We start from the raw sequence: 72,089 nt of genomic DNA, 5'->3' as shown, positions 1-72,089 counted from the left end.
TTGTGCATTCAATTTTTTTTCTCCATTTTAGGCTTTCATCAGTATGCAGATATAGTGCTTTGCCTTATTGTTTCTAAACTAGATTAAATCATATCTTAGTGTAGAAATTGTAATAAGAAATGAGCTCAGTCTAAACATATTATCATATTAAAAAAATGATAAATTACAATTTGTTGTTGCAGTCAGGAGTTTCTGAAGTGGTTTATTTTGTGGAGAAGTTAGAAAGTTCTGATATTGCATATACTGCTTCTCACAAGCTACTATCATTGGCTGGTGTTAAGGTATAAACACCCCCTTTTACAAATATGGAATTTAGGATTCATTTGGCTTGTGAGGGTTAATCAACGATAATGTGAATTCTTATTTGCAGGTCAGGAAACATCAACCACTTATGAACGAAATTCATCTTAAGTTTGAGGAACGCTAGGTTTCGAAGATTGACACAAATTTAAGGTGGTCTTAGTATCTTCTGAGTTACTGGGTAATGGCTATCAAATTTGGAATACTAAGTTGCATTATATAGTATATTTAGGGAAAGTTCATGGGATGATGAACAAGCTAGGAAACCAACATACACAACGGTGTTGTTAAAAAAAATGTATTTTACTGTAAAACGTGCCAAATTTGGCCAAAAAATTTTAATATGGAATGTTTTTGTAGTTATATCCCAAAATGGGATTGTATGGTGTTGTGCCTAGGTATGGAATTTGAATCTTCTCGTACTCTGTAGTGAGTGACAAGTATTTTTTTCAATGCCTTAAGAATCTTGTGCTGCTTCTTACTCGAGAAGCTTCCCAAATCCGAAAGCAATTTATCATCCTTGTCCCAACCAAGAACACTCCAATCAACCTCCTTGCTCTTCTTCCTGGAATCCTTATTCGGAGAGCACCAGAAACACCCCGCTCTTCGAGGTGGCAAAGGAGAAGGTGAAGACGCTAAACAAGAATTCTTCACTTTCACTTTGTTCTTGTTATTATTATTGTTACCCTTTTTCGTTGGTTTGAACATTGAAGACAATAAACTCTCTTCAGACTCATTGGAAGAACCAGAACTAGATGAAACGAAGCCAAATTTGAATTTTGACTTCAACCCATTTCTCTCATACGAAGAATCGAAAGGTGAAGAGACACGCCCCTGTTGATTTTCCAGCAGTAGCGCGGTGGGTGGTGATCGGAAAAGACTTGAGCTTGCAGAAGCGAGATTCGAGGTAGGAGGGGAGAATGGGAGAGGTCTGCGTGTGATTGTTGGAGGTGAGTAAGTTAATGTGAGGGAAGAGAAAGGTTTTTATAGATTTTAATTAGGTTTACTTAATCAATTTTAAATTTTTTAAATTTTGAATTTAAAAAATTTAAAATTAATTATTAATATAAATTAATATAATTTTATTTAGTTTTTGGTTAGTAACCTCTTGGTTTTATATACTTTTTCTATTTTTTTGGTTCTACGTATGAAATAAATGGTAATATATTACATTTTATTTTTTAAAATAAAATTTAAAATTTAAAAAATTTAAAATTTTTTATATATTAAAAAAGCATCTCGCATTAGGCGAGAATAATTTTTTATATATATATATATATATATTTTTTTTTAAATTCTGAAATTGGATCTCGCAAAGAGGGAGAGAATCTAAATTGTTTTTTCTTTAATTAAAAACACAATTTGAAAGTTGCGAGACAGTAGAAGAAATAATTTTTTATTAGTAAAACAAATTGTGAATGAGTTCTTAATGGAATGGCAAGGTCAACTAGAAGTCTAGAATACCATTTATAAGAATGGGGAATGACTGATGACTGTGTTCCAAAATATGGGTATCAATAGTATTTCTGTCAATTTCTGTCAATTTTTATTTATAATTATATTTAATGAAAATATCTAATAAAAATGTCTTTTTTATGATTATATTTAATAAAAATATCTTTATAAATATATTTTTTAAATGTGTCTTTTTATATATGTGTTTAAAATATAATAATTAATTATTGATAATAATAAGTTAAATAATATGTTAGTACCCTATATTTTTCCTGATATGAATAATATGAACGGGACAATTTAATTAATGTGATTTGGTAGTATATAGTAGTATTATTATTTATCTCTATTAATCTGTTAAATTTGTTTCTATTATATTAGATTAATATAAAAATTATTTTATTTAATTGACTCTATACAAAATTATTGTGTTTAATTAAGTTGATCTTAAAATTATTCTATTAAATTCAATTATTTCATTATAATTATTTTTAAGTTAAGATATTATCAAGTAATTAATATATAGATAATTTCTAGATCTCAAGTCTCAATAATTATTTTATAGAAATAAATGTTGAGCTACTTTTTATATATTTTACTTGAATTTAAGATATTTATTTTAGTGTTTGATAACAAAAAGCTAATCTAGTTACTTTAATTTTATCTATTTTTTAATTCAATTTTTTATACCTAATAATTAATTAAATAAATTTTTATAAAATATCGATGATTAATTTTAAATTGGATTTGTGTTTTTTTTTTTTTTAAATTAGAAAGGATATGTTTCTCAGTTGATGTTTTTCACTTTTTTATTTTAAAGTTAACTTTGATTTTAACAATTATAGTTAAACTTAAAAGTACTCTTTGCTATAGGGATATTATAAAAAAGAGTCAATTTTTAATTATATGAAAGATGCATTTTTGTAATGAATATTTAATAGCTTATATAGAGAAAAAAATTATGCTCTTTTTAAATATAAAATTAATAAAATGAGAAAATAATATTTTAATATAATTTAAATTGTCCTATATTTTTTAATATGTAAAACAAAAAATGAATAAATTTTCAATAATATTTTATTGTTTTAGATTATTAAGTTCTTTTTAATGGGTATATTAGGTAAATAATTTGAAAAGCAATTATATTTTATAATAAAATTTTTTATTGTAATACATATACTTACCTCCATACCGTTAAAAATTTCTAGATCCTTGGAAATTCACATATATTAAGTCAAGTTGGATGCTAATATTAGAATTTGGAATCACAGTAAACGGACACGTTAAAAAATGAAAACCCAACGTGCTCCCTCCATTTTATTCCCCGGTTCAACTAGGTATCCTTTAAAAATCGTACAATATTCAGCCTTTTATTACAATAATTAAAAAAATTAAAACAAACACAACTAAAAATTATGAATAGATTTATTGTCTTTTTAAAATTAAATACACATTCAAAATACAATCTAAAAAAACTGAAATTTAAAATTTAAATTTTAAATTTTTGTTTCAGATTTAATATATTTAATTATTAATATATTATAATTTAAATACATATCTAAAAATCAAATTATTCAAAATTCAAAATTTTGATTTTAAAAATATAAAATAAACCTTAAACTATCAAATTATTAATTAAACTCGTACAAAACACTCAAAGAAGTAGAGAAGTAGATGTGTTACAATTATTTTTTAATGTTTAAATTTAGATTTTAGATTTATGATTTTGGATGTGTTTCAAAAATATTTTCTGTATAACTTCATAATTTTAGATGTGTTACAATTATTTTTTAATGTTTAAATTTAGATTTTAGATTTATGTTTTTATATTTTCTGTATAACTTCATAATTTTAGATGTGTTATAATTATTTTTTAATGTTTAAATTTAAATTTTAGATTTATGATTTTGGATGTGTTTTAAAAATATTTTTTGTATAACTTAATATTTTAGATGTGTTACAATTGAAAAAGAAACTACAATTGAAAATATTTTAGTTTATGTATATAATTATATTCGACCATTCATAATTGTATTATTAATATTTATATTGTATTATTAAAGTTGACTGATTTTAGATGTGTTTTAAAAATATTTTGTATAAAATATCATACTATCAGATGTATTATAATCAAAAAATAACAACACAATTTTAAATTAATTGTTGATTATATACTTTATTTGCACAACTTTATTAATAAAATTAAATAAGATCAACCTTGTTCCAATTAAATCAGCAGAGTGTTTTTATGTTTAAATTAAAATATAATTAAAAATGTTGAACATGATATTTCTTAACAAATTACATAAACACATGTGTGGAAAATAATGATACCTTTCACCAATGCAAAATGAGAGAGTGCTTCAGCTAGAAAGTGGTGATGGTCTTCACCAATGAAGACGAGATGGAGAATTCAGCTGGCAGCGTCCTTTTTGGTTTGGCACTAATGCGTGTGAATATCCCGTAGAATAAGGAATTTAAAAAACTGTATCTGTTACGTGAAGTTACGAAAGTAAAGCAAAGTCACCGTAACTACCAATGAAGTGGGTGGGTTTTAAAATTTAAATTTAAATTAAAATCTAATTATAGATATGTATCTACAAAATAGGAATATATTACACTAAAAAAATAATTAAATATTATTTAAATCTGATTAAAGGCTGATTAAAGACTGATTAATATGAAAACCCAACGTGCTCCCTCCATTTTATTCCCTTCAATAAATGCAACGTAACCCCGCGCTAAGCAGCATCTCTTCACCAACGACATGACAATGTCAACAATTTGCATCCTGCGAAATACTGTACCACATACCTGTGTATCCAACTACTGTCCTACAAATTTGCGCATCACCAAAAATAAACCAATATAAAAATTAATTCATGCCTACACTTCTGAATTAGTAACCCAAAAACAGCAAAGTAATGATTAATGAACAATAACAATAAGTCGGGAGAAATGATAGGGTCAGTAACTTTTGTGTTTTCTAACCATCAATTGGCCATCAATAGTATTTTTAATGGTGTGAGATTACATCTAATGATAGGAAATCACTCATTTTTCCTTTGATGGTTAAGTGCTGGCCACAAAACACAAAAATTACTGGCCCTTAGACTTTCTCTTAATCCAGTGTTATCATAGCACTTTCTTTTTAGTCATCATCATAGCACGTTTGATTTTATATTTTTGACCATATAAAATTGGGAATTTTTTGTTTTGAGTAAAAATTGTAACTAAATATTTGAAGGAAGTGTGCATTGTACATATTCATTTTTTTTTTAGTTTTTTTATATGAAAAAACACAATTTTCGTTTTTTTTTTTTATTGAAAAAGACCTTAAAAAATTAGAACACTGAATTTATTTTGGGGGAGAAAGCAAAACGCACTCTTTCTTTTTGGGTCATGAAACAAAATGCACTTTGGATTGAATGATTGAAAGGAGTAGAAGATCCTCAAAGGAGTCATCCAACTTGTCCAAACTCACTAGTTTCTTTTTGGACTTTTTAACTTGAGCATTTTACTTTAGGGTCGTTTTATGGTACAGATGCAATTTTGTACAGATATACAGATGCTCTGAATCGTAATTTGGTTAATGGACACATGATTTGCAAATAGTAGTAATGTGTCGGATTTGGTCGCTGCATGTGGTTGTAATAAACGGAGCCGAGTCATTATTGTCCCGTAACGGTATATGTGTAAATTGGATTCCGTTAAAAGGACCTGAGTATATGAATTTGGGCCTCGCAAGATTTTTTAATATGGGAACTTCAACCAATATTGCTAACTGTTCCTGCCTGGTTGTGGCCGAGCTATATGTCTCCTTGGAGGGTTGAACGTTCGACCTTATTGGAAAACTTCAATATGCCTCGACCACCAAGTGAAACAAGGGGGGGGGGGGAGCACCTGCAAAAAGCACTCCGACGCTCAAGTCAGCTAAAGAGAATTATTTGAAGAGTTATTTTAGCTTAGAACGATGATCTACCTTTTCAATTTCAGCTGTTTCCTTTATAACTCGGAGATGATGGCCGTTTATTGACCGTTTCTGTGTAACCGATCATAGTGGTTTAATGCCATAAAGTCGGCAAAGTTAATGTGCCGATTAAAAAGGGATTCGCCGAGCTATAATTCGTAACCGACGTATAACGGTTGTATCACAGCCCCCAAGCTTAGCCTGTGTTTTAAATGAGGCAGGTTGAGCTTTTGAAATTAAATGGCCGAATTATAGCTCGGCGCAGGGATGGAGCCCCCAGTTCAACTTGACTCATTTCTTTGTAACGTCAATTAATATTAGTTAAAATAGTAACTGCTATGATGGTATAAATGAATGTCAACAGTTTTCAATGCAAGGCTCAAGTTCCTAAGTAGGCTTGGAACCGTTGGAAGTGGGTCTTGGATTGATGGCCATGATTACAGCTTGGAATTGAAAGGGTTTCATTAAATGAATGGGAAAAGGAAATTTTCTTTTCAGGTTGCGCTTATCGTGGTAATACAGCTTGCAGTTTACACTTCATCTTCCTTCAAAAACAATGAGTAGAAGAGGTAAGTAACTGCATTTTCTTATTTGCTTCCTTCCTAATTTCTGTAAAGAAAAATGAGTGACAAAAAGGTGAAAGCTTTTCCTAAAGTAGAGGATGATGATTTGTATGAATGGGTAGATGATGATGTGAAGATAAGGGCTTCTCTGTTCTTTGACAGAGAGAGTTTCGAGGGTCTGAATATGTCTAAGATGGTCAGACCTGGTTTTCATATTGAGTTGTTGCCATGCAACCGTACGGATCGAATTTTTCATAGAAGTGAAGGTTTTGAAAACTTTTATATGTATAGCTGTGTGCTTGAGGAACTATCTGTAAAACTTCCTTTTACTAAGTTTGAATGCAATTTGTTAACCCAAATGAATTGCGCACCTTCTCAAGTTCATCCTAACGGATGGGCATTCATTAAATGTTTTCAAATCCTAATGGAGTTTTTGGAAATTAAACCTGATTTGGAACTGTTTTTCTCCCTGTTTCAAGCAAAGGGTGTATGGAAAGGTCTCTGGATTAACTTGAATAGTACTCCTGGATTTTCTGTTTTCAAACTATATAAATCTTCTTTCAAAGATTTTAAGGAAATGTTCTTCAAGGTAAAGCCAGTAGATGAAGAATTTCCATTCTATTTAGATGAACATCTTGGGGAGAAGTTTCCCCTATACTGGTGTTGTCAACCCAATCATATCCTAGGGCCTGAACTAATAACACCTCGGAATGAATGTATTATAAGTTTTTTGATGGAAATGGTTGACCGAGGTGGTTTAGTATCTGTGTCGGATTTGCTTCCTTGGGAAGAGGATAAAGCATCTGTTGTGCAATACCTTGGTGAGGCACTGTTTGCGCTACCTAAGTTGGGTTTGCTTATATTGTTTAATTGTTCTCAATGAGGTTGTGTTTCTTTTGTAGGGGGGAGGTTTCCTGGAGTTTCGGCTTCGAGCATGAGGGCCCGGTTTAAAATGAAAAATTTTGAAGGGTCTTCTTCAAACGCCGAGAAGGTAGAGGGTGAGGTTGAGGTTAACCAACCGGCACAGAAGAAAAAGGGTATTGTTTTTAAGAAGAGAAAATCTGAGGTGATTAATCTGGAGGAAGGGGAAAAAGCGGTACCGTTGAGTGAGTTATCGAATTTTACTGTTAAACAAGAAAAGCTGCATTCTTTCGAAGAAGAGGGTGATGGCTCGTCTGTGTGGGATAAAAAGTTCCCTTTCAATGTCTTGGCAGATGAGATTGTTCAATCTGCTCCCGACGTTGCTCGCATTGAGGAAGTTGGGGATGTTGGGATAGATCAATTCATGCAGGTCGGTTTTGTTTCATGTAATGATATATGTATATATTTTTTGAAAACTTCCAACTGATTTTCTGGTATTGGGCAGGTTCTAGGTTTTCGACTAGTTAGCATCGGGCGAAGTCAGGAAAAAAGGCATAAGATGATGCTGGGTAATAATTTAGAAATAACTGAGCTAAAGGAGCAATTGAAGTCAAAGGAAATTGTTCTTACCGAGCTTAAAGAAGAGCTGTCAGTTTCAAAAGAAAAGCTGAAACTTGTGAAAGAGGATCATGAAAGGGCAGTAGAGTCTCTAGGAAAAAAGGTAAACGAACTGTCTACAATGAGCGACCAGATCATTGAGGTTACAGCAAAATTGAAACATATGGAGTCTAATCATGAAGCTGAGATCCTTGATGCTTTTGCCGAGGGTTTTGAACGTGCCGTTATTCAAGCGAAGTTCTTACATCCTGAAGAGGATTTTGCCGCTTTGGATCCGAGCAAGGTGGTTCGGGATGGTCAGTTGGTTGATGATGAAGAAGTTGTGGAGGAAGAGGGTAATAATAATTTAGCCGATTAAGAAATGTTTGAAGTAATTAGTTTTATATTTTGTGATGTGTTGAGAGATGCTAATACTCTCATGAACACTATGTGCTTTGATTAAAGTGTGTATGGCCCCTTTAATGACTGTTATTTTGTTTGCTGACAATATATTTGAATGGTTTATTGTCATAAATTTTGCTTAGCTGATATCGTCATATGGGGTTTGATCATTATTAGGTGCTGAAAGATTGTCAGCTATTGATTTTGCGCACTTGAGTCTAATGCGACTTTTGTGTTGATAAGATACCGTTTGTGAATGGATAAGTATGTAACATAAGATTATCATAAACAAAGTAAGTCGTAACAAGAAGATAAATATTGTTCTGACGCAGTACCTTTACATCTTGAATTTGGTAAGCTAGCCTCGTTAAAACCTCCTTGAGCAAAACCTAACTTTTAGGAAAAATCTCAAGGTAGGAAAAAGAGTGCCAGCATTCTGCATTGCTAACTATAGTATTGTTTCAAGGATTGAATATTCCAAGTGTTAGGTAGTACCGTGCTATCTAATTGTTCCAATCGATATGCTCCTTTTCCGAGCACTTGGTGAACACGGTAGGGGCCTTCCCATGTCGCTGCGAGTTTTCCATGAGTGGGTGGCCTTCGTGCTGCTTCGGTTTTCCTCAATACTAAGTCTCCGACGTGGAAGGATCTTGGCCTCACCCTTTTATTGTGGCGCTGACCTATTCGCTGCTGTAAGGCTTTGTGGCGCACAGCCGCTACGGCTCGCACTTCCTCTAGTAAATCGAGCTCGGCTCGTCGAGCATGGTCATAATCCTCGGCTTGTGTTCTTAAGGAGCTTTGTGATATCTCAATAGGTATCATCGCTTCCGATCCGTATACCAAACGAAATGGTGTTTCTTTAGTTGCGGAGTGTGTTGATGTATTATAACCCCACAAAATCTCTGGGACAAGCTCGGCCCATAGTCCTTTAGCGTCGTCGAGCTTTTTCCTTAAAGCTTGAAGGAGGACCTTGTTTGCAGCTTCAGCCTGACCATTGGATTGAGGATGTTCTACTGAGGAGAAATGCTGCTTTATCTTTAAATTCTGTAAAAAAGTCTTAAAATTATGGTCGGTAAACTGGCGACCATTATCAGTTAAGATGTGACGAGGTATACCAAATCTGCAAATTATGTTTTTCCAGACAAATGATATTATTTGAGCCGATGTAATTTTAGCAAGTGGCTGAGCCTCAATCCATTTAGAAAAATAGTCAATTGCAACAATTAAATATTTTACCTGTCTTGGAGCTGTAGGGAAAGGTCCTAAAATATCCATCCCCCATTGATTAAATGGCCAGCTTACCGTTGAGTGATGCAAATCCTCGGCAGGGATGTTAATAATCGGGGCATGTTTTTGGCAATGGTCGCACATTCGGACCTTTTGCTGACTGTCCTTCCATATGGTCGGCCAGTAAAAACCGGCACGAAGAATCTTTTGTGCTAGGCTCCTTGCCCCTGAATGCATTCCGCAAATACCTTCATGTACCTCAGCTAAGGCCAGGTCGGCCTCTGACCTGTCTAAGCATTTTAACAATGGTCGAGAATAGCCTCGCCTATACAATTTGTTATTCAGTAATGTAAAGAAAGATGCCTGTCTTTTGAACGTTTTTAGGTTCTGGAGGCCTTTTGGAAGCTCTCCACTTCTAAGATACTGAATATATGGGTCTTGCCAACTATCTTCATCGTCTATATGATAGATATTAATTATATTTATGCTCGGCTCATGAAGGGTGGATTGTAAAAGTGAGGCAGTGTGTGACTGAGTGGTAGCTAGTTTGGATAATATGTCGGCCCTGTGATTTTGATCTCTCGCTATATGGTTAATTTCAATTTTTGAAAAACGATGCATGAGGTCTTTGACAATTGCTAAATATTTTGATAAAATTGGGTCTTTAGTTTGAAAACTCTGTTTTACTTGTTGAACAACTAAAAGAGAATCGCAATAAACTTGCAAATTGTCAATATGTAGTTCAATTGCTAACCTGAGCCCGGCGACTAGGGCTTCATACTCGGCTTGATTGTTGCTAGCCTTGAATGAGAATCGAAGAGAATGTTCAATAACAACTCCTTCAGTGTTTTCCAAAAGTATTCCTGCTCCAGACCCATGAGGGTTTGAAGCCCCATCAACAAATAATGTCCAGTCTGCAGTATTCGTATCCGAGCTTGATCCTGTGAATTCGGCCACGAAATCTGCTAAGTACTGTGACTTGATAGATCCTCGTGGTTGATAATGGATGTCAAACTCGGAGAGTTCAATGGACCATTTTATCAACCGTCCTGCAAGTTCGGGCTTGGCGAGTATTTGTCGCAATGGTTGAGAAGTTCTAACATTGATAGTGTGGCTCTGAAAATATGGGCGTAGTCGTCTTGCCGAAAAAACTAGTGCATAGGTGAGCTTCTCTAATCTCGGATAGCGAAGCTCGGCATTCTGCAATGATTTACTCACGAAATACACTGGCCGTTGAGCACTCTTAGTTTCTGCAACAAGGACGGAACTAATTGCCATATCAGTAACTGACAAATATAAATATAACGGCTCGCCAACCTTGGGTTTTTGTAAAACAGGGGGTTCAGAAAGAAATTGCTTTAGACTGTTAAAGGCCATTTCACAGTTTTCATCCCATTGGAAAGTCGTATTTTTCTTTAAACATTGGAAAAAGCTGAAGGACTTGGATGCTAAACATGGTAGGAATCTGGATAGTGCTGCTAACCGCCCTGTTAATCGCTGAACCTCCTTGATGTTTGTGGGACTATTCATATCAAGGATTGCTTGACACTTCTCAGGATTAGCCTCAATTCCTCGGCTAGTAAGGATGAAGCCGAGGAATTTTCCTCCTCGAACACCAAAGGCACATTTCTCCGGATTGAGCCTCATGTTATAAGCTCGGATTTGGCCAAAAATTTCAGCAAGGTCTTCAATATGGGAGTGGCCGACCTTCGTCTTGGCGACCATGTCGTCAACATATACTTCAATGTTCCGACCTATTTGTTGTTCGAAGACTTTGTTCATCAGTCTTTGGTATGTTGCACCTGCATTCTTTAAGCCAAAAGGCATGACATTATAGCAATAATTACCATATTCAGTAATGAAGGCTGTTTTTTCTTGGTCTGATGGATGCATAAGGATCTGGTTATAACCAGAGTATGCATCCATGAAACTCAAGGTACCATAACCACAAGAGTTATCAACTAAAGTATCAATAGACGGCAAAGGGTAGGCGTCTTTAGGACATGCTTTATTAAGATCTGTAAAGTCGACGCACATGCGCCATTTACCGTTATTTTTCTTTACCATGACGACGTTGGCCAGCCAAGTTGTAAACCTGATTTCTCGGATGAAATTTGCATCAATGAGCTTTTTGGCTTCGGTCATAGATGCGAGCCTCTTCTCATTTCCAAGATTTCGTTTTTTCTGGGATATTGGTCGGGCGGCCGGGCTTAATGCCAATTTATGAGTAATGACAGATGGGTCAATGCCTGGCATGTCTCCAGATGTCCAAGCAAATAGATCAGTGTTTTCCCGCAAAAAATGGACGAGCTTTTCCCTTTCCTTGTCTTTTATGGAGGATCCTATGAAAGTAAACTTTGTCGGGTCATCTGTTAATATAAGCTTTGTTAGCTCCTCGTTTGGTGATGGACGATCTTGAAAATCGGCTCTGGGATCAAGCTCGGCCAGCGTTGGCTGTTCGGCACTGATGGAGTTTACACGCCGCTCGCAACTTCTCTTGATAGGCTTTAGGCTTGTATTATAACAATATCGAGCTTCTTGTAGGTCTCCATGGACTGTGGCGACAATATTATCCTGCACAGGGAACTTGACACACAGATGAACAGTGGATACAATTGCAGCAAATCTGTTTAAAAAAGGTCTTCCTAAGATAAGGTTGTAGGGACTAAAACAGTCAACAACAAGATACTGGATATCATGTGTTTTAGATAAAGGCTGCTCACCAAGTGTGGTTTGTAACCACACTGAACCCATAACTGGAACTCGTTCTCCTGAAAATCCGACCAAGTCTCCTGCAGATGGTTGTAAAATGTTAGTACTTAGCTTCATTTTTTCAAATGTAGTAAAAAATAACACATCGGCGCTGCTGCCTGGGTCTAGCAGCACTTTCCGAACTATTAAGTCGCCCAATTGGATAGAGATGACAACGGGGTCATCCAAGTTGGTGTCCTGGCAACTAAAGTCGGTCTGGCAGAAGGTCATCTCTGGAACGTCTGGCATTGGCTGAGGATTGCTCGTGGTAGCTCCAAGTGCTAACATGGCCCTGTATGTACGTTTTCTAGCCGAACTTGTTTGTCCTCCTCCGGCATAACCGCCTGAGATGCAATTGATTATGCCTCTAGGTTGAGCAGGAGCCTTTTCTTTGTCCTTCGATGATGATGATGATGGTGGTGCAGGTGATGGATCTGAAGTCGGAATAGCTCTCTTCTGCATATGACCCGAGATGAATTTATCAAGGTGTCCCTGTCTTGCTAAGCGTTCTAACAGGTCTTTGGCGATCACACAATCGTCGGTTGTGTGACCATACTTCTGGTGGAATGTGCAGTACTTGCTTTTGTCGATGTTCTTCGGTTCAGGGTAACTGCCAGCTTTACGAGGGGGTTTAATCAATTTGGAGTTCAGAATCTCTTTAATAATATCGTCCCTCTTCGTATTAAACTGAGTATACGTCTCATAGCGGGGGGTGGGTCTGAAGTTCTTCTTACTGTCCCGAGGTCTGTCGTCGTCTTTAGTAGTCGACGACCTTTCAGCCTTGCGAGCTTGTCGAAGTTCTTCAATATCGATTTGCCCCTTCGCCTTCTCTCGAAACTCGGCTAACGTCTTTGGCTTGGATACTGCAATAGCTTCTTGAAATTTTCCTGGGCGGAGGCCGCTTTTGATGGCATGGAGATGTACTTCAGGATGAAGGTCGGGGATCCGCATGGCTATTTTTGTAAAACGGGTGATATAATCCTTCAGACTTTCTTGAGGGCCTTGCTTAACGGTCGTCAGGTAATCGGAATCATGTAAATATATTGCTGATGCCGCAAAATGATCTTCAAACTGTTTTGCTAACTCCTGGAAACGTGAAATGGAATCTACAGGCAAAGAGCAAAACCAGTCAAGTGCAGGACCATCTAAAAAGGATGGAAAACAACGACATAAAATAGGGTCAGATGCACCGTTAACGATCATGATAGATCGGAATTTTTTGATATGTTGCTTTGGATCTCCCAAACCATCATATGGAGTTAGAGTCGTTGGCAATGTAAATTGTCTAGGCAGTTGAAAGTTCATGATATCGGCCGTGAAAGGTCCTGCCGAGTTGTCAGGCTCATCCTCCTCGTCGTTGGGCGAGGTTTCATTGTTATGGGGACCTCCGCCATCATCATCTTGAGGGGTTTCCGAAACATGCGTTGGGTGGGATTGATGCTCATCATTGGTGTTTCGCCCGTGATGGGTGTCGTTGTGCTCAAGGCGGGCGTTGGCTATCTGCTGAATTTGTTGTTGCATTCTTTGATTTTCCTCCGCCATACGTTGATTTGCCTCAGCCATGCGTTGATTTGCCTGCTGAAGCTCGGTTACCATCCGAAGGAGCTCGGACGTAGAAGGGGGAGGCACATCAGCCATTAATAGATGTTAGGGTATTTTGGGGCCTAGAAAGAAAATTTTTCTATAACCTCGGCCCCACGGTGGGTGCCAAATGTTCCTGCCTGGTTGTGGCCGAGCTATATGTCTCCTTGGAGGGTTGAACGTTCGACCTTATTGGAAAACTTCAATATGCCTCGACCACCAAGTGAAACAAGGGGGGGAGCACCTGCAAAAAGCACTCCGACGCTCAAGTCAGCTAAAGAGAATTATTTGAAGAGTTATTTTAGCTTAGAACGATGATCTACCTTTTCAATTTCAGCTGTTTCCTTTATAACTCGGAGATGATGGCCGTTTATTGACCGTTTCTGTGTAACCGATCATAGTGGTTTAATGCCATAAAGTCGGCAAAGTTAATGTGCCGATTAAAAAGGGATTCGCCGAGCTATAATTCGTAACCGACGTATAACGGTTGTATCACTAACCAAGAACAAAAAAAAAAATTATTGCTAACAAGAAAAACTGGTTTTCTGGTTAGTGAATACTAAATACGGCTAATGAAGGAAAAAAGGTGAATGAATATTGAGGACCACAACTTAATTAAGTTTTTCTTTTTTAAAAAAAAATTAAAATATAAGGACTTATATATTATAAAGATGATATGTGCTTCAAATATTCGTGATATGAAGAGTTTAAGTGTTATTTAGAAGATATTCGTTTATATTTTTAGAATGTTTTAATTTAATTTGATGTATTTTGATTTTGTTTATTTAATTATTAAATTGGGCCTTATGTTTGTGGCTCAATGTTTTCTATATTTTAAACTAATAAAAGATTATAAATACCTCATCAACTAGGGTGGTCGTAGTTCAGAATGATTTAAAGGTTTGAAAATTCTTTTTTTAGTTTCGTGATGAAACCATGATGTGAACAATTAAGGTTGAAAAGTCTCTCTCTTGTTGCATCGAGGAATTGAGTAAAAGGTTGAAGATTCTCTTCGATTCAATTCTCAAACTATGGCGTTGACAAGTTAGGTTGAGGAGTCCCTTTCTTGTTGCGTTAACAAATTGGATTGAAATTAGAGTGATTCTCTTTGTATTCAATTTCAACCTATCCTTTTTTTATTTCAATTTCAATTTATCTTTTCTATTTAATTTTAATTCTTGTCTTGTTTATCCTTTTATTTCTTTATCATTTGGTATTAGAGCTTAGATGTTAGATTAATTGTTATTAATTTATATTTGTTTTTCTTTTATCATAAAAAAAGAATCCAGTGTTTGTTGCGTCTTTCTTTAAGTTCTTGTGTTCTTGTTTCCGTTTGTATTTTATTATTGTTTTGTCATTATTGTTGATTTTATTGTTTAAAAAAAAAAGCATACAGTGCAAAAAAAAAAGGAAAAAAAGAAAGAAAAATATACAAAAAGGAAAAAAATTATCTTCCTTGTAATTATTGTCCTTTTCATATACTATTTTTTCACCTATAAGATTCGAGGACGAATCTTTTTTGAAGAGGAGGAGAATGATACTTCAAATGTCCGTGATATGAAAAATTCAAGTGTTATTTAGAAGATATTCGTTTATATTTTTAGAATATTTTAATTTAATTTGATGTATTTTAATTTTGTTTATTTAATTACTAGATTGGGCCTTATGTTTGTGGACTCAGGGTTTTCTATATTTTAACCTGATAAGAGGTTATAAATACCTTATCATAAACTAGGATAGTCGTAATTCAGAATGATTTAGAGGTTTGAAAATTTTCTTTTTTGGTTTTGTGATAAAACCATGATATAAACAATTAAGGTTGAGTAGTCTCTCTCTTGTTGCATCAGGGAATTGAGTAGAAGGTTGAGGAGTCACTTTCTTATTGCGTCAAGAAATTGGGTAGAAAGTAGAGTGATTCTTTTTGTATTCAATTTCAACCTATCCTTTTTGTTTTTGTTTCAATTACAATTTATCTTTTCTATTCAATTTCAATTCTTGTTTATCCTTTTATTTCTTTATCAAAAGATCTTACAAATAAGTTATTTTGTATTTCGATTTTTATCATAGAAATACTTGTTTTAATAAATAGGAGTGATAAAATAGTTTTTGAGAAGAAAAAAATTTATTTTTTTTATTTCTTCAAAAGTTTTTAAACAATTTTTTAAAAAATTTAAAACATATTTAAAAAATTATACCAAATAATATTAATGTAATTTTTTATAAATTAAAAATAAAAAAATTAACTTTTAAAGTTTTCCAAAAAAACTCTGAGTCTATTAAATGAGTTTACAACTTACAAAGGTGTGCCTCATTGGAAGAAAATTTGGATAAAGAAACTTGTTAGTTAGAGGTGAATTTCATAGTGACAAAAAAAAAAATTTTCCCTATTAAAAATATTTTCACGGAAAGAAATGCATTAAACTTGCAGCTAAATTAAATGTGACTAATACCACAATTTTTAATATTAGATAAATAATATCTAATTTTCTATATCAATTTTATACATTGTAACTAATTAAGAAAACTAGTTAAGATTTCTAAAGTAAAACGTAATATTTTTTTGAAGTGTCTAAGTAATATACCGAGGCTATTAGAGTTTTTAAAAATGTCAAACATTTAAAATATAAATTTAATTTTGATATACTATTAGTATAAAATTATTATATATATGCATTTAATCACATAACGTTATATTAATAAAAATAATTATTTTTTATATTGACTACATGAATAGTCATCTAAAAAAATAATTATGATTGTACGATTGTGTAAAACATTTTATACTATTAATGCATCAAAATCAAATTCTTAAAATATTGACTAAATTTATTAGAAGAGTTAAGTATGATTTTGGTCCTTAACGTAGAGGCCAAAAAATTATTTCGTCTTCGACCTTTTTTTAGTTATAAAATGGTCCTGAAGATTTCAATTTGTTTAAAAATTGTCCTTTTTACCAAATTTTTAATTTTTATTCTGAAAATACCCCTAACTAAAAAAAACAAAAAACAAAATGTTGAATAAGGGGGAAAGGGGGAAGGGAATCACGCATGCTGGGGGGTGTTAGTTCAGAAGAGGGGGGAGGAAAGGTGGGGAAGGGAAGGGGAAGGGCCATCGCCACTGATCCTCGCCACCGCCGCTGCTCCTCTCCCCTTCGTGCTTACCCCAGAGCAACCGCGACTCTCTCCCTCCTTCTCTCTTTTCCTGTCTCGGACCTCCTCAAACCAGAGCTCACAGCCGGTGAGCCTTTTGTGCTTCACCACCGCGCAGCAATGTGGAGCCCTTCTTCCTCACTGTCTGTTCGTGCCATCTCGCCTCTGCCTCCCTCAATTCCTGTCGCAGAAGGAACCAGAGCCACCACTGGCGTTCCCCTTCCTCAATTCCTGTCGCAAAAGGAACTAGAGCCACAACTGCCCGTTCTCCTCCCTCCAGCCCCTTCCCGTCATGCCCAGACCGCCGGCGCTCCACCACTGCCTCCCCTGTCTCCTCTTTTCTTTTTTTTATTTTCATAATCCAGGTTACTATTTTACTTTCAATTTCTATTTTTGATTAGTGTTAGTTCCTTAATTTGATTCTGGATTAGTTTAGCTGGATTTTAATTTTTTGTTAGTTGATTTTAGGTGGATATGATAGAATTAGCTTAGGTTATTGAATTGCTGGAAGTTGCTGCTGAATTGTTGTTATTGTTGTTATTGTTGTTGTTGAATTAGCTTAGGTTTGATAGAATTAGCTTAGGTTATTGAATTTCTATTAATGGTTAACTGTATACATGATCCATTGTTGTTGTTCTTCTTCTTCATCTGGTTGTTGTTGTTTCATTGATGTTGCTTCTGCTGTTTTTCCGCTTCTAGTTCAGCTTCAAGTTCTACTTTTGTTTTTGGTTGATTTTGGGGAAGAAGGGGAAGGGTATTTTTGTCCGAAGGAAGATTTTTAAACAAATTGAAACCTTCGAGATCTTTTTGTAGCAAAAAAAAGGCCAGGAATAAAATAAATTTTTGGCCTTTAGGTTAGGGATCAAAATCGTACTTAACCCTTTATTAGAATGTGACTTAGAAAAGCCTATACAAATAAATGGTCTTACTATTTTTTAAAAATATAAAGCCTTTATTATTTTTTTTTAATTTTTATTTTTATTTTTATCTTTATGGTAATAGTAATAGTAAATTAGTAATACAAATATAGAAATTTTTTGTTGACATGATGCTCAGATATTGAGTTTGAAGATTTATTTTTTTAGATGTCTTCCTTAAATATTTATTTTTATTTTTTTTATTGTTACATTTAATTGTGTTTAGTAATAGTAATAGTAATAGTAATACAAATAGAGAATTTTTTATCTGACATAATACTCATATTGAGTTTGAAGATTTATTTGTGTAGGTGTCTTCATTAAAATTTTTTTTATTTCTCTTATTGTCACATTTAATTGGGTGTCAATGTTTTGGACATGTGGTATTTTAAAAGTTTGTTAGCTATATACAAAAATTTTTGTGCTGTACACCAAATTTTATGTGTTGTGTATCAAAATTTCTATATTCTAGTTTTATGAACATATATATGAGAAGAAATAGATGAAAAAGACGAAGATAATAGCGATGATAATAAAAGAGGATTGGAGGTAAAAAAAAAAAGAAGAGAAGAAATTAAACAACAACATCAACAACAACAATAACAAGATGACAGTTGTAACACCCTACCACACAAAATCTTACGCTGTAGCTATAAATCAGAGTGGCGAGGCATTACAACCTCTAAAAACAAAGTACATACATATATTTAAAAAGTAATAATATAGCTAGGAGCCTGTGAAGAAAGATGAAGAACAAATAATCGCATCACACTCGGAAACGTCAACGATATACATAAATGATAAAATATTTATATGATTCAAAAGGAGATATATAACGATTATTAGTCTTGATCTGCGAAGACAAGGTTGGCTAGAAAGTATAAACAACCCAAAAGTAAACAAAATACAACTTGTTTCTCCAGAAATCTGCCTCTAAGAGGGATAAATCACCCTAGCATCTTACTCAGGCAGGTGTTTACAAATTTCAACCTGGAGCAAATGGGACAAACTCTAACTCTTGTATCTTACCCAGGTGTCTCAAGTCTCAATCCGGAACAAGTGTGATGAAGTCACAACCCTTGCATCTTACCCAGGTGTTTCAAGTCTCAACCCAGAGCAAGTGGGACGAAGCCACAACCCTTGCATCTTACCCAAGCAGGTATTTAACCGCTTAACCCAGAGCAAGTGGGATGAAGTCACAACTCTACATCTTACCCAGGTGCCTCAAATATTGACCTTGAGCAAGTGGGATAAAGCCACACCTTTGCATCTTATCTAGGTGCCAAATCAATTCAAATAAGTATGCAAGCGGGATAACACCCAAACCTTACCAATCTGGCCAATCAGGCCCTACTCTGTTATTATCAATGTCTTTTAGTAATTTCATAAGTTATTAAACTCATTTACCCCCACCCCTTTATCAATTTATCAAACAATTGATTCATTACTATCAATTCTTTATCAAATAATTAATTTTGTTTTCTCATGAGCAGGATAATACCACCGTTCTCAATGTGGGCGGGACAAGGCCACCATCCCAACTTAATCCAGAGCAAGTGAGACAAACCACAATTCTTGCATCTTACCCAGGTGTTTCAACTCTCAACTTGGAGCAAGTGGGACAAACTATAATTCTTGCATCTTACCCAGGCAATAAATCATTAATCATTAACTTTAATCAATTCCACAAATTATTAAATAGTTTAACCTCCATTCGTTATTAATTCCACAAGTTTAGGTTCATTAACCCCAATCTTTTAAGAATTTGCTAATCCTTTAACACGTGAGTGGGATGGAATGGCCGTCCTCATAGTAGGTGGGATAAAACCACCATCCCCGCAACGTTTCTTTGGTTAACTAAGCGGTTAATCCAGAAATAATTAAGTTTAGTTTGTTGGACTTAGCCACACCTTGTCCAGGGCTTAAAAATGAGTTTTCGGGGGTTCATTTAAGGGATACAGGGGTTTACAAGCGTTCCGAAAAGGTTAAACAGTCAAAAATAGAGTTTATTCACAAAACCAGGGCTTGTGCGTACGCATCATCCTTGTGTGTACGCACAAGTCAAAACGCCATTCATGTTTCGTGTGTACGCAACCCCTTCGCGCGTATGCACGACTTGTAAAATTTCTTGTCATCCGTACGAAAACACCTCGTGCGTACGCATGAGCCTTGTTGCCAATCTGTGCTGTGCGCACGTACCATAGTGTGAGTGGACACGCAAACCAAAAATTCTGATTTTCTACAAAGTTTCAGATTTCATATTTTTTTACCAGTTTCTTTTGTTCATAGCTTTCTTTGTAAAACTCTGATTTCTTCTTTTCTTAAACCGTTTTAAAGTTCCTTTAACTAGGTTCAATTTAAAATAAATTTCATACGAATCCAAGCTTTGAGAGCCATGTTATGGCACTGAAGTTGGTCAAAATTCAATTTTAGTCAATTTCACCAAATAGCCAATTTTTTACCCAAAGCTCAATTCAACTCATTTTCAACCCCTTCCAAGGCCATTTCCATGCATCTCAATACTTATTTAACAAGTCATATCCATTCGATACCTAACCAAACAAGCTCCATCCCATTAATAATCAAACTAACAAGCCATTCACATAATCAAATCCTCATCAATCCAACAACAATTTACTCATGGCAAATTCATCACTTACCGTGACTTACCATATATGGGACATCTCACCCTATCCAGGCCTCCGGCCCAATTCCACACCAATTGATACATGGTCAGGAGGATATTTTTGTTATATTAGAGCTAAGAGACAGAATGATAATCTCATCACATTCAAATATTTGAATACTAGAAGAATTATACCATGCCAGTCTTAGACATCACGAAGACCAAGAGTCCGTCACAAAAACAGTGGTGATGAAATAGCAACAACTCATAAGGCCCATTGGGCTAAGGCAGGACAACAAGAAGCCTAATAATGCTTTTCAAATTCAATGAGAGTGATAAACCACTATTTTATGGTTTATCTTGTGCTAAATTGAGTGGTTTTTATCAGTTCTTCACACACTTATTCATACAAATTGCATGGTTTTACAAATCCTTCCTAATTTTATTCTATGATTGAAAACTTGCTTCCTAAGCATTTAAATTGTCAATTTTCAATCCCCCTTTATACCACTCGATGCCGTGATCTGTGTGTTAAGTGTTTTCAGGCTTTATAGGGCATGAATGGCCTAGGGGATGGAAAGGAAGCATGCAAAAGTGGAAGAAACACAAGAAACAAAGGAGCTGACCAGCAAGGATCGACGCGCACGCATGGCATATGCGTGCGCGTGACTTGGTGCATTTCACAGCGACGTGTACGCGTGACTAGCAAAGTCGCACAGCGACGCGTACGCGGGACTAACGCGTACGCGTGACAAGCACAGAAGACCAGCAACGCGTACGCGTGACCGATGCGTACGTGTGACAAAGCAACGTGCTGCATTAACCAGAACTCATAGGGGGCGATTTTGGGCTGGTTTTGGACCCAGTTTTTGGCCCAAAAACATAGACTAGAGCCAGGGGGCAAGCAGAGACTCAATGGACATTCACATTCACTTTAGTTTAGTTTTAGTTTTGGAATTCTAGAGGGAAAACAATACTTCTTCCAGGGTTCTTCGTATTCTTAGATTATTAGTTATTTATGCTTTTGGATTAGATATTGAGGGAGTCACTACCTTCGATTGAAGTCTCCATCACTATAGTTTGCTTTTCTATTACTCTACTCTTTTGCTTTCCATTTAATTTGCTCGTAGCCATATATGGATATTTTTTATTTTGGGATTTATTAATGCAATGAACAATTTTCACATTTAATTTCATTTTATGTTTGATTTCTTTCAATTAATTATCAGCTTCTAGATTATCTTTTATCAATTTATTTAAATTTACATGTTTGTGAAAATAACATTCATGCTAATGGAGTAGATCTCCCAACTTGGCTTTGGAGTTGATTAATAGGAAACTCTTGAGTTAAAAAACTCAAGAATTAATCTGTAGTTGGAAATTGCTGGCTAACTCAGTTTTCACTAACTCTAATCCTTCCTTATGAAGCGATTAGGACTTGTGAATTAGAGTTAGTATTAGTTACTTGACTTTCCTTTATTAGCTAGAGGATAACTAAGTGAAAGCAACAACCTTTTACTATTATACTTGGGAAATTCAACAAGGATAGAAACTCCGATTAATCTTCTCCTTGCCAAGGCCTTTTATTTCAACTATCTAATATCTTTTGTCATCATTTGCTGCTTTAATTGATCGCCATTTATCTTTCCCGTTCTCAACCTTAAAACTTTTTCGGAAAATTCCTGATCGATAATTTACACTGCTGTGTCAACTCTTTGGGAAACGACCTGGGAATTCTACTCCCAGTTAATTATTCTTAAATTGTGACATCTTCTAAATTGACAGCGGGGATCTCGTCGGTTAAAACTGTACTCACAACGCAGCTTTTACTAGAATTTCTTAACTGGCATTTTTTCACCCGTCAATTTTTGGCACCGTTGCCGGGGAGTTGCAACAGTGTGCTAAATTATTGGTTGGTGTAAATATTTTTATATTTACATAATTGCATTTTTATTCTATTTTTATTTGTCTGTTTTTGATTATTAGTAGTTTTATAGTTTAATTTTCTTAATATATTTTATTACCATAAGCTCTATGTTTCTTTCATTGAATGACGAGTTCACTACCGGATCCGAGCTTAGCCACGTTTGATCCTAAAATCGAAAAAACTATTTCACGTATTAGGCGGGCTCGGCGTCGGTTAGCCTCTAAGGGTGGTGAAGGGGTTTCTACCAATTAACCAGTCTTATCTGAAGGTGAATCTGAAGCGTCATTTGTGAAAGAAACTAGCTCCTCTTCTACTGATTCTGTTGATTTAAGTGCAGGTAATATGGCAGAGCCTAGAAGGATTACTCTCCAAGAAGCAGGAGCTCCGGACTTTACACTGCAACCATATCAAGCGCATCATTCGAACTTGGCTGCGGACTTTGAACTGAAGACCGCTTTGATCAATTTGCTGCCTAAGTTTCATGGCCTACCTGCTCAAGAACACATCAAGAACCTTAGAGATTTTTAAACAGCCTGCTCAACTACTAGGCGGCATGGTGCGGACGAGACTACTATTTGGTTATATGCCTTCCCATTTTCTCTTGAGGGAAAGGCAAGGGAGTGGTTCTACGCTCAACCTGAAGAAGTTGTTACTAATTGGGATCTGCTCAGAAGAGAATTCCTGGACAAGTTCTTTCCAGCTGAAGTTACAAATAGACTGAGGAAAGAAATTTCCTGCATTATCCAAGGCGAATCAGAGACTCTTTACGAGTATTGGGAATGCTTCAGGAATCTCCTAGACTAATGTCCCCATCACAAGATTGACCAGTTGGTATTGATTAGCTATTTCTGCCAAGGCATGAAGGCTCAAGACAATACTATATTAGATGCTGCGAGTAATGGCTCTCTGACTAAGTACAAGACGGCGATAGAAGCATGGCAACTGATCATCGATCTAGCTGAGCCTACCCAAAATGCAAGGCACAGAAATAACCATCCGAAAGCTATTGCGGAGGTTTCCTCTAGTAGTGAGACAGCTGCTCTCACAAAGACTCTGGGAGAGATGACCAATATACTGAAGCAGCTCCAGCTTAATCAACAACAACCTCAGCCTCCTCCATAGCAACATTGTCAACAGTTGGTTCCTCAGAGAGTGTGTGGAATATGCGCTTGCTATTCTCACTACACTGATGAATGTCCTCAACTCCAATAAGAAGATAACAGCTTGGCAGCTACTAATACTTACTACAACCGTCCAAATTAAGGGTACTATCAACAAGGCGATACTTATAACCAAGGTGGTAACTATAATCAAGGTTGGCATGACAACTCCAACTAAGGATGGAGAGACAATTCCAACCAAGGTTGGAGAGACAATTCCAACTAAGGATGGAGGGACAACTACAACCAAGGAGGTAGAGACAACGGTGGAAATAAAAGGTGGAACAACAATGATAAACCCATATTTCATGAGTTCTTTTGTGCTTAATTTGAGTGATTTATTCAATCCTCCACCTACTTATTCATATTAACTGCATGGTTTTACTTTCCCTTCCTTATTATGTCATATTGTGAAAAAGATGTTTTTCTAAGCTTTAAAAAATTAATTATTTTAATTACCTTTATTTTCATTCGATGCCATGATTAGTGTGTTGAGTAGTTTCAGATTTTCTAAGGCAGAATGACTTAAAGGATGGAAAATAAAACATACAAAAATGGAAGGAGAAAGCAAAACGGAGCTTTGAAGGAAACTGGTATTCACGCGATCGCATGGACGACGCGATCGCGTGCCAGAAGCGAAGATGCAGCGACGCGGCCGCATGACTGACGCGACCGCGCGACATAAGCAGAACGCATACGATGCGGACGCGTGACTGACGCAACCGCGTGGCAAGGAAAAGCTCCGAATGACGTGACCGCGTGACCCACGCGGACGCATGACAGAGGCCACGTATAAGAATTTACAGAATACGCCCCCAGCGATTTCTGAAGCCCTTTTTGGCCCAGATCCAAGTACAGACAGCATAGACCAGAGGTTATAAAGTGTGGGAATGCACCCATTCAAAGAGAGCTCGCATATTTTATTTTTCAATGATTTAGATTTAGTTGAGAGGGAGATCTTCTCCTCTCTCTCTTAGGATTTAGGATTTCTTCTTGCTTTAAGAGTGACTCTCAATCCATGTTTTATATTTCTTTGCTTTAAACTTCCCTTTTACTTTATTTATTTATTTCAGTATCTGAGTTGGTTATTTACCTTTATAATTGAATCTATGAATTCTTCCATGTTACAGACTGTTATTTGAATTAATGATAGTTGAGGTATTTTCAGTTTATGATTGTTCTCTTTGATTTAAGTTACCATTGCTTCCTATCTAAGGATATTTTTATTATTCCAACAATTTTACTTTTTCCCCTTTTGGTCCTGGTTAAGAATTCAGTAACTCAACAGTTATTAAACTCAACATAATTGATAATCGTTATCTTGCTAATTGAGCTGAACTTAAGTAATCCCAACCTTTTCTTAGGAAATAAATAGGATTCAAAGGCCAATTTAATTAGTCCCTTGACTTTCCTTTGCCCTAGTAAAGGTTGACCAAGTGGAGTTTAGATTCAACTTTTATTATAGTTGAGAGAGATAACTACGTTGGACCTCCAACTTCTCTTACCTTGCCAAAAGTCTGCTTTACAGTATTTATTTATTTTAATTGCCATTTACTTTACTTGTCATTTAAATTACTTGCTTCTCATCTTCTAAACCCCGATTACAACCTTTATAGCCAATAATAAGAACATACCTCCTCGCAGTTCCTTGAGAAGACGACCCGAGGTTTGAATACTCGGTTAACAATTTTTAAAGGGGTTTGTTACTTGTGACACCCAAAACGTTTGTACGAAGGGATTTTTGTCGGTTTAGAGACTATATCTACAACGCGACTGTTTTTATGACATTCTTTACTGGCAAAAATCCTAACGTCAAAATGGCGCCGTTGCCGGGAAACTGCTAACGTGTGCCTTATTATTGGTTATTGTAAATATTTTTCTTTTGCTTGTTTGTTTATTTTTGTTTTTTCCTGTTTATCTTTATTTGCTACCATGAACTCTCACCCCTCTCGCTTTGAGTTTGGTTCTAATATTGTTAAAGGAAATAGAAGTTACAGCAGGAACGCGCATCAAGGTCAGACCAATCAAGGATGGATGGAACCAAGAGGATCTAATCAACCCTTTTGGCAGCAACACCCTCCGAGATATCCTGGACAAAGACCATTCTACAATGCATACCCAGCTGAAAGATATGGTGGACAACCTTGTAACTACCAACAAGCCCCACCCCGTGCATGTAAACCATCCTTTCAATATAACCTCGAACCACCACACTCACAAGCTTCTCTTCACCATTCGCCACCATATGATCCTTCCTTACCCCAGTGCCAATCCAATCGCTCCCAATCACCACCACTTTCCTTTGTGTCATGTCCAAGTCCAGCAACCCGAGAAGCAGAGGTTCGCCTAACGGAAACAGTAAATAAATTTTAAACAACCATTCAACAACTGGAGCAAGTGATAATTCAATGGGTTTCTAGACGCTCAAATACACAAGGATCAGCCACAGCCCCATATGAACAGTCTAACAAAGAGCGTAGCATGAAGGAGATACCAGAAACTCCAGTGGACAAGACGGAGAATGAATTCGTACTAGAACAAGTAGAAGAAGCTGTCATCGCTCAAGAAGAAGAGTTGGTTGAAGATCTAGGAGATGCTGAACCTCCATGAGAATCCAGAATTGAGGAACACGCCGTCAAGGAGACTACAGTTGATGCTAAGGAGGATATTTCTCCAAGGCAAGTCGTTTATGAAGAATCAGACGGAATAATCCAAGAAACAAATTTCCTCGATAGTGATAGTCACAAGTCTAGCTCTCTTAGTGATGGACTTGCATCCGCAAGTGAATTCTCTGAGATCGAAGAATCTTCCCCAAGTGAATATGAAGATGATGCAGAGGTAGATTTCTCTCAACCTCCAATCTATGACTCAAGTGATGAGGAAGACACAGAAGACTTTGACCAGGACACAGATACAATTGAAGATCTTTGCAAAGAAGTGGAGGAATTCACAGAAGAGCACAAAGAAATGGAACTTGCAGAACCACCAAAAACACCTATCCCAAGGCCATTACCACCTAATACAAGCTTCAAGTGGGTACAATCCTTAACTTATAACTTTACTTATTCACTTGAATATGGTTTGCTTGAAACAGATGGCCAGCTTAGAGCTCTCTGCGGCTTTAAGAGTAAGAGGGAAATGGCTCGTACTCAGAGCTGGTGCACAAGGTTCAATAAGGTTCCACGCTTCACCTCGAAGTACACGGATTGGTATCATGCTCAATTGCATGGATCACGGAAAACGTTTGGTCACCAAGGTGAGATTCTACTTTTTAAACCACCCGAATGGAAACATGTAGATCAAGACAGAGGCGGATTTAAAAGCAAGGCTTGGAATCCTGGACTCTATCCTGACATTCGTCGTCCCGGGAGCCTGAAAATCTGTTTGGAGCTACTCAGAAGCTTTGCATGCTTGGTTTGGGACCCCGGAGGCTATTGGCATTTCAAGCACTGGTGGAGATTTTTAGACGAATTTAAACATAAGCCGCCATAACAGGATACTCCTCCAATGCCCAACTTAAGGACTTTAACCAAAAGTGCTAGGTGGGAGACAACCCACCATGGTATGGTCGCTTCTTTTTCAATTTATTTCTTGTTAATTGCTTTCATTTTTCCTTTTTTATTTTAATTTATTAAACCTGGAATCATGCATAGCATTCATGTTAATCATTGCATTCTGCATTTTCCATGCATATATAAAAAAAAAGGGGTGCACGACGCGACCGCATGCCCCATGCGATCGCGTCATATTGCGAGAAACACCACCCACGCGACCGCATGACCCACGCGGCCACGTGATATATATATATATATATCGGCGTAAGGATCGAACGAACAGAAAGTTAGGCTGGAATCGTGCGGCCCTTGTGCGTTTCGCACAAATTGGCCCACGCGATCGCATGCCCCATGCGATCGCGTCACTTGCACAATACCAATCCCACGCGACCGCGTGAGCGACGCGATCGCGTCGCATGGATTGCACATCACCCCAAAAGGAGACAGAGAGTTGTGCTAAAACGGCGCTGGAGTCGTGCGTTTAGCACGAATTCCAGCGACGCGATCGCGCGACCCACGCAATCGTATCACTCCTCTTTCCCCCTTCTCATGCGATCGCGCGCCCCACGCGATCGCGTCACTCCCATTTTCACCCCAACCACGCGACCGCGTGCCCCACGCGGCCGCGTGGATTCGAAAATATAATCCCCCCAGCAACGCGAACCCTATCAATCGCGCAGCCCCCCACCCCCAACCCTCTTCTCCCTCTCTGCTTCTTCTTCCTCCAGCCACCACCCAGCACCACCCAGCCACCACCGCGCCACCACCCAGACGCCGCCGCCGTCCAGACACCGCCGCCGTACCACCCCTTCCCCCTTTTTCTTCTTCTTTCTTCCTCTCTCCTCCCCTCTCCGCCACCACCCAGAAGCACCACCCGCCACCGCCGGCCATCCAGCCGCGCCCCCCCTCCGCCACCCACCCGCAACCCCCCTCCCTTCCTCTATCACTAACCCTAAGACCCTATCCCTATTCCCCCACGCCGCCGTGCCCCGCCACCGCGCCGGCACTACCCACCACCACCGGCCATCCAGCCGTGCCCCCCTCCCTTCCTCTATCACTAACCTTAAGACCCTATCCCCATTCCCCCACGCTGCCGTGCCCTGCCACCGCGCCGGACACCACCGCCGCCATCACCCAACCGTTCTGCTTCTTTCGCTTTCCAGGTTCCGCAACACGCAGTCCCTTTTATCCGTTCGTTGTTTTTCTGTATTTTTTCCATTTTTGTTCATACTTAGGATAGATAGATATGCATGCTGTAGTGGATTTTTAGGTTGTTAGGTAGCTTAGGCTGTGGTTAGTGGATCTTGGTCTGTTTACTTGCACTGTTCCTGTTTCTGTTTTCTCATAACTACAATTCTACTGTTCCTGTGACCTCGTTCATATGCTGTGATTTCTTGCATTTGCTGCTTGTTACTCTGAATTTTCCTATTTCTATTAATTATAGGTAACTACAGCAAGTTTTTAATTCATATGCACTGCTATGATTGCTATTTATTTTTCGGGACAATCCAATTTTAGCCGGAATGCTGTCCAAATTTTTTGTAAATTGTTTTCATTCATGTTTTGGTTTGGCATTTCTGAATTCTGTTTTACTCTGCTTTACCCAAACCGTTTCATGAATGCTATGGCAGACTTTCTTATCCTCTTTGGTTTTCTGGTTCATAAACTGCTTTTGTAATTCACTGATTCTAATTTTTGCTTTCTTTATTTCTATTCGAATCAGCTTCACCCTGTTTTCCTTGTTCGATTATGAGTACTTCTATTCTTACCTGTGAATCCTTGTTATATGGAATTTTTTTTCTATGCCACTTACTTTAACCCGCACTTTACTAACTCACTAATTTTAATTTACTAATTTCTTCTTCAAATTCTAACCATACTAACCCTTTTGATCTCTTTTCTATTTATTTTCACTTTCCTCTAACTTTCTAACCATGGCATATTGATTATTTTTCCATTTAACATAAATTCAATCACATTTCATATACTCATTTTCCTTATTTTATTTCTCCTTTGCCGCTTTGAGTTTCCTTTGTTTAATTGCCTATTTGCTTTACTATTTTTATCCATATCCTGGTTTTCTGTTTTTCAGGATGTCTGCCTCACAAAGGAAAGGAAAAGGCAAGGCTACTGGCAAGCACAAGCGAGGAGATTCCTCCCAGTCCATCATTGCCCTCATGCACGATTCCTCATGGCGGGAGAAGAACTTCACACAGCAGGAAAAAGCTGACCAGCTGCTCCCTGTAAATGATCCTATAAAATTTGCAAACCGGTACTGTGAGCTGAAGTACCCGGCTTTTGCAAACTCCATAAATCTATACCTGGAGCGAACTCTGAAGATTCCAGAAGCACTCCAGCAGTACACCACTGAGCACATCAAGCAAAGGGGCTGGTTCTTTCTGGAGAGAACACTGACAGAGGACAACGCATCTTGGGTCCGGGAATTCTACTGCAACTACTACCTCACCACCCTAGATGCAGTGAACCTGAGAGGAAAACAAATTCTGGTGACTGAGGAGGCCTTAGAGGACATTCTCCAGCTCCCAGCCAAGTCCGATCAGCCTGATGGTTATTCAAAGGCTGAGGAGGACATGCGTCAGATGCAGTTTGATTGGGATGCCGTGAAGGCACGGATAGCTCTCGACCCGACAGTTCCTTGGGAAATGGGTCAGGACACCACCATGCCTCGAGGGATCAAGAGAGCGTACTTAAATGATGAGGCTCGGTTATGGCATCAGATCTTGAGTAATTATGTGATGCCGAGTACTCACGAGACGGAGATCCCGGCTGCTATGATCACCCTCCTTTGGTGTGTGATGGAGGGGAAGGACCTTTATCTACCACACTTTATCCGGTATTTTATGGCCAGGGTCCACGTCCGAGGCACCCTCCCTTTTCTGTATCTGGCTACACAGCTAGGCCGTCGAGCTGACGTGCCATGGGAGGATGCCGATGAGAGACCACCAGCGGCGGATTGCAGGAAGATCATTCCTCACAGCAGGAACTTCTTAGCTTTGGGCTACAGACCACCACCCTTCACTGCTACCGATGAGCCAACCCCACCGTCTACTGGACCCTCTTCATCCACACCTGCCACTGCTGCTCCTGCTGCTACCACTGCACCTTCACCTGCCTCTGAGCCCGTATACCGCCTCGTGCACCGCCTATTCCGACAGCTTGATCAGATGGAGCACCGTAACCGGCGCTGGTATGAGAGATTGGAGCATCGCAACAAGCGACGCTATGAGCACCTGAAGCTGATGATACGATCCGGTGACATCTCCTCTGAGCCCGACACACCATCTGAGCCATCAGAGGAGGAGGATGGGCACGAGGAGGAGACTCATTTCCAGGAGGAGACCCATCAGCAGGCAGCCACAGAGCAGGCTGCCCCGCATAAGGAGGTTATGCCCCAGATAGAGGCTGCAGATCCAGAGATCTCGATCCAGTCAGCCCCACCTCTACAGCAGCCAGACCCTCAGCCCACCACCGCCACAGAGCCTCCAGCTGCCATCCCTACCAGTGATGACACCCCTTCACACCCGGCTTGATTGAGCATCAGGGACGATGCTTCATTTTAAGTGTGGGAAGGTCGCCATCTCTGGCGTTTATTTTGGTGAACCATTACATACTTTTTCTTTTATTTTGAATATTTTTCTGTATTTTTCTTTTTACTGTTATTTTTTGAGTACTTATACATTGATTTTATGTATTTTTACTCTATTTTTGCATATTGCATCTTTAGTTCATATTTTTAGTTATTTAGTTTAGTTTGCAATTCTGATTTATTAGTGGATTAATTAGTATAGTTTACTCTTTTTAGCATAAGATAGTATAGTTTAAATTGAAAAATATAAAAATGAAGTAAGCTAGGAAATTGAACATATCAGATTCAATTCTATAAACCTTGTATATAGCATTACATGATGTAGTTAAGCTGACAACATTTCATCAAGGAGGAACATTGAAACTTTAAAAGCTACCCTAAATAATTTTTTTATGAGAATAATGGAAATTTTTAACTAAACCTGCATAATATATATGAATGATATATGATGCTTGAGTTAGAGAACACACAGCCTGTGAATCTTGAGCTTAATTGTATGGTTGCATTCAAACCATAACTTCATTCCTGTGTGTTTCGCTTCTTTTTATTCTGATGTTCTTTACTTTACTTTAATCTATATGTCCAATTATAGAATATAGAATAGATACATACCAAAAGAATGATTGAGGCCATCATTTGATTTTAGCTCACTTACCCCAGAAAAACCTACCTTTCATATCACCCTTGTCAGCCCCCTTGAACCTTTAAAATCCCTTTTATTCTATTTAGCCACACTACTAGCCTTAAGCAGAAAAACAAAATAAAATCTCAAGTTGAATCCTTGGTTAGCTTAAGATAGAAAATTATGAATAGATTAGAACATGGGAAACCTATTGGGAACATGGATGATAGAAAAGAACCTCCCCCAATGCAACAATACACATGGGATAAAAATAAAATTTGAAACATGAGCATGTAACAATAAGTGGGATAATATGGGAAAATAGGTAAAGAGATCTTGTTTTACTAAATATGTATGTTAAGGTGAGATCTTAGTCTAATTAAGGATTCACTTATTAGCTCACTTGACCCTATACATAAATCCTTACCTTTACCTTGACCCCATTACAACCTCAATTAAAGACCTCATGACTTTTTGGTATGACTATATTTTATAATTGTTGATTGGTTAGATGAAAAACAAAGCTATGGAAAGTAAGAATAAAAAGAAAAGTAGAGTGAATAAACCCAGTAAACACTGAGTGACTAGAGGATAAACACAAAATCCAGTGAGGGTTCAATAACTCATCAACATATATCTGTACTTAATTTGCTAATTGTTTTGCAAGTTTGTACAATGTTTTCTTTCCCATCTCATTTGCTGAAATGCTTCATTATTTAAGGGTTGGCTATACATATACATGACTCCTTGAGAATATGAACTAACTTGACTACATGTAAGCTTTATATATGAGTGAATAATTTAGAGTTGCATGATGCATCATTCATTTAGGTAGTTGCATTTAAATTAGGTTGCATTGCATGACATTCCATCACTTTAACCTTAATTATTTACCTTGGGTTTAGCATGAGGACATGCTAGTGTTTAAGTGTGGGGAGGTTAATAAACCCATATTTCATGAGTTCTTTTGTGCTTAATTTGAGTGATTTATTCAATCCTCCACCTACTTATTCATATTAACTGCATGGTTTTACTTTCCCTTCCTTATTATGTCATATTGTGAAAAACATATTTTTCTAAGCTTTAAAAAATTAATTATTTTAATTACCTTTATTTCCATTCGATGCCGTAATTAGTGTGTTGAGTAGTTTCAGATTTTCTAAGGCAGAATGACTTAAAGGATGGAAAAGGAAACATACAAAAATGGAAGGAGAAAGCAAAACGGAGCTTTGAAGGAAATTGGTATTCACGCGATCGCATGGACGACGCGATCGCGTGCCAGAAGCGAAGATGCAGCGACGCGGCCGCATGACTGACGCGACCGCGCGACATAAGCAGAACGCATACGACGCGAACGCGTGACTGACGCGACCGCGTGGCAAGGAAAAGCTCCGAATGACGCGACCGCGTGACCCACGCGGACGCGTGACAGAGGCCACGTATCAGAATTTACAGAATACGCCCCCAGCGATTTCTGAAGCCCTTTTTGGCCCAGATCCAAGTATAGACAGCATAGACCAGAGGTTATAAAGTGTGGGAATGCACCCATTCAAAGAGAGCTTGCATATTTTATTTTTCAATGATTTAGATTTAGTTGAGAGGGAGATCTTCTCCTCTCTCTCTTAGGATTTAGGATTTCTTCTCGCTTTAAGAGTGACTCTCAATCCAGGTTTTATATTTCTTTACTTTAAACTTCCCTTTTACTTTATTTATTTATTTCAGTATCTGAGTTGGTTATTTACCTTTATAATTGAATCTATGAATTCTTCCATGTTACAGACTGTTATTTGAATTAATGATAATTGAGGTATTTTCAGTTTATGATTGTTCTCTTTGATTTAAGTTACCATTGCTTCCCATCTAAGGACATTTTTATTATTCCAGCAATTTTACTTTTTTCCCTTTTGGTCCTGGTTAAGAATTCAGTAACTCAACAGTTATTAAACTAAACATAATTGATAATCGTTATCTTGCTAATTGAGCTGAACTTAAGTAATCCCAACCTTTTTTTAGGAAATAAATAGGATTCAAAGGCCAATTTAATTAGTCCCTTGACTTTCCTTTGCCCTAGTAAAGGTTGACCAAGTGGAGTTTAGATTCAACTTTCATTATAGTTGAGAGAGATAACTATGTTGACCTCCAACTTCTCTTACCTTGCCAAAAGTCTGCTTTACAGTATTTATTTATTTTACTTACCATTTACTTTACTTGTCATTTAAATTACTTACTTCTCATCTTCTAAACCCCAATTACAACCTTTATAGCCAATAATAAGAACATACCTCCTCGCAGTTCCTTGAGAAGACGACCCGAGGTTTGAATACTCGGTTAACAATTTTTAAAGGGGTTTGTTACTTGTGACACCCAAAACGTTTGTACAAAGGGATTTTTGTCGGTTTAGAGACTATATCTACAACGCGACTGTTTTTATGACATTCTTTACTGGCAAAAATCCTAACGTCAAACAACAACTATCAGCAGAACCGGTATCAACAGAATCCTCTATACCAACAGCAGAACCAAGGCCAAACTTACCGAGCACCTCACCAAAGGCAAGCCCAAGCGCCTCAAAACAACCAACCACAAGCCCCTCAAATTACCTACCTCCCTTCTTCCTCTAATGATGAGATGCTTCGCTCTATTATGCAAGGACAAAAAGACCTTCAAAGTGCACTCAACTCTAGCATCAACGGTCTTAACTCCACTCTACAAGCTCTCATATCCCATATGGAACCACCCTCTACCCCCAACAATCAACCTTCAAGCTTTAGTTCACTTCCTTCTCAACCTTTACCCAACTCTAAAGGTGAAATTAATGCCATTACTTTGAGGTCCGGCACTACATTACAAGAGAGAGGTCCCGAGGAGCCAAGCTTCAGAGAAGACATTCAAGTTGAAGATGTTGTTGAGGTAGAAGACGTTGAAGAAGAGGATAAGGTACATGATGCGGTTGATGCGGAAGTAGCTCAACCAAAGAAAGAGTATCCAAGGAAGATGATGCTATGAGAGAAGCCATTCCCATTCTTTTTCCACACCTTGCTAAGAGGACAAAGATGTAAGTGTTGCTAGACCCTAAGATGGTGGAGATCTTTAAAAAGGTTGAGGTAACTATTTCCCTTTTTTATGCTATTCTCCAGGTACCTAAGTATGCTAAGTTTCTAAAAGATTTATGCATGAATAAGGATAAAATACATGATTTAGAAACTATTCCTTTAGGTAGCTCTATTTCTGCTTTAATGGGTGCTATACTGGAGAAATGTGGTGATCCCGGTCCCTGCATGGTTACTTGTACTATAGAGGGTGTACAATATTTTGATTGCATGTGTGATTTAGGTGTATGTGTTAGTATTATGCTATTATCTGTATATGATGTCTTGAGGCTCCCACCCTTGAAAAGGTCAGCAGCACGTTTTGTTTTGGCAGATAAGAGTATAATCTCAGTGGTTGGCATTACGGAGGACGTCCTAGTGAGCATTAAGGGGTTGACTGATGCACCACTATTTTGTGGTACATTTTATGCTTAATTTGAGTGGATTTCATCCATTATTCCCACATTTATTCAATGAAATAGCATGGTTTTATAAATTCTCCTTAATTTGTGCTTATGTGTGAAAACATATTTTTTAGGCCTTTAATTTGCTACTTTTAATTCACCTTTGATTCCACTAGATGCCTTGATGTGTTTTTTAGTGAATTCAGGTTGAAAAGGCTAGGAATGGATCAAAGGAGTGAAGAGAAAAGCATGCAAAATCAAAGATTTGGGATGCATTCACCGACGCGTACGCGTACCAGGCGCACACGCGTGAATTTGAAGTCGCATGGCGACGCGTACGCGTACACGACGCGTACGCGTGGAAAGTAAAAATCTAATCGACACGTACGCGTGATCTATGCGTACGCGTCGATGCTCGCACGTGACCTCATTAAAGTAATAACACTGGGGGCGATTTCTGGGCTACCCAGGTCCAAATCCAAGGCTTCCAGAGCCTATTACATGCAAAAATCAAGAGGAGTCAAGGGGGGAACACATAGTTTAATTTTCATCATGCTTTAGTTAGTTTCTAGAGAGAGAAGCTCTCTCTTCTCTCAAGAATTAGGTTAGATGTAGATTAGAAATTCTTAGATCTAGGTTTAATTCTTGCTTTGATTTACTTTTCCTCTCTAATTTCTTGTTTCTCTACCTTTGCTTCTCTAGTTTATCACTTTATTCTTGTAAATGATTACTTTGTTGTTGATGCACTCTTCTTTCTTCTATTTTTCTTTTAATGCAATTTATGTTTGATTTCCTTTATTGTTGATTTGAGTTGTTGTTGTTAATTTCCTTGCAAATAGTAGTTGTAGATTTACTTTTCTTGCAATTTTCTTATATTTTCATTTTATGCCTTCCAAGTGTTTAGCAAAATGCTTGGAAGAATGTTAGAGTAGATTTTTGTGTTCTTTGCTTGGGATGGTAACTTAGGTGAACTTGGGTTGCTAATGTCTAAGTGTTGATAATTGGTATCCATTGACTCTAGTTTTCTCTAAATTAATTAGTGAGAAGGTTAGGACTTATGGATTAGGATTGGTGTAGCTTATTTGACTTTCCTTTACTTGTTAGAGGATGACTTAATGGGATTAATCCTTGCAATTATCATGTTGTGGTTAGTGACAAGTGTAAGAACCCGCGTTTTCACGTAAAATCGTTTTAATAAAATAATTTTAGTGACCGAAATAGATTCAAAATTTAGAAGTTTTAATTTGAAAATATAAATGAGAAATTTGATTTTAGTGAATTTTTCTGAGTTGGAAAATGTATTTCTTTCGAAAAGTTTTTGTAAAAAATGTGTACTGGCGCTTAAGCTGGCAGTACCGGCTCTAGTCTGTCCAGTATCGCATATTTTGGAAAATAATATTTTGAAAATTAATTTATTGTTTTGAAAGGATAAAAATAATTTAGAATTGAAAACCGGGTACTAATCTTAAAGGTTTTGGCCCAAAGTGGGCTAGACGGACCAAAAACGCTAACGGGTTGGACCGGATCCAAACCGGGCCCAAGACCCAATATATATAAGCTCATTTAATGAGCTTTGAACTCATTTTTCTAGCCCTAGGAGAGAGAGGGCCGCGGTTTATGAGAAGGGAGAAGGAAGGGGGTGACACTATTTACCTCCACCTTTCGGGAGCCATAACTTTTGATCCGGAGCTCCGATTGACGAGTCGTTTACAGCCACGCGAAGCTCTCGTCGAGATCTACATTTCTATCTAAAGAAATCTGGTAAGAAACCGAATCTCATGCTCTAGTTTTGTGCCCTAAGTTTCTGCACGATTTTGGTTATGAAATTTGAGTAGATTTTGTGGTTTTGCTTGTCTAGGTGATCTCTAGTAGTGGGTAATTGATGGATTTTGCCCCTACTCTCGTTGGATAAGGTAAGGTTCTACTACACCTTTGTGTTTAGTTATTTTTTGTATCTTAGGTTTTGATGTTGGTATATATATGTGTTGTTAGTTTGAGCTTTGGTCTTTGTTGGAGTTGGTTGAGGCCTTGAATCAAGCTTGGTGGCTTCGTTTTGGTGTTTGGTGCGTTTGGGAATCGGCCAAGGTATGGTTTCGGTTTCTTTCATGTAATATGTAATATTTCTGGACACTTAGGCTAGTGACCCATAGGATAGGATTGAATTAAATTGGTTGTTGGGCTTGTTGTATGGTGATGATGTATAATGATTTGAGGATTTGAGTTGTTGAATGATGATATATGATGAATTATGATGGGTTGATAATTTTTGAGTATATTGGTGAATTATGATGTAGTAATGATAATATGGTGTGAAATATGTAGATTGAGGTAAAATGAGATTGAGAGTGATGCTTGGTATTGATAGATGATGAATATTGATGAATTATGTTGGTGGTTGTTGAGATTTGAAGATGGATGTTGATGACGATCGTATGGTTGGTTAGTGTAGTTGATGATGATGGTTGAGTATTATTGGTGTTGATGAGTTTTATAATGGACTTGGTTAATGTTAGACTTTGTCTGAAAATGATTATTGGAATTGATGAGGATTTATAGTGGTTGTTGATGTTATTGGTTGATGATGATTATGAGTGTTTATGATGGTTTTGGATGTTGATGATTAAGGGTTTTGATGGTGTTAAATGGCGTAAATGGGGATATTATGGATGAATGAGTTGAGAGAAGAATGGTAAGGACCTTGATGATGTTTTGGTATTGTTTGGATTATGATTGGTTTGGTTTTGAATTGTGAGATTTGGTGAATTTGAGGTTAAGAGGTTTTTGGGTGAAAATGGATTTTTGGTGAACTTTGTCTGATTATAACTTTTTCCCCGGTTTTCAAAATTTGTTGAAATTTGATTTAAATTAAAGCTTATTAAAAACTCTTCAAATTGATATAAAGTTTGTAAATTTTGGAATTTTGTAGAGGGAGTTATGATCATTCAAATTTGCTGTTGAAAATATGAAATTCTGCAGAGTTGCAGAATTTCAGGATTTTTGATATGTACGCACGCACAAATCCTGCAAAAAATATTATTCTATGCGGATGCACAGACTTGTGCGTACGTACAGGCAGGAAAGGTTTACTGCTTGCAGCGTTAGCATAACTTGTGCGCGCGCACATCAATGAAGAGTTATGACCTATGCGGACGCACAGCCCTGTGCGCACGCACAAGTCGGGAATGGTCATCTGTTAGGGGCGCTCGCACAGCTTGTGCGAGTGAGTAGGCTTGTAAATTATAATACCTGTGTATATGCACATCCCTGTGCGTACGCACACTTTTAAAATCTTCTTGGGCGTGCGCACGCACACCCCGGTGCGGACGCACACATTCTGTTTCATAATTTTAAACTTTGTTTTCAACTATTTTACCTTCCCAACAAGGTTGTAAGCTTCTATAACACCATTTTAAGGTTTTTGGGATTAGATTTGAGTATGGAAATAAGGGAAATAGGCCAAGGGTTTTAGTTGATGATTATATTGAAAAGTTAGAGAACAGAGGTTTAGGTTTCTGATGTTTTTATGTTAAGTTTGTTTGAGAGAGAAGGAAGAGTAGTGAACTTGGTGATTGCTGATGATGAATTGAGAAACTAAGGAACTAATGAGTTTGGAATGGAAATGGTGAATGGCTAAGGTTGATGGAATGAGTATGAGTGGAAGTGTGTTATGAGGAGTGGCCTCTGAGATTGAATCTGTAATTATAATATGCATTATTATCCATCGTAGGGGCTGTGGCAGAATCCCGCCTACGTTCAAAAGTGAGAGTTAAAGCTGGGCTTCTCACTCATACTTTTCGCAACCAGAGGAAGGTGGTAGGGCACGTTCCCTCGCTGGCTTGACAGTTCAGTTTCGGTCTTCCTCGAAACGTTCTCTTTCTCGCCTCCTTGGCTACCTGATGAGCCGGGAGAATTCGCTCAGTTTCGCCTCTCTGATGGCCTGTTCCAAGGCATCTTTGAGGTCGAAGCAATCTTGTGTTGTGTGTCCAAATCCCTTATGGTAATCGCAGTAAAGGTTTTTGTTGCCTCCCGTTCTCTCCTTCAGGGGTCTAGGTCTGGACAGGATTCCTTTGTCTGTGATTTGCTGATAGACTTCCACTATGGGCACCGTAAGTGGCGTGTAGTTCGTGAATCTCCATACCCTTGGTTGCTTGGGCAGTTTATTTGGGGTGCCGTCCATGGGAGCTTCTTTGTACCTTTCGACCTGATGTGTCTGTCGGGTTGGGAGGCTGTCGTTTGTTGGCTGCCACAACCTGGCTAACCTCTTCGTCATTAATGTATTCTTTGGCTATGCTTTGGATTTCCTGCATGGTCCATACAGGCTTTGTTGTGAGGTGTTTCCTAAAGTCTTCATTCAGCAGGCCGTTTGTTAGGCATAGGCTAGCGACAGAGTCCGTGAGGCCGTCGATTTCCAGGCATTCATTGTTAGGCATAGGCTAGCGTTACAGGAAACGCCCGGCATCTAACCGCGTCATCTACTCCTTCCAAGTTCATTCTTGGTTCAAAGGCTGTGACATGCTCCTGGGGGTACTTGGTCCCATCATACCTCATGTTCGTCGGCTTGTCGAAATTTCTCGGAAGCTGGACCTTGAGGATAGATGGGTGGAAGGGGGTTGCTCCCAAGATGACGGGGTCTTCTTGTCTTCTGGCTTCTTTCTGGGACCCCCAACGACTTTCTGACTTGCTTCGAGTAGGTCTAGAAGTCGCTTGGGTATGCACCTCCTCGTGCCTTGTTAGGGTTCTACCCTGGCTGTCGTGCGCGCGAGCGGGGGAGCGGGTGTGGGTGTGGGATCGGCTAACGCCGCCATGTGAGTGGGTGGCGTTTCAGTGGGATTGGTCTCTCGCCGCCAACTCCCGCTGGAGGTTCTGTACCTTGTGCCTAAGCTCTTGCATGATCCTGGCGCTGTCGGCCCCTGTCCCCCCGAAGGGGCGCCTTTCAGGGGTCTGGGTGTACATTTGGTTGGGCTGAACGGAGGGTCTTGGGTGTTCGGCAGCGCGGGCTGTCGAGCTCGCTCTGCTCAAACGGGCTCCGCCTCCTTCGCGGAGCTACTCCGAAGTGATGTGTTGCTCCATGTTCGTGGCGGGATCCCCATAGACGACGCCAATGTTCGTTACCTGGGGTTCTCGGGTTGTCGGTAGGTGATGAGTAGGAGAGAGGGATAGGTCCCGAACGGGCGTGGAGCGAGAAGAGGAGTGCGTTGGCAACGTCAGAGGGTGGACGGAGCAGGGGGGTGGCCACCTGCAAGGACACTCCAACGATCAAGTCAGAGTCCGTACTAAAGGTGGCAGAATCAGGTAAGGGGGCAACGTACCTTGGGGGAAGAGCTGTCCTCTTCCCTTATATATTGTGTTGGGTAGGCCCACCAATGGTCAAGCCCATTGGTGGAGAGTAAGCTGTCACCTTCCATGCGTGCGGGTCGTCCGTACTCCGGGTCGGGGTGTCGGGCACCGACCTAGAGGGTACTGACCCGCAGGATGACGTGCTAGAGGTGGTAAGCTGGCTGGACTCCGGGTCGGGTGTAGGTGACCGACCCGTAAGAACCCTTTGTCGAGGATTTTGGGCTTGAGTGGGGCGGTGCCCCGATCCGACGACCTCTTGGGCTGGACTATGGCAGTCCGTAACAGTATTCTTGTTGATTAAAAGTTGATCATCATTTATTAACCACATGAACATTTTTCAGTTCAGTAGCCTTTGTAATTTTGGTTCTTTGAGTGAACAATTTTCAGTTCGGTGGGTTGTGACATTTTAATTGACTTGATTAAGATATACATGCTTGTTCATGTTGATATATTGAATGAAATATTGACCAAAATTTTTCATTACAACAAAACACAACAAGAAAATGGCAACAATGAAGGAGAAGGCACATTATAACGTAAGCAGATTAAATATATTTATCCGCTTTCATTCGAATAATATCTATTTTGTATTATAAATATATCCTCACATTCTGTTTCAAAACTTACAGAAAACTCACTATTGCAGATGCCAAACAAAGGCAATATCAACAGTGTACAGGGAAATGAGTCAAGAAAAGAAAGATATTGTGGAAGAAATGGGATTTGGTGCCCTGGCAAATGTCCTAGAAATGAACGTCTCTAATACACTGTTGAAAGAATTGCTTGATCGGTTTGATGAAGAAAGACGATGCCTGAAAACTCTCCAAGGGAGAATATACATAACTCCTCAGAAAGTAGCAGCTGCCTTCGGCATAACCAACGGAGGTAATACATTTTCCACTTACTGCTTATTTTTAGTTCATTGGTGTCCGAAAAATTAAACTGACTGTTTTTGTCTGATTTTTGCTATTAAAATATTGTAGAGAAAATTTTTCCTGGAAAGGTTGATTACAACAACCTGAATCCAGCAGACAAGGAATGTGCTGGATATGAGTGTAGAAGGGGAGGAGAACCGAAAAAAAATTCAAGAGGACTTTTGTTGTCTTCATACAAAAGTGCTTCTTGCTCCCCACAACAGTAAGTGTGGCCTCTCCAATCCACAAGCCACCGATCTTTCATGTGGACAACATTCGGGAATAGGATTGGGCAAAGCATGTTCTCAACTTCTTAATGAAAGGAGTTGAAAACAAGAGAAAAGGGGAAGAAACAGCCTGTGTTTTTGTATTAATGTTGATATACTTCCACAAAACAAAGTTCCCCTGCCCGTTTGCACCTGATGCTCCCCCTGCACCATGGGTGGCCCATTGGACAAGGAAAATGATCATTGAACGGATTTCATCCGAAACAACACAACCATTGGTAAATACTCTACTAAAATTCCCCAAAAAATTTGCTTTGAAATGCTTTTAAAATACTTTACTAACTAAATAAACTTCTGTTTTAGGTTATAATTAATTTATTTGTCCTACTTGCAATTGTTAGTTTGTTCATTTGAATGTTTCTGCATTAAGAAACATTTTTCTTGATGAATAAATAGTTGTCATGTACTATTCACCATATGAATATTTTTCGGTTCGGTAGGATTTCTTCATTCGGTTCACCGGATTGTTAATTTGTTATTTTGATGATTAAATAATTGAGATCTTGTTTCTGTTTTAGGGACTCTTCTGTACAGAAAGAAAAAAAAGAAAGAAAAAACAAAAACAAGTAACTTGGACAAAAAAGATAAAGGAAAGAAAATAAAAAGAAAATTGTTGAGACGGATTCTTCTTCAGAAGAGGAAAGACTTTCCGAATCTGAATAAGTTTAATTTTCATATTAATTTCATTTAATTTGTATTTGCTTAAATTTTTTCTTATGCACTTGTTCTTATGTATTGCATAGAAGAAGAAATAAAAAAAAAACCACAACAAAGAAAAGAAAACAACCACTGAAGGTGGTTAAAAAACAAACCAAAAAAATAAAGCCTGTGCCTATAGATTCAGAGAGCACAAGAGAATCTGAAAGCGAGTAAGTATTGCATAATTTCTGTGAGATGTTTTGTTGATTTCATATATATTTATTTTCAGTTCGGTGGGCTTCTAAGTTTCGGTTTAGCACTTTAATTTATTTCGGTTTGGTGGTGTCTGTGAGTTGGGTTGACTTCATTGTTAATGTCTTGTCTCTGGTATAAATTCAATGTGTTTATCTATTTTAAAGAGAAAATGAAATTGAGAAAACACCCGTAATAAAAAGAAAACAACCAGAAAGGGTGGCAAAAACAACAACCGAACCTGACAAGGAGTAAGTTTCTCGAATCATATTTTCTTTTATTGATACTTACGTTCTAGATTCCTTGATACTTATTTTGTGAACTTTCAGAACTGAACAAGAAAAAGACAATACTTCGGAAAGAAGAAAACGAGCATTGGAAATGATAAGAGAAAAAAGATCAAAGAAAAGAAATGATGGAGCTCAGTCAGCAAACATTGCTCCGAATCAGTTTGAATCTCCAAAGGCACAAAATGAAGTCTCTCAGACGTAAGATTCAGTTTATTATTTGCGAGTTCTTTTTCTTTCTTTGCTTACTTTTGCTACAACCTTTTGTAATTCCTCTAGATTGAATTACTAATATTTATTTATCTTGCTTAGAGTGCCGACTGTAAATCTGGATAATGAGCAACTTTTACAGACTCAAGGAAGCTCTACACCTTCTGTAAATACCGCGAGCAATACCAGGTAAATTGGTTCACTACATATTGTATTTTCGGTTTGGTGGTTACCCAAAAATGAATTTAATGTGTTTCTAGACCTCTGCTTTTAATCTTGGTTTCTAATTTTAATTTATTATCTTTTTTAGAAAGCATGGTCAAATATTTTAGAAAAAATAAAATATTCCCAAGAAAGACTCTTAAAACTCCACCAGTGTAAGTTAAAAATATTTATGTTACTCTTTTAGATTTATTTAATAATTTTTGTTTAATTAATCACAAGAAAATTGTGTTTAAATGTCACTAGAGCTACACCTGATTCTGACCTACAAATCATTGAGTTTCAATAACAAACTCGTTCTCAACCTTTGAAAATGTGAGTTTTTCAATGTGCAAATTCCTATTTTTTAAAACAAATTCTAATTATTCAACATTAACTTTATCCTTGTTTACATTCCTTAGACCTCCTCTTGCATTGTCTCTTCCAAGTTCAGTTCAGGAAGAGTTGATGAAAGATGACTTCATCTATGTCCCTCCACAAAAGGAAACACAACAAACTTCTAATAATGAGTAAGTTAATAAATATTTATTCACCACATGAATCTTGTTCAATGTTTACTGCTTATACATGGTTTAATTATGATTAAGTTGAAACCAGAAATGAATTCAATGTGTTCTTGTCTTTGGACTCTCTTCTGTTTATTACAGCTGCCCTCAAGAAGCTGAAAAGCAGGGTGTTACAGTGTCTCTTACGAGTTCTGTAATTGAAGACTTATTCAAAGATGACTATGTGTATGAAGTTTCTAATGAAGAGTAAGTTTCACATAAAAATTCTTTTTAATTTTGATGGTTGTTATTGAACTGTTTTCTATTTAATGCAACAGCCCTACCAAAGAACAACAGCAACAAGCCCAAGAACCACCGGTGCAACAGCAATCAGAACAAGAAGCACTTGTTAATGTGTAAGCATTAAATTCTTTAATATCACTTTTGTTTAATATAATTTTGGTTCACTGTAAGTTTGGATTTTGGTTCACTATAAGTTTGGATTTTGGTTCACTATAATCATTAATGTCATTTCTGTTAAATATCATTGTTAAATATGATAATAGTTTGGGATAATTATAGAAATGTTTACTGTTTAATGCAGTAGACCTTTGGAACAGCAACAACAGCCTTGCGAAGAACCAACAGCGCAGCAATCCGAACAAGAAGCACCTGTTGATGTGTAAGTTTTATTGTTTATATAAATACCGATAATGTTTACTGCTTATACATGGTTTAATTATGGTTCAGTTGAAACTAGAAATGAATGCAATGTGTTCTTGTCTTTGGACTCTCTTCTGTTTTTTATAGCTGCCCTTCAGAACCGAAAAAGTAGGATGTTACGGGCTCTCTTACAAGTTCTGTTATTGAAGAGTTTTTCAAGGATGCAGATGTCTATGAAGTTTCTGATGAAGAACAATCCAAAGAACCTCGGGTGGCACGGCAATCAGAAAAAGAAACTCTAATCTTGTCATCATTTGATAGGTATGTTACTTGCTTTTCTTTAATATCATTTTTTTTAATATCATTTCGGTTCACTGTAAGTTTGGAGTGAGGTTCACTATTTGTTTGGATTTCGGTTCACTATAATGATTAAAATCAATTTTGTTTAATATCATTGTTAAATATCTATCATCTTGCAGTGCTGCTCAACCTAGGAAAAGGGAAAATGAAAGGCCTTTCTTTAGCCTTGGGATAAGTCCACCAGCATCTCAACCAAGTCATCCCTCTCAAGAGAGTGTTTCACAGCTTGAAATCCTGGCAGAGGCGGTGGTAGATGTTGGAGTGACAGCAGCATTGAAATTTGCTGAAGGAACATCTTCAGAACCAACCTTACCAGTGGCTCAAGTTTACAAAACCCCGCAAAAAAAGACAAAAATCACGAACGAGCTGGTTGAAAAGTGTTATCATTGGATGACACATATGAAACAGACAAAAGATGGTACCAATGAATATGAACCAGTATTTGTCTTGAAACATGAGGCACTCTACGAGGGATTAAGAGAATATTTCATGTTTCTAATGCCCGAAGAACAAGTGCATGCTGTGGTAAATCCTTTTTCCAATTGCGTTAACATTAATGATTTTTTTAAACACTCTTATATAGTATATCTCATAAATTTTCATCCTATAGGTGGTTAGTATACACAGCATGATTCTAAATGAAATAAAAACTAAGCGGTATCAGGAACAAATATACATTGTGCCGCTGGATATTGTGGTAAGCTAAATTTCTTATTCACTCTGATTACTTTTCGGTTCGGTCAGAATGTTAATATTGGTTCACCTGATTCTTATGTCTTCTGTTGAGTTCTTTTGCATTAAGAAAACTTTTCTCTTGATAATTGAATATTTTTTACGTTTTATTCAGCATATGAATTGTGTTTGGTTCGGTGAAAATGTGATTTAACTGATGTTCATTTTGCAGAATTTTATGTTGGGAACACATGGCGTAGAGTACACTGATAAGAGGACAAACAAGGCCTACAGGTTTGATATTGAGCAGTATGCCCACCACCGCCAGTTTCTTGACAAAAGGAAACTTGCATCGCATCCATTTGTAAGTTGTAGTTTCTAAAAATTCTTTGATAATTCTCTTGTTTGCTATTGTTTCGACTGAAATATTCTATAATTTTCTGAAACTTCAGCTATTTGTCCCAATTTTCAATGGAGGGCATTGGTGGTTGTGGATTGCTGATGTAAACAAAAAGAAATTCTATGTCCTTGACCTTATCAATAAGCTCTCAGAAAATATAGCTGATTCTAGAAAGCAACTGAATAAATTTTTTGTAAGTATTTTCTTGTAAATTATTCAAATTATTCTGTACATGAGAGGAGTTTGGTTCACTGTTGTTGGTTCTGTTTATTTACTTTTTTTTGTCTCTTTCAGGATTTAATAATTTCCCAGATGAGGGTGTACGCTGGGGCGGAACCCTTAATGGAGGATGGACTGGGAGAGGAAGCAGAGTATATCCAATTGAATGGTCAACGTACAAAGTAAGAATCTTTCTCTTCTATAGTACTATTTTTAATGTATTTTATTTTGTATACTATTGACAGTATTATACTCAATTCTTGCTTAGCTAAGATTGTGAAATAGACGTGATCAAATGGCTCGAAACAATAGATCCACAAAAAATCAAAAGCAGGAAGAGATATAAATATAAAGCTTGGACACAAGTAAGTACTTTCTAAATTAATAAACTTCTTTCTTTTCTTATTTCATTAAGTTAAGTTGATAGTATAATTAGAGCTTTGAAGTTGGTTGTTACTCTGTTCAATAGTTCTTTTCCATGCAGAAATACTATTCTTGTTGACTAAAATTTGATCACCATTTATTCACTACATAAACAATTTTCGGTTCGGTGGGTCTTATAATTTTGATTCACCAAGTGAATATTTTTCGGTTCGGTGGCCTCTTTTTAATTTGCTCGAGTTTAGGGTTACTGTGATTGCATTTTTACAGTATATAACTAGGGATTTGAATAAAATTTGTTGTTATTTAATGTGATTTTGATTTACTTGATATTTAATGTGTTCAGGATTTAGGGTTATTGTGATTGCATTTTTACAGTATGATTAGGGCTTTGAATGATATTGTTCTTATTTCATTTGGATTCATTTATTATGTAACTAATTCATTTCAATTGAAATGCAGAAATAGATTGATGACTTCAGATACCAATATGGTCCAAATCTTCTGTTTCATGAAATGAACAAAATCAGAGACCAAGTGATTTAGGAATCTGAAGCAATAAGACTCACCAAGCCATCTGCTTTCCTATCCAGCCCTTATTGTAAATACACATCTGGAAATTTAGATAGCAAATAGCATATACTAGTTGTAATTAACAATATTTTGTTTAACTTGTTTAAAAAGCAAAAAATGCATACTTTAAATGTATATATGTCAATGTATGTATCAAAAAATGCATATAGTAGTTGTATATATTTTGTTTAACTTGTTAAAAAAGCAAACAATGCTTCTTTCAAATGTATATATGTCAATGTTAATGTATATATCTATTCTTAATATCAATGTATGTATCAAATGTTAATATTTATATTTGATTCAAGATGGATTACTGGTGCGCAGAAATTGTGATTACACTTTGATTATGTAAAATTCATTGCTCTTTCTTTTCCTGGCAATGGCGCCAAAAACATGATGCCAATACCATGGTTCACAACTTCGCACAACTAACCAGCAAGTGCACTGGGTCGTCCAAGTAATACCTTACGTGAGTAAGGGTCGAATCCCACGGAGATTGTTGGTATGAAGCAAGCTATGGTCACCTTGTAAATCTCAGTCAGGCAGATATAAAATAGTAATGGGGTTTTCGAATTTTAATAAGAAGGATAGAAATACTTATGTAGATCATTGGTGAGAGTTTCAGATAAGCGTATGGATATGCTTTCATTCCTCTGAACCTCTGCTTTCCTGCTGTCTTCATCCAATTAATCTTACTCCTTTCTATGGCTGGCTTTATGTAAGGATGTCACCGGTGCCAATGGCTACTTTCGATCTCTCTCGGGAAAATGATCCAAATGCTCTATCACAGCACGGCTAATCGTCTGGAGGCATCACCTTTGTCGTTGGTTGCATCCTATTCCTCCCTGTGAAAATGGTCCGATGCGCTGTCACTGCATGGCTAATCATCTGGAGGTTCTCGATCATACTGGAATAGGATTTACTATCCTTTTGCGTCTGTCACTACGCCCAGCACTCGTGAGTTTGAAGCTCGTCACAGTCATTCAATCCCAGAATCCTACTCGGAATAACACGGACAAGGTTTAGACTTTCCGGATTCTTATGAATGCCGCCATCAATCTAGCTTATACCACGAAGATCCCAATATCTCGGACTCGGTCCCCTGTATTAGTAATCTAAGAGATACTCGTTCAATCGAAGGTAGAACGGGAGTGGTTGTCAGGCACGCGTTCATAGGGAATGATGATGATTGTCACGTTCATCACATTCAGGTTGAAGTGCGAATAAATATCTTAGAAGTGGAATAAGTTGAATTGAATAGAAAACAGTAGTACTTTGCATTAATCTTTGAGGAACAGCAGAGCTCCACACCTTAATCTATGGAGTGTAGAAACTCTACCGTTGAAAATACATAAGTGAAAGGTCCAGGCATGGCCGAGAGGCCAGCCCCCAAAACGTGATCACAGGATCAAAATACAATCCAGGATGTCTAATATAATAGTAAAAGGTCCTATTTATAATAAACTAGCTACTAGGGTTTACAGAAGTAAGTAATTGATGCATAAATCTACTTCCGGGGCCCACTTGGTGTGTGCTTGGGCTGAGCTTGAGTGTTGCACGTGTAGAGGTCCTTCTTGGAGTTGAACGCCACCTTTTGTGCCATTTTGGGCGTTGAACTCCACTTTGCAACTTGTTTCTGGCGCTGGACGCCAGAATTGGGCAGAGAGCTGGCGTTGAACGCCAGTTTGCGTCATCTAAACTTGAGCAAAGTATGGACTATTATACATTGCTGGAAAGCCCTGGATGTCTACTTTCCAACACAATTGAAAGCGCGCCATTTTGAGTTCTGTAGCTCCATAAAATTCATTTTGAGTGCAGGGAGGTCAGAATCCAACAGCATCAGCAGTCCTTCTTCAACCTCTGAATCTGATTTTTGCTCAAGTCCCTCAATTTCAGCCAGAAAATATCTGAAATCACAGAAAAACACACAAACTCATAGTAAAGTCCAGAAATGTGAATTTAACATAAAAAATAATGAAAACATCCCTAAAAGTAACTAGATCCTACTAAAAACATACTAGAAACAATGTCAAAAAGCGTATAAATTATCCGCTCATCACAATACCAAACTTAAATTGTTGCTTGTCCCCAAGCAACTGAAAATCAAATAGGATAAAAAGAAGAGAATATACTATAAATTCCAAACTATCAATGAAACATAGCTTCAATTAGATGAGTGGGACTTGTAGCTTTTTGCCTCTTGAATAGTTTTGGCATCTCACTTTATCCATTGAAGTTCAGAATGATTGGCATCTATAGGAACTCAGAGTTCAGATAGTGTTATTGATTCTCCTAGTTCAGTATGATGATTCTTGAACACAGCTATTTTATGAGTCTTGGCCGTGGCCCTAAGCACTTTGTTTTCCAGTATTACCACCGGATACATAAATGCCACAGACACATAATTGGGTGAACCTTTTCAGATTGTGACTCAGCTTTGCTAAAGTCCCCAATTAGAGGTGTCCAGGGTTCTTAAGCACACTCTTTTTTTTTTGCTTTGAACCTTGACTTTAACCGCTCAGTCTCAAGTTTTCACTTGACACCTACACGCCACAAGCACATGGTTAGGGACAGCTTGGTTTAGCCGCTTAGACCAGGATTTTACTCCTTTAGGCCCTCCTATCCACTGATGCTCAAAGCCTTGGGATCCTTTTTATTTGCCCTTGCCTTTTGGTTTTAAGGGTTACTGGCTTTTTGCTCTTGCATCTTGGTTTTAAGAGCTTTGGCTTTTTCTGCTTGCTTTCTCTTTTTCTTTCTATTTTTTTTTCGCCTATATATATATATATATTTTATTTTCTGCAAGCTTTGTTCTTTGCTGCTTTTTCTTGCTTCAAGAATCATTTTTATGATTTTTCAGATTATCAAATAACATGTCTCCTAGTCATTATTCTTTCAAGAGCCAACATATTTAACATTCTTAAACAACAACTTCAAAAGACATATGCACTGTTCAAGCATACATTCAGAAAACAAGAAGCATTGTCACCACATCAATATAATTAAGCTAAGTTCAAGGATAAATTCGAAACTCATGTACTTCTTGTTCTTTTGAATTAAAACATTTTTCATTTAAGAGAGGTGATGGATTCATAGGACATTCATAACTTTAAGACAAAGTTACTAACTACTAATGATCATGTAATGAAGACACAAACACAGATAAGCACATAACATAGAAAACGAAAAACAAAAGAAATAAGAACAAGGAATGAATCCACCTTAGTGATGGTGGCGTTTCCTTCTTGAGGAACCAATGATGTCCTTGAGCTCTTCTATGTCTCTTACTTGTCTTTGTTGCTCCTCCCTCATTGCTTTTTGATCTTCTCTTATTTCATGAAGGATGATGGAGTGCCCTTGATGTTCCACCCTTAGTTGTCCCATGTTGGAACTCAATTCTCCTAGGGAGGTGTTGATTTGCTCCCAATAGTTTTGTGGAGGAAAATGCATTTGAGGCATCTCCGGGATCTCATGGTGATGAGCTTCATACGCCTCTTGAGCTCCATGAATGGGCTCTCTTGATTGCTCCATCTTTTTCTTAGTGATGGGCTTCTCTTCCTTAATAGGAATGTCTCCTTCTATGAAAGCTCCAGCTGAGTAACATAGATGGCAAATAAGATGAGAAAAAGCTAGCCTTGCCATGGGGGATGACTTTTCAGCTATTTTGTAGAGTTCATTAGAGATGACTTCATGAACTTCTATTTCCTCTTCAATCATGATGCTATGAATCATGATGGCCCGATCCACAATAACTTCAGATCGGTTGCTAGTGGGGATGATGGAGTATTGGATGAATTCCAACCATCCTCTAGCCACAGGCTTGAGGTCCAATCTTCTTAGTTGAACCAGCTTGCCTTTGGAGTCAATCTTCCATTGAGCTCCTTCCACACATATGTCCATAAGGACTTGGTCCAACCTTTGATTAAAGTTGACCCTTCTAGTGTAGGGGCGTTCATCTCCTTGCATCATAGGCAAGTTAAATGCCAACCTCACATTTTCCGGACTAAAATCCAAGTATTTCCCCCGAACCATTGTAACATAGTTCTTTGGATCCGGGTTCTTACTTTGATCATGGTTCTTGGTGATCCATGCATTGGCATAGAACTCTTGAACCATTAGGATGCCGACTTGTTGGATGGGATTTGTTAGAACTTCCCAATCTCTTCTTTGAATTTCATGTCGGATCTCCGGATACTCATTTCTTTTGAGTTTGAAAGGGACCTCAGGGATCACCTTCTTCTTGGCCACAACATCATAGAAGTGGTCTTGATGGGCTTTGGAGATGAGCCTTTCCATCTCCCATGACTCGGAGGTGGAAGCTTTTGTCTTCCCTTTTCCTTTTCTAGAGGATTCTCCGGTCTTAGGTGCCATCAATGGTAATGGAAAAACAAAAAGCTTATGCTTTTACCACAACAAACTTAGAAGTTTGCTCGCCCTCGAGCAAGAGAAGAAAGAATAGATGAAGAAGAAGAAGAAATGGAGGAGAGGGAGAGGGGGTTGTGTTTCGGCCAAGAAGAGAAGAGAGGGTTGTGTTGTGTGAAAATGAGGAAGAATGGAGGGTTATATATAGGGATGGGAGGGGGGGTAAAGGTTCGGCCATTTAGGGTGGGTTTGGGTGGGAAATTGATTTTGAATTTTGAAGGTAGGTGGAGTTTATGAGGTAGGTTTATGGGGAAGAGTGGATGGATGTGAGTGGTGAAGAGGTGATGGGGAAGAGAGATTGAGGTGATTGGTGAAGGGTTTTGGGGAAGAGTGTTTATGGGATTTTGTGAAAGAGGGGTGAGAAGAAGTGAGTGGAGGTAGGTGGGGATCCTGTGGGGTCCACAGTCTGAGATGATCCTGTGGGATCCACAGATCCTGAGGTGTTCAAGGATTTACAACCTTGCACCAAATTAGGCATGTAAAATGCCCTTGCACACAACTCTGGGCGTTCAGCGCAGGTTGGTGCCCATTTTGGGCGTTCAACGCCCATTTGTTGCCCATTTCTGGGCGTTCAGCGCCAGCTCCTCTCCAGGGTGCAATTCTGGCGTTCAGCGCCCAGATGATGCCCATTTTGGGCGTTCAGCGCCAGAACCATGCTCTGTTCTGGCGTTGAACGCCAGGCAGATGCTTCCTCCAGGGTGTGATTTTTCTTCTACTGTTTTTGATTTCGTTTTCAATTTTTATATTTATTTTGTGACTCCACATGATCATGAACCTATAAAGACATATAACTAAGAAAAATATAGTTAGATAAAAATTGGGTTACCTCCCAACAAGCGCTTCTTTAATGTCAATAGCTTGACAGTGGGCTCTCATAGAGCCTCACAGATGTTCAGAGCATTGTTGAGACTCTCCAACACCAAACTTAGAGTTTGACTGTGGGGGCTTTGTTTGACTCTGCTTTGAGAGAAGCTCTTTATGCTTCCTCTCCATGGATGCAGAGAGAGATCCTTGAGTTGTAAACACAAGGTTGTCCTTATTTAATTGAAGGATCAATTCTCCTCTGTCCACATCAATCACAGCTCTTGTTGTGGCTAGGAAAGGTCTTCCTAGGATGATGGATTCATCCTCTTCCTTTCCAGTATCCAGGACTATGAAATCAGCAGGGATGTAAAGGCCTTCAACCTTTACTAACACGTCCTCTACTTGTCCATAAGCCTGTTTTCTTGAATTGTCTGCCATCTCTAATGAGATTTTAGCAGCTTGTACCCCATAGATTCCCAGTTTCTCTATTACAGAGAGGGGCATGAGGTTTATCCCTGAACCAAGGTCACACAGAGCCTTAAAGATCATGGTGCCTATAGTACAATGTATTATGAACTTTTCAGGATCCTGTCTCTTCTGAGGCAATGTCAGTTGATCCAGATCACTTAGTTCATTGATGAACAAGGGAGGTTCATCTTCCCAAGTATCAATGCCAAATAATTTGGCATTTAGCTTCATGATTGCACCAAGGAACTTGGCAGCTTGCTCTTCAGTAACATCCTCATTCTCTTCAGAAGAGGAATACTCATCAGAGCTCATGAATGGCATAAGGAGGTTCAATGGAATCTCTATGGTCTCTAGATGAGCCTCAGAGTCCTTTGGTTCCTCAGAGGGAAGCTCCTTATTGATCACTGGACGTCCCAGGAGGTCTTCCTCCTTGGGATTCACGTCCTCCTCTCCCTCATTGGGTTCGGCCATTTTGGTTATGTCAATGGCCTTGCACTCTCCTTTTGGATTTTCTTCTGTATTGCTTGGGAGAGTGCTAGGAGGGATTTCAGTGATCCTTTTACTCAGCTGGCCCACTTGTGCATCCAAATTTCTAATGGAAGACCTTGTTTCATTTAAGTGGCCTTAGATAGATCAGAGACTAAGTTTGCTAAATTAGAAGTATTTTGTTCAGAGTTCTCTGTCTGTTGCTGAGTGGATGATGGAAAAGGTTTATTATTGTTAAACCTGTTTCTTTCACCATTATTAAAGCCTTGTTGAGGCCTTTTATCCTTCCATGAGAGATTTGGATGATTTCTCCATGATGGATTATAGGTGTTTCCATAAGGTTCACCTAAGTAATTCACCTCTGCTATTGCAGGGTTTTCAGGATCATAAGCTTCTTCTTCATAAGAAGCCTCTTGAGTACTGTTGGATGCAGCTTGCACTCCATTCAGACTCTAAGAAATCATATTGACTTGCTGAGTCAATATTTTGTTCTGAGCCAATATGGCATTCAGAGTATCAACTTCAAGAACTCCCTTCTTCATAGGCGTCCCATTATTCACAGGATTCCTTTTAGAAGTGTACATGAACTGGTTATTTGCAACCATGTCAATGAGTTCTTGAGCTTCTGCAGGCGTTTTCTTTAGGTGAATGGATCCACCTGCAGAAGTATCTAATGACATCTTTGATAGCTCAGATAAACCATCATAGAATATATCCAGGATGGTCCATTCTGAAAGTATGTCAGAAGGACACTTTTTGGTCAACTGTTTGTATCTTTCCCAAGCTTCATAGAGGGATTCACCTTCTTTCTGTCTGAAGGTTTGAACATCCACTCTAAGCTTGCTCAGCTTTTGAGGAGGAAAGAACTTGGCTAAGAAAGCCGTGACCAGCTTATCCCAAGAGTTCAGGCTGTCTTTGGGTTGAGAGTCCAACCACATTCTAGCTCTGTCTCTTACAGCAAAAGGGAAAAGCATGAGCCTGTAGACTTCAGGATCTACTCCATTAGTCTTAACAGTATCACATATCTTCAAGAATTCAGTTAAGAACTGAAAAGGATCTTCAGATGGAAGTCCATGAAACTTGCAGTTCTGCTGCATCAGAGAAACTAATTGAGGTTTCAGCTCAAAGTTGTTTGCTCCAATGGCAGGAATGGAGATGCTTCTTCCATATAAATTGGAATTAGGTGCAGTAAAGTCACCAAGCATTCTCCTTGCATTATTGTTGTTGGGTTCGGCTGCCATCTCCTTTACTTGTTCGAAATTTTCAATAAGGTTTTCTCTGGATTGTCTCTGAACTCTGAACCCTGAACCCTAAACCCTAAACCCTGAACCCTACCGTAAACCCTAAACCCCTAAAACGTTGAACCTTAAACCCTAGACCCCTAAACCATGAACCCTAAATCCTAAACCCTAAACCCTCAACCATGAACACGGTGAACCGAAATTAATACACGGGGCAAACCGAAAGTTTGAAACACACTGAACCCTTGAACACTGAACCCTGAACCCATAAACCCTAAATCCCTAAAACCCTAAAACCATAACCCTAAACCCAAAATCATAAACCCTAAACCCTGAACCCTAAACCCTAAACCCTGAACTCTGAACTCTGAACCCTGAACCGAAAAAACAAATTCTAATTATTCAACTTAGAAATTAATACACTAGACAAATCGAAAAAAGTGACTATTCATTAAAGACTATCAACATTTAGAAATTAATCATGCTATAACCATGGTTAACCGAAATTTGCTCATGGGTGAACAAAAATTTACATTAATAAAAACTAAAACTTGTACAATCCTCTCTTGGATAATTCATATCTGGTGTATTGTAAAGAGTGGAGTTTGACTGAATCGATGAGCTGGAGTCTAAAAGGTTCAACTACAAAAGACATAATTGTATATTAGCAAAATGAACAATTGAATTTTTAACTAATCAAAAGCAAGTCAATTTTACCTTGCTTGGAGCTGTCTTTTTCTTTTTCTTTATGGCATTTGAGATCTTTTTTTCCAGGTTTGATCCAAGTCTGTTCTTGGGCCGACCTCTTGTTTTGACACGTGGTAGGCTTTGAAGGTAATTCACATTGCTTAATGTCGCTTCTTCGTGGGTTAACAAACTTTTTCCTTTGCTTCTCCCTTGATATTCTTCCATCTCCGCCATGACCTTGTCAAATGTTCGGTGCAAAATTCTGGTCAACTCTTCAGTCTCAGATGCAAATTCATATATATTGTGTGACCGAAATACCAATTCGTCAAATCTCTTACTTCTTGGCTCCAGTAGAGGTTCATCTTGGTTGTTCTTAATGTGTGTATGCCTCCTTTTTATGTTCTTGCTCCAATGTTCCAATATGTATTTTGGTACCACGTTATCCACTCGCTCAAAGCTTAGGACACTTAGGAAATGGCGGCACAATATGCCCTAGACTCAAACAGCAATCAATGGCACTTTACATCTCATGATACTGCATCGTAGGTGACGACAAACTTATTGAATGTGGAGTTGGAAACCTGCTTTATTACTTCATATGTTGTAAAACCTAGTGTGGAATGCATTGATCTTGTGATACAGTTCACTTTACCTCTAAATTGAGCTTGAACTTCCTTGAACTTCTCATGGGTATATACATGCTGAAATTGTGCCTCTATTGCTGATTTTGTTGCACATGGTATCACGGTGTGAAAATCTGCAGCATCGAATACTCTCTCTACTTGCTCTTTGCTTGCTAGGCAATTTTCGTATTGCTTCACGAATTGTCTCAAGGAGCTATTCTGTGTGATGAACTTGTTGAAAAATGAATGCATACTCTCGCCCCTTTGTGTGCTTCTCATCCCGGCCCAAAAGTGGAGATCCAAGTAAACTGGAATCCATATATGGCGATCCTTGTAACACCCTACTACACAGAGTTTTACGCTTAAGTCATAGAACAGAGGTAGTGTGGTGTTACGAACCTCTAAACAGCAAAATAAATACATAATAGAGGAAAAAGATAATATACTAGGAGCCTTCAACAAAACGGGTAAACAAAAATCGCAAAATGAAAAGCGCAACGCTCAAGAGATACGATTACTTGCGTGCTAAGAAACTTAAAAGATAAAGATAAGAATAAGTAACAGAGTAAAAGAAGGCCAAGTATACAACATAACTAGCTCCTGACTCAGCCTGCGAAGCCAAGGCTGGCCGGAGGATATATATATATATACACACATATGTGTCCTAAAATACACCAAAATACCAAAATAAGCTCCTATCTCTCCCTCAACCTCTATGAGGAGCAGCATACACAAGTTTCTTGGAGAGTAAGTGATGATCGGATAATTTATACGCTTTTTGGCATTGTTTTTAGTATGTTTTTAGTAGAATCTAGTTACTTTTAGGGATATTTTCATTAGTTTTTATGTTAAATTTACATTTCTAGACTTTACTATGATTTTGTGTGTTTTTCTGTGATTTCAGGTATTTTCTGGCTGAAATTGAGGGACTTGAGCAAAAATCAGATTCAGAGGTTGAAGAAGGACTGCTGATGCTGTTGGATTCTGACCTCCCTGCACTCAAAGTGGATTTTCTGGAGCTACAGAACTCGAAATGGCGCGCTTTCAATTGCGTTGGAAAGTAGACTTCCAGGGCTTTCCAGCAATATATAACAATCCATACTTTGGCCAAGAATAGACGACGTAAACTGGCGTTCAACGCCAGCTTTCTGACCAAATCTGGCGTCCAGCGCCAGAAAAGGAGCCAAAACCAGAGTTGAACGCCCAAACTGGCACAAAAGCTGGCGTTCAACTCCAAGAAGGACCTCTACACGTGCAACACTCAAGATCAGCCCAAGCACACAACAAGTGGGCCCCGGAAGTGAATTTATGCATCAATTACTTACTCATGTAAACCCTAGTAGCTAGTTTATTATAAATAGGACCTTTTACTATTGTATTAGACATCTTTGGTCTCAGTTTTAATTCATTGTTCATCTTAGGAGACTATTGATCACGTTTTAGGGGGCTGGCCATCTCGGCCATGCCTGGACCTTTCACTTATGGATTTTCAACGGTAGAGTTTCTACACTCCACAGATTAAGGTGTGGAGCTCTGCTGTTCCTCAAAGATTAATGCAAAGTACTACTGTTTTCTATTCAATTCATCTTATTTCGCTTCTAAGATATTCATTCGTACTTCAATCTGAATGTGATGAACGTGACAATCATTATCATTCCCTATGAACGCGTGCCTGACAACCACTTCCGTTCTACCTTCGACTGGATGAGTATCTCTTAGATCTCCTAACCAGGATCTTCGTGGCGTAAGCTAGAATGATGGCGGTATTCAAGAGAATCCGGAAGGTCTAAACCTTGTCTGTGGTATTCCGAGTAGGATTCAATGATTGGATGACTGTGACGAGCTCCAAACTCGCGATTGCGGGGCGTTAGTGACAGACGCAAAAGGATAGTAAATCCTATTCCAGCATGATCGAGAACCGACAGATGAATAGCGGTGCCATGACAGGGTGCGTTGATCATTTTCACTGAGAGGATAAGATGAAGCCATTGACAAAGGTGATGCCTCCAGACGATTAGCCGTGCCGTGACAGGGCATTGGATCATTTTCCCGAGAGATGACCGAAAGTAGCCGTTGACAATGGTGATGTATCACATAAAGCCAGCCATGGAAAGGAGTAAGACTGATTGGATGAAGATAGCAGGAAAGCAGAGGTTCAGAGGAACGAAAGCATCTCCTTTCGCTTATCTGTAATTCCTACCAATGAATTACATAAGTATTTCTATCCCTATTTTATTATATTAAATTCGAAAACACCATTATCAAATTATATCTACCTAACTGAGATTTGCAAGGTGACCATAGCTTGCTTCATACCAACAATCTCTGTGGGATTCGACCCTTACTCACGTAAGGTATTACTTGGACGACCCAGTGCACTTGCTGGTCAGTTACACGGAGTTGTGAACCGTGGTTTTGGCATCATGTTTTTGGCGCCATTTCCAGGGAAAGAAAGAGCAATGAACTTTACATAATTAAAGTGTAATCACGATTCCGCGTACCAAGTTTTTGGCGCCGTTGCCGGGGATTGTTTGAGTTTTCGGCAAGCTTTTGGTCCGGCAACATCAGTGCCAAGTTTGATCCGGCAACAGCACCAAGTTTTTGGCGCCGTTGCCGGGGATTGTTCGAGTTTGGACAACTAACGGTTCATCTTGTTGCTCAGATTAGGTAATTTTCTTTTTATTTTATTTTCTTTTCAAAAATTTTTCAAAAATATTTCTAAAATTTTCTCATCTGTTTTCGAAAAAAAAATGTTTTCAAAAATTTTATTCAAAATTTTTAAGAATGAATTCTAGTGTTTCATGAAGCATGTGAAGCTTGGCTGGCTGTAAAGCCATGTCTAAATTTATTTGGACTGAGGCAGCAATTTGTTATTAAGAGCAATATACTCTAATGTTAAATGCTGAAGCTTGGCTGGCCATTGGCCATGTCTAGTGTTTTGGACCGGAGCTTTCATTGAAAGCTTGGCTGGCTAGTGAGCCATGTCTAATTCCTGGACTGAAGCTTTAGACTAAGAATGCAAGATTCCTGGAATTCATGATAAAAATTTTGGAATCCTTATTTTTTCTTTTTCACATAATTTTCGAAAAAAAAAATCCAAAAAAAAATTAGAAAATCATAAAAATCAAAAACATTTTTTGTGTTTCTTGTTTGAGTCTTGAGTCATGTTATAAGTTTGGTGTCAATTGCATGTGCATCTTGCATTTTTTTCGAAAATTCATGCATTCATAGTGTTCTTCATGATCTTCAAGTTGTTCTTGGTAAGTCTTCTTGTTTGATCTTGATGATTTTTTGTTTTGTGTCTTTTCATGTTTATCATATGCATTCTTGAATTCTTAGTGTCTAAGCATTAAAGAATTCTAAGTTTGGTGTCTTGCATGTTTTCTTTGCATTAAAAATTTTTCAAAAATATGTTCTTGATGTTCATCATGACATTCAAAGTATTCTTGGTGTTCATCTTGACATTCATAGCATTCTTGCATACGTTCATTGTTTTGATCTAAAAATCTCATGCATTGCATCATTTTACTTGTTTTTCTCTCTCATCATAAAAAAAATTTCAAAAATAAAAAAAAAATATATCTTTCCCTTTTTCTCTCTCATCAAATTTGAAAATTTGAGTTGACTTTTTAAAAATTTTTTAAAATCAAGTTGTTTCTTATGAGTCAAATCAAATTTTCAATTTGAAAATCTTATCTTTTTCAAAATCTTTTTCAAAAATCAAATCTTTTTCAAAATTCTTAGTTATTTTCGAAAATTCCAAAAATATTTTTCAAAAATTTTTTTCTTATTTTTATACCAAATTTTCGAAAATAACAATAACAATTAATGTTTTGATTCAAAAATTTCAAGTTTGTTACTTGCTTGTTAAGAAAGATTTAAACTGAGTTCTAGAATCATATCTTGTGATTTCTTATGAATCAAGTCATTAATTGTGATTTTAAAAATCAAATCTTTTTTTTCAAAAACTAATTTCTATCATATCTTTTCAAAAATATCTTCTCATCTTATCTTTTTCAAAAATCTAATTTCAAAATATCTTTTCCAACTTCCTAACTTCTTATCTTTTCAAAATTTGTTTCAACTAACTAACTAACTTTTTGTTTGTTTCTTAACTTTTTCAAAACCACCTAACTAACTCTCTCTCTCTAATTTTCGAAAATATCTTCCCTCTTTTTCAAAAATTTCTTTTTAATTAACTAATTATTCTTATTTTTATTTTAAAAATTTTCGAAAAATACTAACATTGTTCAAAAACCATTTTCGAAAATCACTAACTCTTTTTCAAAAATTATTTTTGAAAATTCCTTCTCTCTCATCTTATTTTATTTATTTATTCATCTACTAACATCTCATCTCACATCTCAACCCTCCTCACAGTTGTGTTTCTTCCATTATATTACATTCTTTGTCTCCCCCTCTTCTTCCACTCACAAAGGGATCCCAATACTGTGGTATAAAGGATCTCTATTATTATTATTATTTTTCTGTGTCCTCTTCTTTGTCATATGAGCAGAAGCAAGGATAAGAACATTCTTGTGGAAGCAGATCCAGAACCTGAAAGGACTTTGAAGAGAAAATTAAGAGAAGCTAAATTACAACAATCCAGAGATAACCTGTCAGAAATTATCGAACAGGAAGAGGAGATGGCAGCCGAAAATAATAATAATGTAAGGAAGATGCTTGGTGACTTTAATGCACCTAATTCCAATTTACATGGAAGAAGCATCTCCATTCCTGCCATTGGAGCAAACAACTTTGAGCTGAAACCTCAATTAGTTTCTCAGATGCAGCAGAACTGTAAGTTTCATGGACTTCTATCTGAAGATCCTTTTCAGTTCTTAACTGAATTCTTGCAGATATGTGATACTGTTAAGACTAATGGAGTAGATCCTGAAGTCTACAGGCTCATGCTTTTCCCTTTTGCTGTAAGAGACAGAGCTAGATTATGGTTGGATTCTCAACCTAAAGACAGCTTGAACTCTTGGGATAAGCTGGTCACGGCTTTCTTAGCCAAGTACTTTCCTCCTCAAAAGCTGAGCAAGCTTAGAGCTGATGTTCAAACCTTCAGACAGAAAGAAGGTGAATCCCTCTATGAAGCTTGGGAAAGATACAAACAGTTGACCAAAAAGTGTCCTTCTGACATGCTTTCAGAATGGACCATCCTGGATATATTCTATGATGGTTTATCTGAGCTATCAAAGATGTCACTGGACACTTCTGCAGGTGGATCCATTCACCTAAAGAAAACGCCTGCAGAAGCTCAAGAACTCATTGACATGGTTGCTAATAACCAGTTCATGTACACTTCTGAAAGGAATCCTGTGAGTAATGGGACGCCTATGAAGAAGGGAGTTCTTGAAGTTGATACTCTGAATGCCATATTGGCTCAGAATAAAATATTGACTCAGCAAGTCAATATGATCTCTCAGAGTCTGCATGGAATGCAAGATGCATCCAACAGTACTCAAGAGGCTTCTTATGAAGAAGAAGCTTATGATCCTGAGAACCCTGCAATAGCAGAGGTGAATTACTTAGGTGAACCTTATGGAAACACCTATAACTCATCATGGAGAAATCATCCAAATTTCTCATGGAAGGATCAAAAGCCTCAACAAGGCTTTAATAATGGTGGAAGAAACAGGTTTAACAATAATAAACCTTTTCCATCATCCACTCAGCAACAGACAGAGAACTCTGAACAAAATGCTTCTAATTTAGCAAATCTAGTCTCTGATCTATCCAAGGCCACTGTGAGCTTCATGAATGAAACAAGGTCTTCCATTAGAAATTTGGAAGCACAAGTGGGCCAGCTGAGTAAAAGGATCACTGAAATCCCTCCCAGTACTCTCCCAAGCAATACAGAAGAGAACCCAAAAGGAGAGTGCAAGGCCATTGACATAAGCACCATGGCCGAACCTACAAGGGGAGTGGAGAACGCAAATCCCAAGGAGGAAGACCTCCTGGGACGTCCAGTGATCAATAAGGAGCTTCCCTCTGAGGAACAAAAGGACTCTGAGGCTCATCTAGAGACCATAGAGATTCCATTGAACCTTCTTATGCCCTTCATGAGCTCTGATGAGTATTCCTCTTCTGAAGAGAATGAGGATGTTACTGAAGAGCAAACTGCCAAGTTTCTTGGTGCAATCATGAAGCTGAATGCCAAATTATTTGGCATTGATACTTGGGAAGTTGAACCTCCCTTGTTCATCAATGAACTAAGTGATCTGGATCAACTGACATTACCTCAGAAGAGACAGGATCCTGAAAAGTTCATAATACCCTGTACCATAGGCACCATGATCTTTAAGGCTCTATGTGACCTTGGTTCAGGAATAAACCTCATGCCCCTCTCTGTAATAGAGAAACTGGAAATCTATGGGGTGCAAGCTGCTAAAATCTCATTAGAGATGGCAGACAGTTCAATAAAACAGGCTTATGGACAAGTAGAGGACGTGTTAGTAAAGGTTGAAGGCCTTTACATCCCTGCTAATTTCATAGTCCTGGATACTGGAAAGGAAGAGGATGAATCCATCATCCTAGGAAGACCTTTCCTGGCCACAGCAAGAGCTGTGATTGATGTTGACAGAGGTGAACTAGTCCTTCAATGGAATAAGGACTCCCTTGTGTTTAAAACTCAAGGATCTCCCTCTGCAACCATGGAGAGGAAGCATGAAAAGCTTCTCTCAAAGCAGAGTCAACCCAAGCCCCCACAGTCAAACTCTAAGTTTGGTGTTGGGAGGCCACAACCAAACTCTAAGTTTGGTGTTGAACTCCTATATCCAAACTCTAAGTTTGGTGTTGGAGAGTTTCAACAATGCTCTGAACATCTGTGAGGTTCCATGAGAGCCCACTGTTAAGCTATTGACATTAAAGAAGCGCTTGTTGGGAGGCAACCCAATGTTTATTTATCTAACTCTATTATTCTTGTTTTTCATGTTTTCTTAGGTTCATGATCATGTGGAGTCACAAAATAAATATAAAAATTGAAAATGGAGTCAAAAACAGCAGAAGAAAAATTACACCCTGGAGGAGCATCTGCCTGGCGTTCAATGCCAGAACAGAGCATGGTTCTGGCGCTGAACGCCCAAAATGGGCAGCATTCTGGTGCTGAACGCCCAGAACAAGCATGGTTCTGGCGTTCAACGCCAGTAATGGCTAGTAAATGGGCGTTGAACGCCCAAAATGGGCACCAACCTGGCGCTGAACGCCCAGAGTTGTGTGCAAAGGCATTTTACATGCCTAATGGGTGCAGGGATGTAAATCCTTGATACCTCAGGATCTGTGGACCCCACAGGATCACCTCAGGATCTGTGGACCCCACAGGATCCCCACCTACCTCCACTCACTTCTTATCACCCCTCTTTCACACAATCCCATAAACACTCTTCCCCATAAACCTACCTCATAAACTCCACCTACCTTCAAAATTCAAAACCAATTTCCCACCCAAACCCACCCATATGGCCAAAACCTTTCCCCCCTCCCTTCCCTATATAAAGCCCTCCATTCTTCATCAAATTCACACAACACACCCCTCTACACCCTTCTTGGCCGAAACACTTTCCACCCCCCCTCTCCTCCATTTCTTCTTCTTCTTCATCTATTCATTCTTCTATTGCTCGAGGGCGAGCAAAATTCTAAGTTTGGTGTGGTAAAAGCATAAGCTTTTTGTTTTTCCATTACCATTGATGGCACCTAAGACCGAAGAATCCTCTAGAAAGGGGAAAGGGAAGACAAAAGCTTTCACATCCGAGTCATGGGAGATGGAAAGGTTCATCTCCAAAGCCCATCAAGACCACTTCTATGATGTTGTGGCCAAGAAGAAGGTGATCCTTGAGGTCCCTTTCAAACTCAAAAGAAATGAGTATCCAGAGATCCGACATGAAATTCAAAGAAGAGGTTGGGAAGTTCTAACAAATCCCATCCAACAAGTCGGCATTCTAATGGTTCAAGAGTTCTATGCTAATGCATGGATCACCAAGAACCATGATCAAAGTAAGAACCCGGATCCAAAGAACTATGTTACAATGGTTCGGGGGAAATACTTAGATTTTAGTCCGGAGAATGTGAGGTTGGCGTTCAACTTGCCAAACATGGAAGAGAACGCACGCCCCTACACAAGGAGAGTCAACTTTGATCAAAGGTTGGACCAAGTCCTTATGGACATATGTGTAGAAGGAGCTCAATGGAAGATTGACTCCAAAGGCAAGCCGGTTCAACTAAGAAGATTGGACCTCAAGCCTATAGCTAGAGGATGGTTGGAATTTATTCAATGCTCAATCATTCCCACTAGCAACCGGTCTGAAGTTACTATAGACAGGGCCATCATGATCCATAGCATCATGATTGGAGAAGAGGTGGAAGTTCATGAGATTATACCTCAAGAACTCTACAAGGTGGCTGACAAGTCCTCCACCATGGCAAGGTTAGCCTTTCCTCACCTCATTTGCCACCTATGCAATTCGGCTGGGATTGACATAGAGGGAGATATCCTCATTAAAGAGGACAAGCCCATCACTAAGAAAAAGATGGAGCAAGCAAGAGATCCCATTCATGGAGCTCAAGAGGCGTATGAAGCTCATCACCATGAGATCCCGGAAATGCCTCAAATGCACTTTCCTCCACAAAACTATTGGGAGCAAATCAACACCTCCCTAGGAGAATTGAGTTCCAATATGGGACAACTAAGGGTGGAACATCAAGAGCACTCCATCATGCTTCATGAAATAAGAGAAGATCAAAAAGCAATGAGGGAGGAGCAACAAAGACAAGGAAGAGACATAGAAGAGCTCAAGGACATCATTGGTTCCTCAAGAAGGAAACGCCACCATCACTAAGGTGGATTCATTCCTTGTTCTTATTTCTTTTGTTTTTCGTTTTCTATGTTTTGTGCCTATCTATGTTTGTGTCTTCATTACATGATCATTAGTAGTTAGTAACTATGTCTTAAAGTTATGAATGTCCTATGAATCCATCACCTCTCTTAAATAAAAATTGTTTTAATTCAAAAGAATAAGAAGTACATGAGTTTTGAATTTATCCTTGAACTTAGTTTAATTATATTGATGTGGTGACAATGCTTCTTGTTTTCTGAATGTATGCTTGAACAGTGCATATGTCTTTTGAAGTTGTTGTTTAAGAATGTTAAATATGTTGGCTCTTGAAAGAATGATGACTAGGAGACATGTTATTTGATAATCTGAAAAATCATAAAAATGATTCTTGAAGCAAGAAAAAGCAGCAAAGAACAAAGCTTGCAGAAAAAAAAATAGGCAAAAAAAAAATAGAAAGAAAAAGGAAAATCAAGCAGAAAAAGCCAAAAGCTCTTAAAACCAAGAGGCAAGAGCAAAAAGCCAATAACCCTTAAAACCAAAAGGCAAGGGAAAATAAAAATGATTCCAAGGCTTTGAGCATCAGTGGATAGGAGGGCCTAAAGGAATAAAATCCTGGTCTAAGCGGCTAAACCAAGCTGTCCCTAACCATGTGCTTGTGGCGTGTAGGTGTCAAGTGAAAACTTGAGACTGAGCGGTTAAAGTCAAGGTCCAAAGTAAAAAAAGAGTGTGCTTAAGAACCCTGGACACCTCTAATTGGGGACTTTAGTAAAGCTGAGTCACAATCTGAAAAGGTTCACCCAATTATGTGTCTGTGGCATTTATGTATCCGGTGGTAATACTGGAAAACAAAGTGCTTAGGGCCACGGCCAAGACTCATAAAGAAGCTGTGTTCAAGAATCATCATACTGAACTAGGAGAATCAATAACACTATCTGAACTCTGAGTTCCTATAGATGCCAATCATTCTGAACCTCAATGGATAGAGTGAGATGCCAAAACTATTCAAGAGGCAAAAAGCTATAAGTCCCGCTCATTTGATTGGAGCTATATTTCATTGATAGTTTGGAATTTATAGTATATTCTCTTCTTTTTATTCTATTTGATTTTCAGTTGCTTGGGGACAAGCAACAATTTAAGTTTGGTGTTGTGATGAGCGGATAATTTATACACTTTTTGGCATTGTTTTTAGTATGTTTTTAGTAGAATCTAGTTACTTTTAGGGATGTTTTCATTAGTTTTTATGTTAAATTCACATTTCTGGACTTTACTATGAGTTTGTGTGTTTTTCTATGATTTCAGATATTTTCTGGCTGAAATTGAGGGACTTGAGCAAAAATCAGATTCAGAGGTTGAAGAAGGACTGCTGATGTTGTTGGATTCTGACCTCCCTGCACTCAAAGTGGATTTTCTGGAGCTACAGAACTCGAAATGGCGCGCTTCTAATTGCGTTGGAAAGTAGACTTCCAGGGCTTTCCACCAATATATAATAGTCCATACTTTGGCTAAGAATAGATGACGTAAACTGGCGTTCAACGCCAGCTTTCTGCCCAAATCTGGCGTCCAGCGCCAGAAAAGGAGCCAAAACCAGAGTTGAACGCCCAAACTGGCACAAAAGCTGGCGTTCAACTCCAAGAAGGACCTCTACACGTGCAACACTCAAGCTCAGCCCAAGCACACACCAAGTGGGCCCCGGAAGTGAATTTATGCATCAATTACTTACTCATGTAAACCCTAGTAGCTAGTTTATTATAAATAGGACCTTTTACTATTGTATTAGACATCTTTGGTCTCAATTTTAATCCATTGTTCATCTTAGGAGACTATTGATAACGTTTTTGGGGGCTGGCCATCTCGGCCATGCCTGGACCTTTCACTTATGTATTTTCAACGGTAGAGTTTCTACACTCCACAGATTAAGGTGTGGAGCTCTGCTGTTCCTCAAAGATTAATGCAAAGTACTACTGTTTTCTATTCAATTCATCTTATTTCGCTTCTAAGATATTCATTCGTACTTCAATCTGAATGTGATGAACGTGACAATCATCATCATTCCCTATGAACGCGTGCCTGACAACCACTTCCGTTCTACCTTCGACTGGATGAGTATCTCTTAGATCTCCTAACCAGGATCTTCGTGGCGTAAGCTAGAATGATGGTGGCATTCAAGAGAATCCGGAAGGTCTAAACCTTGTCTGTGGTATTCCGAGTAGGATTCAATGATTGGATGACTGTGACGAGCTCCAAACTTGCGATTGCGGGGCGTTAGTGACAGACGCAAAAGGATAGTAAATCCTATTCCAGCATGATCGAGAACCGACAGATGAATAGCCGTGCCGTGACAGGGTGCGTTGATCATTTTCACTGAGAGGATAAGATGAAGCCATTGACAAAGGTGATGCCTCCAGACGATTAGCCGTGCCGTGACAGGGCATTGGATCATTTTCCCGAGAGATGACCGAAAGTAGCCGTTGACAATGGTGATGTATCACATAAAGCCAGCCATGGAAAGGAGTAAGAATGATTGGATGAAGATAGCAGGAAAGCAGAGGTTCAGAGGAACGAAAGCATCTCCTTTCGCTTATCTGAAATTCCTACCAATGAATTACATAAGTATTTCTATCCCTATTTTATTATATTAAATTCGAAAACACCATTATCAAATTATATCTGCCTAACTGAGATTTGCAAGGTGACCATAGCTTGCTTCATACCAACAATCTCCGTGGGATTCGACCCTTACTCACATAAGGTATTACTTGGACGACCCAGTGCACTTGCTGGTCAGTTACACGGAGTTGTGAACCGTGGTTTTGGCATCATGTTTTTGGCGCCATTTCCAGGGAAAGAAAGAGCAATGAACTTTACATAATTAAAGTGTAATCACGATTCCGTGTACCAGTAAGCTAAACACATATATACATCTATATAAACAGAAACCCAAAATACACCCAGGAACTACTTCGCTTCAAGGATCCAGACGCCTAGCGAGGAGCCTCTCAACCTGCATCTGAAAACAACAACACAGTATGGAATGAGAACCGGGGGTTCTCAGCATGGTAAAGGTGCCATGCGTATAATAGATAAGGTCTTGGGAATGCCAGAGGCAATCCTAGAACACCGTCATTCAGTTATCCAACTTAATTACTAAACAGAAGCCATAAATAGGGGTAGATAATCTAAATCTACCTAACTTACTCAATTTCAAACCTAACATAATACCAAACCATTTTGCCCTTTCCTCCATCCCTCCGTCATCCATAATTTGGCAGAGACAAGCAACCAAACAAGTTCATGCACAAGTAATGAGCAGATAGTGCAAGTAGCAAGTATAACAGGTAGCAGGAGGTATATATCAATTAGAAAAACCCAGGAAATGCATAGCAATCAAAACAAACAAATGCATATGATGCATGCCTATCCTATGGCTGATGAGGCTCATCTGTCGGTTATCCAGCCAACCCGACAAGTCCGAAAACATTAGACTGTCCCCCGTCGCGCATCCTCAAGAGCCTATGCATAGATTTCATATTCAATCAAGTAATCGCTCAATGAGGGCTATTCATACCCGGGAATTTATACGTGCCCGGTCACCCTTACGACGTAGGGTCAACAGAGTGTCGAGATTCAACCTGGAACACGTGGTGGCAAGCCACGGTTCTTACCCAGGAAAACTCGTATCTCAGATATCATTATTCATAAGTCATTTCATTTTTATTATCAATACATCATCAATTATCAAGCCTTAGCATTAAACTTCTTTAATATTCTTATCTTCTTCATAAAAGCCATCATTTACCTCTTACTTCACCCTCAAGTTCTCTTATTTTCCTAGCTTTATTTATCTACTAGACCTAGTACCATACTCTAAGCCTTAAAAGGAAGAAAATGGAGGTTTAGAAGTGGAAAATTGGTTTAAAATAGCCAAAAACCGATTTTGCAGCAGGCAATAGTCACGCGCATGCATAGCTTCTGGTGCACGAAATTACAATCACACTTTTGCAACTCCGCACAAGTAACCAGCAAGTGCACTGGGTCGTCCAAGTAATGCCTTACGTGAGTAAGGGTCGATCCTACGGAGATTGTCGGCCTGAAGCAAGCTATGGTTATCTTGTAACTTTTAGTCAGGATATCAATAATTCTCAGATTTAATTGTAAAAAGTAAAAGAACATGAATAAATACTTGTTATGCAGTAATGAAGAACAGGTTGAGGTTTTGGAGATGCTTTGTCCCCTGAATCTATGCTTTCCTACTATCTTCTTCTTCACACACGCAAGGCTCCTTCCATGGCAAGCTTTATGTTGGGCATCACCGTTGTCAATGGCTACTTCCCGTCCTCTCAGTAAAAATGTTCTACGCACGCTGTCACCGCACGGCTAATCATCTGTCGGTTCTCGATCATGCTGGAATAGGATCCATTGATCCTTTTGCGTCTGTCACACGCCCAACACTCGCGAGTTTGAAGCTCGTCACAGTCATCCTTTCCCAGATCCTACTCGGAATACCACAGACAAGGTTTAGACTTTCCGGACCTCAGGAATGGCTGCCAATAATTCTAGCCTATACCACGAAGGTTCTAATCTTAGATTAGAAACCCAAGAGATACACATTCAAGCTTGATTGCATGTAGAACGGAAGTGGTTGTCAGGCACGCGTTCATAGTTAAGAATGATGATGATTGTCATGGATCATCACATTCATCAGGTTAAAGTGCGAATGAATATCTTAGAATAGAAGCAAGCATGATAGAATGAAAAACAGTAGTAATTGCATTAATTCATCGAAACACAGCAGAGCTCCTCACCCCAACAATGGGGTTTAGAGACTCATTCCATAGAAGATACAATATGAAACGTGTAGAATGTCATGAGGTACAAGATGAATTACTAAAAATAGTTTTTATAGTAAACTAGTGACCTAGGGTTACAGAAAATGAGTAAGCTAGGGTGTTTAGTGTAAAAATCCACTTCCGGGGCCCACTTGGTGTGTGATTGGGCTGAGCATTGAAGCTTTCATGTGTAGAGACTTTTCTTGGAGTTAAACGCCAGTTTTTGTGCCAGTTTGGGCGTTTAACTCCAGCTTTTATGCCAGTTCTGGCGTTAAACGCCAGAATTCTTAAGCTGACTTGGAACGCCGGTTTGGGCCATCAAATCTTGGGCAAAGTATGAACTATTATATATTGATGGAAAGCCCAGGATGTCTACTTTCCAACGCAATTGAGAGCGCACCAATTGGGATTCTGTAGCTCCAAAACATCTACTTCGAGTGCAGGGAGGTCAGAATCCAATAGCATCTGCAGTCCTTTTTCAGCCTCTGAATCAGATTTTTGCTCAGGTCCCTCAATTTCAGTCAGAAAATACCTGAAATCTTAGAAAAATACACAAACTCATAGTAAAGTCTAGAAAAGTAAATTTTAAATAAAAACTAATAAAAATATAACGAAAACTAACTAAAATCTACTGAAAACATACTAAAAATAATGCCAAAAAGCGTATAAATTATCCGCTCATCACAACACCAAACTTAAATTGTTGCTTGTCCCCCAAGCAACTGAAAATCAAATAGGATAAATAGAAGATAATATACAATGAATTCCAAAAACATCTATGAAGATCAGTCTTAATTAGATGAGCGGGGCTATTAGCTTTTTGCTTCTGAACAGTTTTGGCATCTCACTTTTTCCTTTGAAGTTCAGAATGATTGGCATCTATAGGAACTCAGAATTCAGATAGTGTTATTGATTCTCCTAGTTAAGTGTGTTGATTCTTCAACACAGCTACTTTATGAGTCTTGGCCGTGACCCGAAGCATTTTGTTTTCCAGTATTACCACCGGATACATAAATGCCACAGACACATAACTGGGTGAACCTTTTCAGATTGTGACTCAGCTTTGCTAGAGTCCCCAATTAGAGGTGTCCAGAGCTCTTAAGCACACTCTTTTTTTGCTTTGGACCACGACTTTAACCGCTCAGTCTCAAGTTTTCACTTGTCACCTTCACGCCACAAGCACATGGTTAGGGACAACTTGGTTTAGCCGCTTAGGCCAAGATTTTATTCCTGAGGGCCCTCCTATCCGCTGATGCTCAAAGCCTTGGATCCTTTTTATTACCCTTGCCTTTTGGTTTAAAGGGCTATTGGCTTCTTCTGCTTGCTTTTTCTTTCTTTTTCTTCTTTTTTTTTCGCATATTATCCTCTCTCTTTTTTTTTTCTTTCTATTCACTGCTTTTTCTTGCTTCAAGAATCAATTTTTTTATTTTTGAGATTATCAATAACACTTCTCCTTTTCCATCATTCTTTCAAGAGCCAACAATTTTAACATTCATAAATAGCAAATTCAAACATATGCACTGTTCAAGCATTCATTCAGAAAACAAGAGTATTACCACCACATCAAAATAATTAAACTGTTTTAAAATTTGAAATTCATGTACTTCTTTTTCTTTTTCAATTAAAAACACTTTTTATTTAAGAAATGTGATGGATTCATAGGACATTCATAGCTTTAAGACATAAACTTTAAATTTTTTTAATCATGGAATGACAATAAGACTCAAAAATAAATATAAGAGCAAACTAATAATAATAGGAAACAGAAAAGTAAAAAAAATAGAAAAATAAATGACACTTAAAATAGACTCTTAATAATAAAGGTTATCACAGAGTTAGGACTCAACAACCTTGATTTTGAGAAGTGGATGCTCCCTCAATCTGTGGGGTGCTTGGTCCTTCAAGGGAGAGCTTCTGGCGCTTCAGCTCCTGTAGCTCACGCCCCTGCTTCTCCTATTCCTTCAGCAGTTTGCAGAGCATGCAGTTTTGATTCTGCTGTTCTTCCTTAAGTTGTTCCATAGCTTTTTGCAGCTTGGTAACAGATGCTTCTAGGCGGATCCAGTAGTCAATTTCAGGAATTTCTGGCAGGAACTCCTGCGCCCTCCTTTTTATGGAGTTGTCTTGCACTTGTCCTTCCATTGACTTCTTGGTGATTGGGTGTTCGATTGGGATGAATTCATCTACTCCCATCCTCACCCCAGCATCTTTACATAGCAGATAAATTAAGCTTGGGTAGGCCAGTTTGGCTTCAGTGGAGTTCTTGTTTGCAATTGTGTAAATCTCACAAGAAATCAGATGATGAATCTCCACTTCTTTTCCAAGCATAATACAATGAATCATCACTACTCTTTTGACAGTGACCTCAGAGCGGTTGCTAGTGGGCAATATAGAACGCCCAATGAAGTCCAACCAGCCTCTTGCAACTGGTTTGAGATCTCCCCTCTTGAGTTGGTTTGGGACACCTTTTGAATTGGTTATCCACTTAGTTCCAGGGAGGCATATGTCCTCTAGAACTTGATCCAACCCCTTATCTACTCTCACCATTCTCCTATTAAAGGATTCTGGATCATCTTGTAGTTGAGGCAATTTGAAGACCTCTCTTATTTTGTCCAGATGGAAGTAAATAAGCCTCCCTCTGACCATGGTTCGGTAGGTATAAAAGGCGGTTCCAGTTATTCTCTGCTTATCTGTTAGCCACAGATTTGAGTAGAATTCCTGAACTATGTTTCTTCCAACCTTTGTTTTAGGATTAGCTAGAATTTCCCATCCTCTGTTTCGAATTTGCTCTTGGATCTCTGGATATTCATCTTCTTTCAGATTGAATTTAACTTCCAGGATCACTGACCTCAGACCCATTATTTTATGGTAATGGTCTGCATGTTCTTTGGTTAGGAACCTCTCTTGATTCCAAAGACTCTTTGGAGTATTCTCTTTCTTGCCTCTTGATTTGGTTTGCTTTCCCTTAGGTGCCATGATCTTGATGAGTCTTAGCTCAGTGATCACGGAAAAACACACCAAACTTAGAGGTTTGC

The 72,089-nt window shown here is 38.2% G+C and overlaps 3 protein-coding genes, 2 non-coding genes and 1 pseudogene across 5 annotated transcripts in view; 4 read left to right on the top strand and 2 right to left on the bottom strand.

The window, feature by feature from the left end:
• Window positions 1–729, top strand: part of LOC107618588 (Cytidine/deoxycytidylate deaminase family protein) — a 2,826-nt gene extending 2,097 nt beyond the window's left edge. The window contains exons 8-9 of the mRNA XM_016320699.3: window positions 183–281; window positions 371–729. Coding sequence (XP_016176185.1) covers window positions 183–281; window positions 371–427 — 156 coding nt within the window. The 3' untranslated portion in view covers window positions 428–729. The remainder of the gene's footprint in view (window positions 1–182; window positions 282–370) is intronic.
• Window positions 631–2,945, bottom strand: LOC148577089 (uncharacterized; annotated as a pseudogene).
• A 3,401-nt stretch (window positions 2,946–6,346) lies between these two features.
• LOC107618579 (uncharacterized) lies at window positions 6,347–8,125 on the top strand. The gene is made up of 3 exons (XM_016320690.3): window positions 6,347–7,109; window positions 7,191–7,579; window positions 7,655–8,125. The coding sequence occupies exons 1-3, from the start codon at window positions 6,347–6,349 to the stop codon at window positions 8,123–8,125; spliced, it is 1,623 nt and encodes a 540-aa protein (XP_016176176.2).
• A 36,683-nt stretch (window positions 8,126–44,808) lies between these two features.
• On the top strand, window positions 44,809–46,610 carry LOC148577088 (uncharacterized). Its single transcript, XM_088500897.1, has 6 exons — window positions 44,809–44,943; window positions 45,029–45,115; window positions 45,323–45,454; window positions 45,543–45,683; window positions 45,785–45,891; window positions 46,553–46,610. The coding sequence occupies exons 1-6, from the start codon at window positions 44,809–44,811 to the stop codon at window positions 46,608–46,610; spliced, it is 660 nt and encodes a 219-aa protein (XP_088357023.1).
• A 6,971-nt stretch (window positions 46,611–53,581) lies between these two features.
• On the top strand, window positions 53,582–53,685 carry LOC148577087 (small nucleolar RNA R71). Its single transcript, XR_015904057.1, has one exon. It is a non-coding gene; the product is annotated as a small nucleolar RNA R71 (small nucleolar RNA).
• A 6,751-nt stretch (window positions 53,686–60,436) lies between these two features.
• On the bottom strand, window positions 60,437–60,544 carry LOC148577086 (small nucleolar RNA R71). Its single transcript, XR_015903258.1, has one exon. It is a non-coding gene; the product is annotated as a small nucleolar RNA R71 (small nucleolar RNA).
• Window positions 60,545–72,089: the final 11,545 nt, after the last annotated feature.

This window comes from Arachis ipaensis, chromosome B1, assembly GCF_059453495.1.
Source record: "Arachis ipaensis isolate K30076 ecotype BB chromosome B1, ASM5945349v1, whole genome shotgun sequence".
Classification (NCBI taxonomy): domain Eukaryota; kingdom Viridiplantae; phylum Streptophyta; class Magnoliopsida; order Fabales; family Fabaceae; genus Arachis; species Arachis ipaensis.
Note: the sequence above shows the minus strand (reverse complement) of the source record. Positions and strands in the feature narration are given on the sequence as shown.

Coding starts and splice junctions, on each gene's coding strand:
- LOC107618579 (XM_016320690.3), top strand. CDS start 6,347: ATGAGTGACAAAAAGGTGAAAGCTTTTCCTAAAGTAGAGGATGATGAT. Junction 7,110..7,190: donor ATCTGTTGTGCAATACCTTG/GTGAGGCACTGT, acceptor TTTCTTTTGTAG/GGGGGAGGTTTCCTGGAGTT. Junction 7,580..7,654: donor GGATAGATCAATTCATGCAG/GTCGGTTTTGTT, acceptor GGTATTGGGCAG/GTTCTAGGTTTTCGACTAGT.
- LOC148577088 (XM_088500897.1), top strand. CDS start 44,809: ATGACACATATGAAACAGACAAAAGATGGTACCAATGAATATGAACCA. Junction 45,116..45,322: donor TTGTGCCGCTGGATATTGTG/GTAAGCTAAATT, acceptor TTCATTTTGCAG/AATTTTATGTTGGGAACACA. Junction 45,455..45,542: donor AACTTGCATCGCATCCATTT/GTAAGTTGTAGT, acceptor CTGAAACTTCAG/CTATTTGTCCCAATTTTCAA.